This window comes from Cryptomeria japonica, chromosome 9 (assembly GCF_030272615.1).
Source record: "Cryptomeria japonica chromosome 9, Sugi_1.0, whole genome shotgun sequence".
Taxonomy (NCBI): domain Eukaryota; kingdom Viridiplantae; phylum Streptophyta; class Pinopsida; order Cupressales; family Cupressaceae; genus Cryptomeria; species Cryptomeria japonica.
Window position 1 is genome coordinate 524,551,346 of NC_081413.1, and position 72,089 is coordinate 524,623,434.

At 34.6% G+C, this 72,089-nt stretch overlaps 1 long non-coding RNA gene across 2 annotated transcripts; it reads left to right on the forward strand.

Moving 5' to 3' along the window:
- The first annotated feature begins 22,316 nt into the window (after positions 1-22,316).
- Positions 22,317-47,174, forward strand: LOC131077042 (uncharacterized). 2 transcript variants are annotated; one of them, XR_009113523.2, is made up of 4 exons: positions 22,317-22,944; positions 24,781-25,010; positions 30,502-30,623; positions 46,628-47,174. It is a non-coding gene; the product is annotated as an uncharacterized LOC131077042 (long non-coding RNA). The 2 variants fall into 2 exon arrangements; XR_009113522.2 differs by lacking the exon at positions 46,628-47,174 and having other exon boundaries at positions 22,319-22,944; positions 30,502-31,287.
- Positions 47,175-72,089: the final 24,915 nt, after the last annotated feature.

Consider the following 72,089-nt stretch of genomic DNA (forward strand, 5'->3'; position numbering starts at 1 on the left):
ATCAAAAAGCTCTTAATATAGCTCTGGTGAAGAAGTTGAATGAGCTCCGGTCTAAACTGAAGAAAGAACAAAAGGATATAAGGGATGCTCTAGATGAGGGGAATCTGCTACTCAGCAAGATCTGCCAACCCCATCTATTCTATGATGATGTGCTAGCTCAGAAGCAAAAGCTTCAAACAGACTTGTAGTCCTACGTGAGCACATTCAAGCCACCTTATGATTCCTTTACAACTTATGGGCAAACCGTTCACCGGTTTCACATCCAGTCAGTAAAAATGGAGCAAGAGATCAGCACCCGGTCTAGAGATTTGTAGGAGCTACAACTAGTTCTACTCCCACGATTGCAAATTCTTCAGAAGTGCTATCTGAACTTGGATGCCTTAACAGTTACATAGGAGATGAGCATAATTGATGCCACGGAAGAACAGGTCTCCCAGATGCAGACAAAAAAAGAAGTAGCCACCTCCCTACTTGAGTCATGGTCTTTGTTGATGAAACAATTCTTGCAGGACTTTAAATCTATTTTTGACAAGTATTATTCCTTATTGTCATAAACTTTTATTATTTTAATATCAAATGAAAACAGGGTTGTTCATTTGTACTTTGTCATTGTTGACAAAGGGGGAGAAGAATTCTATTTGGGAGAAGTATCTAGTAATCAAAATTTTGATATATGCTTTGAATATCTCAATGTTTATGCTCTATATGCAAAAGTGTTATACATTGTATTGTTAAAGAGATAGTGTATATGCTTAGGGGGAGCAATTTTGCTAATGGCATGATTTTGTTGTAAAACACTTAGATGTCAAAATTTTATTTTCTTAAGTGTTGCCATCAATGCCAAAGGGGGAGATTGTTCGCATTTTTTATGTTTATGTTGTGATTGTCATTGATGGACACACACTTGCATTGAGATCTCCTTTATATGTATGAGTTAGAGCACAACCGGTATTTGTTCCAACCGGTATGTTGTATTATAGTCTTTAGACTATTGGTGTTTTGCAGAATGTGTTTCCCAGTCTGAAGCGGCATGTTGACCCCAGGTGGTTCGTGGATCCCAAGCGGTATGAGGGATTAAAGCGACATAACACATTTTTACCAGTCTTCATTTTTGTCAAACCAGCAACCGGCATTTTATATGAACCGGTAATACTCTGTGATGAGTTACCATCCACCGATTGTTTGATGGTGCCGACACCTAAATGGTGTTTTTTGTGTCATGGTACCAAGTATGTCCAGGTTCATTGAACCTAGGAAATTGTTATGTAATCCTATTGGACTGACATGAAATCAGATTCCTTTATAAGGACATCATGTCTAGGGTTTTAGGTTGTTGATGTGGTTGTAGCAAAAGTTTATGTTGTTGCTAGGGTTTAAGGTGGTTGAGGAGTTGGAGAGAATATGAATGTGTATAAGACTAAAGTAATGCTGGAGTGCATTAGGAATGAGCTATCAAGGATCTAACCGAGCAGTTTGTGCTACTAGCTAGATCAAACACTTGTTGATTACTCACATCTTTGACAAGTTTGTAGCCCTTAACCGGGTAGGCCCAAAAGCCTTTTGTAAATCCTCTAACAAGGTGGTTCACATCTGTGGATCTAAAATCCTCTAGCAAGGTAGTCTTTAATTAGACTTATCTCCTAACAGAGATTGAGATTCCTAATAGGATCTGTTCTGGTAAAGAACATTGTAAGACCTTAACCGATCTGACCTTAACCGGTCTAGTTCCTATTCTGCAGATAGTTACTTGTGAGTTCCATCTCACCGTGGTTTTTCCCATTTGGGTTTCCACATCAAAATCTCTTGTGTTATGGTCTTTTTGCTTCTGTGGGTAATTGCATTATTAGCTATTTGGTTTGCATGTGTGTTAACCGGTTTGTTTGCTAAACTATTTTACTAGTTTACTATTAGTCTTGCAAAGTGTTTAAGTGCAAAGATTTTTGGCATACTAATTCAACCCCCCCCCCCCCCTCTTAGTATTCATCAATGTTTTGATTAGTTCAAGGCTAGATATTTAAGCAAGAATATCACCAAGGTGATCTAGAAGATTATATTGGGATGTTGTTGTCATAGAGGGAGAGGAGGAGACTCCTTGAATAGTTACCTTTTCCCTTAGAAGTGGTGATATTGCAATCGACCCTTTTTAGTATGATGATGGCTACTTGGTTGTTAGCCTCTTCAATTTGATTGACGAGGAGATCAAATGATAAAATGGTGTTTCCATAATCATAGGGTATGGTCGAGTGAGACGATGAGGAATTTCTTTTATCATTCTTAGGGAGGGGATCATTGTAAATCTTAAGTTGTGCATTTGATGTATGCCATTCAACTTCAATTTCATCTCTATCAATAAGGTCTTGGATATTTTTTTTGAGTTTCATGTATTTTTTAGTGTCATGACCTTTGATGTGATTGTATTCACAATATTCGATATCCTTGTATCGTGTGGGTTTTGGTTGGTTCTCATCACATGGTTTTATGATTGGATAGCAAACCATGTTTGTGTGGACTATTATTTTAAAAACAACCTCAATAGGTTTTGCTAGAGGGGTGTATTCATGTTTTGATTTATTATTTTGGTGAGGTGGTCCATGTGGGATAGTGATGATTTTGTTTTGTTGGGTTTTTTTGATTGGATTGGCATTGTTGGTTGAATTTTTTTGGATTAAATGGTGCTTGTATATTTTGAACATGTTTGGCATTAGCCATGCCATTGTTGAAAACATTTTTGTTTTTATCCCAAAACTTAGGTTTTGTCATTGGATGAGGAGATATTGTTGTCCTTAGTCTATAGATTTTGATTAAACCTTTGGCAATGAGTTATCTTTCCATAGGTTTTCCCTTTTTCACGACATCTTCAAAATTGTCAAGGTATTGCACTTGAAGTTAAAATGACAATTCTGAGTTTAGGTTTTGGATACATATAGTCACTAGGTGTTGTTCAAGATTGCCCCAAGGGAATCTACTAGAAATATGTATCCATCATTATAAGAAACTAGAAAAGGTTTCCCCATTTTGTTTTTTTGTTGCATAAGTCTATCATGGATACATTGTGTTCAATATTGTATGAAAAGTGTGCAACAAATTTTTCTACCAAGTCCTTGAATATAAGTATTGATCCATGTGGAAGATGTGTAAACCATTCTAGTGCTTGTCCACCTAAACTTATAGGAAAAAGTCTCTTTAAGTATACATCACTATAGGAGACTTCTAGGCATGCCATGAAAAATTCTTTGACATGCTCCTTGGGATCATCCTTTCCTTTGTATTTATCAAATTTGAGAATTCCAAAGTTTCGAGGAAAAGGGATCATAGTGATTCTTTTGTCAAAAGGATAAGGACATATACCTTCAAATATATAGCTTTTCTTTTGATATCCTTCTTATAGGTTGTAAATCATGTTATTCATGTCTTGTAATTATTGTGCGAGGTTTATATTAGAATGTTGTTGGGTCATACAACTATTATGAAGGGGTATGTATGTCTTGTTTGTTTTATTGGTTATAAATGTTCTGGAGATGACTTAAAGTTTATTGTGAGGATGATGTATTTATGTATTTGTAGGATGACGTGTTGGTGTTTGTGTGGGAGGGGTTTGAGGTGTGAATGATGCTTATGGGTGGGAGGATAGTATGTATGAAGTTGGTGGTATTGTTTGTGGGTGTAGAAAGTATGGTTGGATGAACACTTATGTGTTTAGTGTTTAAGGGTATATTGCTATGTAAGGGTGGGTTAAGGATATTGCAAATTGCATTATGTGACAATTGGATGGAGTTGCTAGATGTACCTTGTATGTTGGATGTGTTGGTGAGTTGTGACATGTCAAAACCTTGTGTAAGTCTGGCCCTATTTTGGATGAGTTCTAATAGAAGTGTTGGATGACTATGTTTTGTGGATGTACCCCATCTTGGGTGAACCACGTTAAATCTTTGTGTTATTTGTGTTGCGTATTTTTCTTCATCTTTTGTGTTTGTATCTACATATAATTGTTAATTTTTATTTGCTTCGGATATACCTAAACCCTAACAATTGGTATCAGAGCTGTGTATCTCTATTAATTGGTAGGGACTTTCAGATTTGAGTGGGAGCAATGGAAGAAACCAAATTCAAGGTTGAGAAGTTCAACAACCATAATTATGAGTTAAGGAAAATGTAGATGGAGGATTACCTATATCAAAAGGATCTTTAGCAACCATTGGAAGGAAAGACAAAGAAACCAATTGTGATGTTGGATAAAGATTGGGATACCTTGGACCAAAAATGCACTAGAAACCATTCGGTTGTGCCTTGTATCGTCTATAACATTCAATATATCAAAAGCAATAACAACTACAGAACTGATGGAAACACTAACTAAATTGTATGAGAAACCCTCAACTTCAAATAAGGTATTTCTTATGAGTGTTTGTTTAATATGAAAATGAGTGAAGGAGGATCTATAATAGATCATTTAAATGAATTTAATATAGTTACCAGCCAATTGACTTTTGTAAAAGTTAACTTTGATGAAGAGGTTAGGGCTCTCTTAATTTTATGTTCCTCGCCAAAAAGATGGAATAGCTTGGTTATGGATGTAAGTAACTCTGTCTCGAATACAAACACCTTAAAATTTGATGATACTATTGGTGTTATCTTAAGCAAGGAAATGCAACTGAAAAGTACAGGTGAGACTTCAACATCATCGGGTATTGTTTTGAATATAGAGAATAGGGAAAGATCAAAGGAAAGAGGAAAAGTCCTTGGGCATGAGAAGTCACGAGGGAAGTCAAAGAAAGGACACTCTCAATCTAGAGCAAGAAAGGATTGCTGGTACTACGAAAAACCAAGACATTTAAAGAAAGATTATTGGTCTTGAAAAAAAAAAACAAGGGAATGGAAATGAAGATGACAACAATGAATCTAATGTTGCTTGTAATACTTTACAAGAAGCCTTGATTCTGTATTTAGATAATGTTAATGATTCTTGGGTAACGGATTCAAAGGGGCTTCATTTCATGCCACACCCCATAGAAAATATTTTCTAGATTATGTTCAAGGTGATTTTGGACATGTATATTTGGGTAATGATGAGCCCTATCAAATTGTTGGAAAAGGAAAGATAAAAATCAAGTTGTAGAATGGAAATGACTGGTTGTTGCAGGAGATAAGTCATTTTCCTAATTTAAGAAGAAATATAATTTCTACAGAACAACTGGGCAGTGACATCTACATAGTTACCTTTACAGACAATGCTTGGAAGGCCACTAAAGGTGCAAAGGTAGGCACATTGTATTTGTGTATTGGTAATAATTATTATACCTTAGATACTACATAAAAAGTTGCTACAGGGACACCTACAATAGATGTTGCAAGGACAGTTACAAAACTATGGCACCATAGAATTGGGCACATGAGTGAGAAAGGGATGAAAATCCTTCACTCCAAAAATTTGCTGCCAGGACTGAAGGAGATTGATTTAGAGTTCTGTTAAATTTGTGTTTATGATAAATAGAAAAGAGTCAAATTGCTCAAGGTTGGGAAAGAGAAGGAGAGTGAGAAATTAGAGCTTGTGCATTCAGATGTATGGGTGCCGACTTAGGTATCATCTCTTGGTGGCTTTTGTTATTATGTTATTTTTATAGATGATGCAACCAAGAAAACATGGGTGTATTTACTAAAACAGAAATCAAATGTTTTTGAAACTTTTAAGAAATGGAAAGCTTTGGTTGAGAATGAGACACGAAAAAGGTTGAAGTATCTTAGATATGATAATGGCGGTGAGTATTGCAACAAAGTATTTGAATATTATTGTTCTTTCAATGAAATGCTAAGACAAAAGACGGTTCCAGGAACCCCACAAGAAAATGGTGTGTTTGAGAGAATGAATATGACCATAATGGAGCATGTAAGGAGCATGAGATTGCATGTTGGACTGCCCCTACATTTCTGGGTAGATGTTGTACATACTACTGTTTATTTGATAAACAAAAGACCTTCAAATCTTTTGGATGGTGGCATTCCAGAGGAGGCATGGACTGGTAAAAAGGTAAATTATTCTTTTTAGAAAATCTTTGGTTGTGAATGTTTTGTCCATATTGATAAAGAAAACAAAACCAATCTTAATGCTAAATCTTAAAAAAATGTACCTTCATTGGATATGGAATGGATGACTTTGGTTATCGGTTATGGGATTTTGAAAATCTAAAAATAATTAGAAGTACAGATGTAATATTCAATGAGAAGGTCATGTATAAAGAATAGATGCAGGAAAAGAAGCATGAACAGGTCAAAAGGGAATATGTGGTGCTAGATGAGATTCTTGAAAATAAAATGCCATTGGTACCTAATGCTCGACAACAACAAAATATCCCACAAACTCCTACAAGTGTTAGACGTTCTATGAGGCTAAGTAGATCTCCTGAAATATTTTCTCCTTCCTTGTATTCTATTTAATTAACTGATTTTGGTGAACTGAAAGGATATGAAGAAGCAATGCAGGTGGATGCCAAACAACAGTGGGAGCTAGGCATGAAAGAGGAAATGGATTCCTTGATGCAAAATTAGACTTGGGACATAGTCCCATTACCTGCAAGAAAAAGAGTGTTGCCAAATAAATGGATTTATAGGCTAAAGGAGGAGGATGGAGGACAAAAGAGATATAAGGCAAGACTCGTGGTAAAAGGTTTTTCACACTAAAAGGGTATAGATTTTGATGAAATAATTTCTCTTGTTGTAAAAATGACTTCAATGAGAACCGTTTTAAGTCTTGTGGCTGCAGAGGACTTGCATCTTGAACAACTAGATATTAAAACAACTTTTCTCCATGGCGATTTGTAGGAGAAAATCTACATGCAACAACCAAAGGGATATGAGGTCAAAGGTAAGGATGAGTTAGTGTGTAGATTTAAGAAGAGACTGTATGGGCTAAAGCAAGCACCCCAACAATGGTATTTGAAATTTGATAGTTTCATGGCTGAGTAAGGTTTCCATAGATGTCATTCTGATCATTGTGTTTACTTTAAGAGGTTGGATAATGACAATTATATTATCGTGTTACTTTATGTTGATGGCATGCTTGTTGCTAGGTTTAACATGCAACATATAAATGAACTTAAATAGAAATTAGCAAAGTCATTTGCTATGAAGGATTTGGGTGCAACTAAGCAAATCCTTGGTATGAGGATTTCACAGGACAGGAAAAATAGAACACTAACTTTGTCTCGAACTGAGTATACAAAGAAGGCGTTGAAAAGATCTAACATGCAGAATGCAAAAGTAGTTAGTACACCTTTGCCTAGTCATTTCAAATTGACTAAGGAGATGTGTCCAAAGACATAGGAAGAGGTAAACAAAATGTTTAATGTCCCGTATTCATCAGTGATTTGCAGTTTGATGTATGCAATGGTATGCACATGGTCAGATATTGCACATGCAGTGGGAGTTGTGAGCGGGTATATGAACAATCCAGGAATGGAACATTGGAATGTTGTCAAATGGATTCTTAGGTATTTGAGAGGTACTACTAGCAAGGCATTATGTTTCAAAGGATCAAAATCTCCTCTACAAGGATTTGTTGACTCTAATCTGGCAGGTGATATTGATACAAGGAGGAGTACTACAAGTTATGTCTTTACTATAGGGGGAATTGCAGTTAGTTGGATTTCTAGACTACAAAAGGTTGTTGCACTTTCAACCACTGGAGCTGAGTATGTGGCTGCTATTGAAGCTAGCAAGGAGATGATTTGGTTACAACATTTTTCTGCAGGAGTTGGGCAAGATGCATGAGGATATCCCATCGTATATTGATAGCCAGCATGTCATTCATCTTGCAAATAATTTCACTCTTCATTCAAGGATAAAACACATTCAGATCAGGTACCACTTCATACGGTCTATTTTGGAGGATGGCCAGTTATGGCTTGAAAAGATTCACACACAAGTGACAATCCTATAGATATGTTCAGGAAGGTATTCAGAAGAGAGAAGTTGATTTTATCATCAATTTCCATTGGCCTTATTGATTAAAAATCATGAAAATAAGGAATGAGCAAGTCGAGGTGTTTTATCTAGTGGGAGCTACAAGAGTAGTGGTGTCGTCTAGGATTAGTCTCCAAGTGGGAGATTGTTTGGTGTGGAGCTTGATCAGTCTCCAAGTTGGAGATTGTTAATATGTGGTGACTGATCATGCAAGTATTGTATACTTGTAATGTATCCTTGTTGGGGTTCAGGGTCATGTCAGGCCTCGAGCGGGGGTTCAGGGGCACAACTATCAAGAATTTGTTTTTACCATTTTTTTGAGAAAAACTATCGACATTGAAAAAAAATCCTAAAAAGGACAACTTTGTATGTTGCCCTAAAAATTGCATGTTATAAGAGACTGGAATGTAAAAGGCATCGTAATGGTATTGTATTGATTTACAGGATAATAAGAAAAGATTGGATGACTGTGTTATGTGGATGTAGCCCATCTTGGGTGAACCATGTTAAATCTTTGTGTTATTTGTGTTGCATATTTTTCTTCATCTTTTGTGTTTGTATCTAAATATAATTGTTAATTTGTATTTTCTTTGAATCTACCTAAACCCTAACAAGTGCATCTTGGTTGATCTTAATCACTTTTTCCATCATTTCTTGGTTATATTGATCTTGTAGGAATGTGACTAGTCTAGGGGAGACTTTGGGTTGATCTACAAAAAAATGGCCCCCATGTAGCATGATTGTGGAAAACTAGGATTGTTAGGCATCTTGATAACCACTATAATTTTCCAAAATAAGAAGCAACAAACCACCTAGAAAAATCCATGCCTAGGAAAGTGAACAACTAATAGACATAATAAAATATTAAATCCCTTCAAATCAATTTAACATGGGCACCTAACCCATAGCCATTGAAACCTTTGAGCTTCTTGATACTCTATACCTTTAGATGACTCTTTAGATCTCCCAACAGACACCTTTTCTCTTCCCAATGTTGGGCGACAATGCATGACACTTGATATCTCAATGTGGATGTCCAAAGGTGAGTGATTTGTCCATTTTAAATTATCCTTATCATATTTACATGTCCAACTCTCGAAAATGCAATTACAATTAGTCATAAAGTGTAATATTTAATATTTTTCTCTCATGTCATAGGACACATTTTTCAAGGAATGCAAAGATATTTGAATGCCATAGGATTGCAAGTTTAATGCCACCTTATCCTAACATTCCCCCACTTGACATTATATATTGCAATTACGTTCAAGAGACACATAAAACAAAATCAAGTATAGTGATCAAGGCTCCGACATTTTTGCACCGAATCTGAAATATGAAAGTGATTGCAACATTCAATAATAATATATAATCATCATACCAAAAGAGACACTAGATTTATGTGGAGAAACCCTTTTGGAAAAAAATCTACTAGAGAAAGAGGGGAAGTATAGTATGATTCTTCAAAAGAGAGAATGCTACAATAGTACACTCGACTACATTTCTCCAACTAAACTCAATATCACCTAGGAGCCATCAAGAAACTGATGATTAAAGAACTATGCCATGTATCCAATTTATAGAAAACTGGGAGAGGGAAAACCACTATTGTTTCCCAAAACAAGAGGCAACAGATAACTTGTAAGAACTCATGCCTAGGAAAGTGAACAACCAATAGAAATAAAATATTAAGTCACTTCAAGTGACTTCAACATGGGCACCTAACCCATAACCACTCAAACCTTTAAATTTCTAGATGCTTCATAACTCTAGATGACTCTTTGGATCTCCCAACAAACACCTTTTCTAATCCAAATTTTGGGCATCCAATGCATGATCCTTCATATCCCAATGTGGACATCCAAAGGAGAGTAATTTATCTCTTTTAATTTATCGTTATCATCTTTACATGTCCACCTCTTGAAAACACAATTACAATTAGCTATTAAGTACAAATATCTAATATTTTTCTCCCATTACCTAGGGAACATTTTCTGAGGAACGTGGAGATATATGAATGACATAGGATTGCAAGGTTAATGTCACCTTATCCTAACAAATCCAATACTTGTCTCCACACCCCAAGTTGGGAAGAAATAGAGACCTAGGAAGGTATCACCATTTCTTGATCAATACACACATCCTTAACTAAACATTCTATTACCTAGAGATAGAATTTGGGTCAATATTGAGTAGCTATTCGAAGGCACTCCAAATTACCCTAAAAAATTATTCATCCAAGATTTTTTATAAGAACCCCTAATATATAAACTAATATAGGAGCTATATTAAGTGTGTCTTGTGATGGATTAAAGATAACATTCTATCTTTTAAGAGGGGAGATTTCCATAGGAACTAATGACCCTCTAGAAGAATATTTCTTATATTCTTTTTACAAGAAAATGATAAATAAAAAATACTTTCAACATAGCTACACCATACAATTTCCCTTTGCTTTGTCTATTAGAATTCTATGTTTGAACCATCTTAATGTTTGGACAAGGTCCCATAAATTTTCCAATAAATGACATTTCTATTTTAGAAAGCCCTTTATCCATAATGATATTAGGAATATTAATAGAGAACTCACCTCAATTTAATCTTAGAATCATTGTTACACGATAAGATTTCACATCTTTCCCTCTAAGGTGACTCCCCCATTATTAATTCTAAACATCCACATGGTATTTGATCCAACTTGGCCATGGAGGCTCACTCCTAATGGACAACCTTTATCTAAATTGAGTGTTAGGATAGGATTGACTATTCACTCCCTTGAATTGATAGTAGCGTTATAACTTCAATGATTCTCATTATAAAACACACATTCTTCCATAAAACTCCACTAGTTATCAAGTTCCTTGGTTTGCTGCCTATCCACCTCTAGGGAAAGGAGGCATGCCTTCTTATGTACATCCTCTTGATGAAATATATCTACAGGGTTCTTATACTCTCAATTCAACTCCAATAATTCAAACTCACATGTCCCGCTCATATAATTTCTTTCCAATAGTCACATTTCCACTTTTTTTTCACAACTATTTTTGGTTTATTTATGACTTTTTCTATTAATCTCATTCGTGTAAAGACTTATCATTATACATAATTTATCTTAAAAAAGTGTTACCAATATATTTAATTTATTTCATATTGTTTGTAAGCCTCAATGGTACTTTGGATTTACAAAGAGTGCCTCAACGATACTCAAACTATAGAAAAATGATGACGTGTATGGAATGGTTGTTATTTTTCTAGGTTACCATTTAAAAAAGCACAATTAACCTCTTTTATTTATAGGCAGTTCATTTGAAAAGTAGCGACAGATTGTTACCCATTCTATTTTTTGTGTTTGTTTGTCATTGTCATGTTTTTGGATTTCATTAAGATTGTTCCCTAGGGTAAGTGCAAGAAGTTGTGTCCACTTAATGTGGAAGTTTTGGACTTAGTTAAAAAGTGGAAATCGGGCGGAGTGAATAGGAGACGAATCGGGATCCCGAGCCTAAAAACAAACGAGATCTCGTGGGCCTTGGGATCCTGAGCCTAGAACCCAAAACGGGATCCCGTTTTGAATATATAATTATTATTTTTAAACGAAATGGGGTTCATTTTTGCCATACGGGATCCCGATTGAAGGAGTGGAGCTCACCCAGAAATTGTTAGCAACCCGCCTACAAGTCTTCCAGGTACGCCCAACACCCATTTTTATTCAATAATTCATATTTAGATTTTTTTTTAGTTAATTTTTTTTTTTTTGTTAATGATTTTTAGTTTAAAAGTTATTTTTTTTGTTAGAAAAAAATGATTTTTAGCTTAATAATTGTTTTTTCATTATCAAAGTATGTTTTTAGTTTAAAAATTAGTTACATTTAGTTTGATTTTTTTAATGAATTGATTAGATTAAGATTTTTTTTAAACGAATAAATTTTTAAAAAATGTTGAAAACCTTGAAACAAAACCAAAACCCCCAAAAAAATCAAAACCAAAACATTTAATTTAAAAGATCAAAACAAAAATGAAAATGAAAACCAAAACCAAAAAATCACAACAAAAATTAAACTATTTAAAACATCTAAATTGTATACAACATACCCCCTATGACCACATAGGATCACATCACGCCCAACCCCTTACGACCACATATGACCCCATAGGATCAGCCATAGTGTCCAAAGGGGTCATGTATGTGGTCCTAAGGGGTCACACATGCACATTCTAATGTACATGTGTGACTTCTTAGGTCCACGGGTCACACATGCACATTCTAATGTACATGTGTGACTTCTTAGGACCACATACATGACCCCTTTGGACACTATGCATGATCCTATGGGGTCATACATGTACATGGTCCTAAGGGGTTGAAGGCATGTGTGATGGGCCTTTAGGATCACATTGTGTTCTAAGGAGTCATATATGTGATCCTAAGGGATCACACATGTGTTAGAACACATGCGTGACCCCTTAGGACCACATATGAGCCATATTAACATCTTAACTTAGTTGGGGTATACAATTATACCCCAACTACTAGGATGTTAATTTAGCCTGCTCATATGTGGTCCTAATGGGTCACACATGTGTTCTAACACATGCATGCTCGATCCCTTAGTATCACATATATGACGGTCCCTTAGAACACAATGTGGTCCTATAAAGGCCTGTCACACATGCACGCGTGAACTAACTCATTCTTTCAGCCCCTTCTATGACCATGCATATGTGTAATATGACCTCATAGGATCACACAATTCACCCTAAGGGGTCGTATGTGGTGCTAAGGGGTCGCATGTGTACATTGTAGAACACATGTGTGTATCCCCTTAAGCCATCTCCTATTTTCAAATTCATTCCCCTTTTAAGCCACATGTGTCTTGTAATTTAGTTTGAGCCATGTCCATATTATACCATGAGTTAGAATACACATGAATGTGTGTGACGAGCCTTTACTAGGACCACATTGTGTTCTAAGGGGTCATAATCTAGTCCTAAGGGGTCACGCATGTGTTAAAACACATGTGTGACCCCTTAGGACCACATATGACCCCTTTTACCATCCTAGTAGTTGGGGTATATTGTATACACTAAGTATAGGATGTTAAAAGGGCTCATATGTGGTCCTAAGGGGTCACACATGTGTTAGAACACATGCATGACCCCTTAGAACACAATGTGGTCCTAAAGGCCTGTCACACACATGCACATGCTCTGACTCATGCATGACACCCCTACTAGGAACATGTACATGTATGACCCCATAGGATCACATGGTGTCCTAAGGGGTCATATTATGTGCTCCTATGGGGTCATGCATGTACATTAGAACATGTATGTTTGTCCCCCTAAGCTATGTCTCATTCCCCTTTTAAGCCACATCATGTCCTAATAAATAGTTTGATCCCCTTTCGAGTGCCACATGTCCCAATTAGGCCTGCATCCCCTTAAGACATATATATATATATATAGTTTAAACACATGCGTGGACAACCCCTTAGGACACAATGCCACCTTTTTAACATTTATGTACACAACATGTACCCCTTATGACCCAACTCGACCACATAAGATCTCATATATTGTGTACATACGTCCATCCCCTTAAGTTAGGTGTCTTAAATGATTAATTACAAAATTTGTAGATGTTAAATTTAAAATTCCTATTCTAAGTACACGAAATTAACTAATTAACTGATTACGACTATACCCCTCTTAAAACATACTATTATGATCATACCTGTTTTAATGTATACTAGGACCTATTAACTATATATATTATTAAATACCATATATTAAATAGCATAATAAGTCCTATTAACTATATATGAAATTAAGTAATTACGATCAAATTAAATAGAATTGCTTGACCAAGTCTGCTTTTAAGACACATGTAATTAGGACATGCACATTTCTTAAAGAGATCCCAGTCGTAATTATTTATTTAAAATGATCCCCTTAAGCCACATGTGTGTCCTATATTTAAATTATTTCTTCTTTCCTTTGCTTGCCACATACATCCTATAATCTAGGCCTATCCCCTTAAGCCACATACATCCTAATTAGGCCTATCATCTTAAGCCACAAACATCCTAATTAGGCCAATCCCTTTAAGTCATGTGTCTTAAATGATTAATTACAAAATTTGTAGATTCTAAATTTGAAATATCTATTCTAAGTTCATGAAATTAACTAATTACAACCATACGGGCCTCTTAAATAACACGTAATAGGTCCTATTAACTATATATTCAATTTATTAAACTTAATAATGATCAAATTAAATTTAATTTTGACCATGTCCCCTTAAGACACATGTAATTAGGAAATGCACGTACATCCTATAATTTAGGTCTGTCCCCTTAAGCCACATACATTCTATAATTTAGGCCTATCCCCTTAAGCCACATACATCCTAATTAGGCCTATAGATCATCTTAAGCCACATACATGTCCTATAATTTAGGCCTATCCCCTTAAGCCACATACATCCTAATTAGGCCTATAGATCATCTTAAGCCACATACATCCTATAATTTAGGCCTATCCCCTTAAGCCACATACATCCTAATTAGGCCTATAGATCATCTTAAGCCACATACATCCTAATTAGGCCAATCCCTTTAAGTCATGTGTCTTAAATGATTAATTACAAAATTTGTAGATGCTAAATTTGAAATTCCTATTCTAAGTACATTAAATTAACTAATTACAACCATACGAGCCTCTTAACATACTATTTCGACAATTCCCCTTTTAACAAACTAGGACCTATTAACTATATATATTATTAAATGCCATATATTAAATAGCATACATAATAGGTCCTATTAGCTATATATATTCAATTTATTAAGTAATTATGATCAAATTAAATTTAATTTTGACCATGTCCCCTTAAGACACATGTAATTAGGAAATGCACGTACATGAAATTATGAGTATGTACATGACCCCTTTTAACATGTATATTATTATGACCATACCCCTTAAGCCACATGTGTCTCCTATTTAAAGTTTCTTCCCCTTAAGCCACATACATCCTAATTAGGCCTATCCCCTTAAGCCACACACATCCTAATTAGGCCTATCACCTTAAGCCACTTGTCCTAGTTAGGCCAATCCCTTTAAGTCATGTGTCTTAAATGATTAATTACAAAATTTGTAGATGCTAAATTTAATTACGACCTATTTAGGCCTATCCCCTTAAGCCAAAATTATCCTATTTCTAGTTTGATCCACTTAAGCCACATGTCCTAACTTTAGGCCAATCCCCTTAAGTCATGTGTGTCACTTGATTATTAATTAAAAAAAAAATTCATAGATGTTAAATTTTAAATTCTTATACATGATCATATTATATTGAAAAACATGCATGTTCTTGATTTCATGTGTACACATTAATTTTTTTTTATCATTTATTTGTTTACAATGTATTTATATATGTAGATTGGACATGTTTTAAAATTATTTGTAATTTAAATTCATGTTTTAATTTCAAAAGTTAGATTTTACATTTTTATCATTTCATGTGTAGAGCTTGTATATGTTTACAATGTATATATATATGTAGATTGGACAAGTTTTTAAATTATTTGTAATTTAAATTCATGTTTTAGTTTCAAAAGTTAGATTTTAAATTTTTATTTGATTTTTAATTAAATGTATGTGTATATATATGCAGAGCTCATATTGCATACACATCATCACATGGATGTGTTTGATATAGAATATTTGTTAATGCAATAAGGCCTCAACCCCCCCTAGATAACCTTCCCCATGGTGCACCACCTCCACCCCCACCCCCACCCCCACCCCCTCCTCCACCTCCACCCCCACTCGATCATCATCCTCCACCTTCTGATTTTGCTGAGGCTCGATTTCGAGCCATTATTGATGATAATGTTGTTTTCATACAGGGAAAAGTTAATGAGATACTTAGAGCACCACATATATCCCCACACATGCATCGTTTTGCATCTGTATGAAAAGTTAATGAGATCCTTAGAGCACCACATATATCCCCACACATGCATCGTTTTGCATCGAAGATGCAAAATGTTATTGATGCAGTTAGGTCTATAGATGCAGAGTTCGATTCACATTGAGCATGGAGAGAGGAGAGACACCGGTTTTATTCTGATGGCCTCTCCTATAGGGATACTTTGAACCTAAGAATAGACAAATCTCACCTTGTTCCATATTTTTCAAACCCCATCATAGGTGAAACCATTCCACCAAACAAATCTCGCATATCCATGGGGTGTGTACACGTCGGGGCATGGCTGATCATTTTTGGGATCGATGGCAGATGGTATTTGACACCCCACCACATGTCGACTTAGAGTGCCCTTTATACTTCTTGAGAAAATTATATGCAAAGTTTGTTTTGGGTTTAAAGCCCAATTATTTTGATATTAGAGCATTCCAGGGTGTTGGTGTTGGCATGCCACAGGATAGGTTAGGGGCACGTATTGACCCCAATAGACCTCCTCATCGCTAGGCCATTGTGGCTCTTATTCCTATTATACCTATGACTGTTCATCAACATTCTATTATCTCCACATTGGACTCATTGACCACACTCACTAGTAGCCTTAGTCAACAGACAACTAATTTGTTGGACCGTGGCGACATTGACACTGGTGAGGATGATGTTGACATGGGTACAACTATTCCACGTACATCAGCACCTCATTTTTGTACGAGTTGCCATCGACTATGCTATGGGCCTTGTGATGGTCCAGACCTTGCTTTTAGTTCACATCATGGTCCATCCTCTTCAACTACACAAGGTGCATCCACTGATCATGATAATATTGGTTCATATGCCAATTTTCTTTGTGCCAATGATCATCTCATAGATCATGATTTATGTGGTAAACAGGTATGGGGAGATCCAGGACATACATACAATTTGCACTATATATATATTTATTTAAATTTACATAATTTATATAGATCTCTCTATCTATATGTCTTCACTATTTACACATGTACATGTCTCCAACCCATGTTTGGGGTCACTACGACACCGACTTCCACATCGGATTATCCACCTGCCACTGTGGTGAGTGCAGCTCCTCCAACATCGGTTGTTGCGGATGAGCAGAGAGATTCAGTACGTTGACACTCTATCTTAATTTATATATATATTTAGAGATTTAATTAATTTTGTTCATCAAACTTACATGATATTTTAAATAAATAAATAAAGATCATACAATTGATTTAATATCTAGATTTTATTAATTTTGTTGTACAGGTGGACACGACCATCAGGATGAGTTTACATTTAGATGGGCCATATGATCATCCCGATCCTCTTGTTAGTTTTCTGCAGACATCGTCTGCATTTCAGGTATATTTAATGTTGATTTAAATTTAAAAATTTTAATACAAGTTTCAGACTTTTTATTTAAAAATTAAATTAATTTGTATATATAATTTATATGTACATGCGTGCATATAATTGACACGTGCATCACTTTTTTAAATACCTTGTAGGATCTTGTTGATACTGGAGTTTTTGTTGATATCTCCCCGGATACATTGCGTAGAGGAGATGATTTGAGTCAGGTACATGCGTATGAACATTAAATTATCTCTAGTTCAAATTGAACATTTTAAATATAAATTTAATTTAAATTTCTATTTTAAATCATTGATCTTGATCTATATATATGTGTATGTACTATATAGAATGAGATACCAATGCCATCAACTGCCCCTATAGCACCTAGAGATGTAGAGCCCTCAGTGGAGTCTAGAGGAGACGAGCCTACTCATGTACACGTATGTGCTACTGAACTTATAATTGAAAATTTTAAATTGTTTTTAAATATATATATATATGAACACATGAACTATGTAGAACTCTCACAAACTTGAACTACGTAGGTATTTTATTTGTTTTTTTGTTTGCATGTGATCATCTTATGTGTTTATTCAGTTTTTGTGCTTGGATAATTTTCTTTCTCAATTTTCATAATATTTTGTGGATGGTGAATTTTGAATGGGGCATTGAGGAGAGTTGTACATCCATTTTATTTGCACTTGTATTTTTGGAACGATGTATGTCACCATCTCACACCTTTTTTTAGTCCACATGATGTAATTATGCCCACTAGCACTCTTGTGGAAGATCATAAGACCTCATTTCACAAAATACCATACACAAAATTAAATTAATTAATGACAAGGATCCATGGAATAAGAATTGATTATGATAGTCCTGAAAATGACCTAGCAAATTTTTTTCATACCTTAGGCAAAATATTGGTCATTTTGATTTTATTTGGCTCTTTGTCTTGTATTTTCAGGCTTAGGGTTTAGGGTTTATGTCATCCGGTTGAGTCTCATTGTTAAAAAAAAAACCCTAAACGTCTTATATTTCTCCATTACCTTTTTGTCCTAAGTCTGAAGGGTCTAAGCTCATTGGCAGGGCCATTTATTCTCTAGATTTAAAGTTATAAATGTCGACCCCATTTTAATTTTGTCCTAACTCCACATTTTATTTCCTATGGTCGGGTCCCCTTTCTGATAAGCCTAGCAATTTATATTTCTAGCAATTACGGTTCCTCGCAATGTCGTGATCAAATGATGTTAACAGCCACTGCTTCGCGACATCACTAGATCTTGCCGCATGTCCCTCTTTGACCGATAGTTTAACCAAAGCAATAACCTTAACTTTGCGGTTATTAGTCGCTTTCAGTTAAAACCTGAGCTACTAAAGGTGCATAATTCCACACATGAAAAAATATACAACGATGTTTTAATCCGACTCCAAAAGGTGCCCGAGGGTTAGCAGTCAGTGTTAGGCTGTCACTGTGGCCGTCAAATAAAGGGCAAATAGATCCAACGGTCCTCACAGTCCCATGAAGGAAGATGCAAGTAGGTTAAGGACCGCAACATCACAAGATGATGCCACGTGTCCTAGGCGGACCAAGAAGTCCGATGGTGGGGCCGTTGACAGAGTTGAGTTGGAAGGTGACTTGGCAATGCTCAGTCAAGATTTTGACAGATCCACCTACCACATTGGAAGGTCAATGTCAAGTTGACCAATGGTGATTGCGTGATACACCAGGCTAGATAAAATCTATAGTGGAAATTTAGAACGTATTTCAAAAGAGTGATTGAAGCCGTTTGCTTATCACCAATGTGGGAAAATAGAGACAGACAGAATATAAGCTTGTCGACATGGGATGAATGAAGATAAGTCAAGACGCATGGACACCGACTAATGAGTCAGGATGAAGTAGCAAGCAAAGTTGACAGTTCCAAAGATGCCATCTTAGAAAATTTAATTGGCACGACAACGAGAAGTCAAAGTTTCAGAGGCATAAAAGGATTGGGATGATTTTTGAGTTGGAAATGAAATGATCAGGGACCTGTCAATAAAATTTGAGGATGCGTGTTGTCATAGATTCTTAGTAAGGTAAAATCAAGGAACTATCTCCGAGAAGAATTCAAAAGATAATGACTCAGTGTCCAAAAAGGGATTCTGAAGCAAAAATTATGCAGTCAAGGAATAATAAGATATAACAAAATCATTTACGTAAGGTGATCCTTGACAGAAGGCAGTGGATTGATAACTTAAATGTGACAGTGTCCTGGATTTGATAGACATGACTTCCCGAGTCCATAGCTGGCAAGATGAGTAGAAAGCGTCAGAATGATGATTTTTCACATGAATGAGCACTGCCAAATGAAGTGATTTTTTATTATAAATACAACAAGGTGGTGGTTCAGTGGGTAGAAGAGAACAAAGACCTTGTTATTTTCTAAAGATGTTTCATTAGAGATGAGGCTGATGTTTTAGCAATATCGTGCAAGGAGTGAACTCTATGATACCAGATGGAAGTCCCCTTTTCTGAGTGAGTATGCTTATAGTCAGTGAAGCCTCGAAAGTTGGGAGGATATTTAGTGGAGGCTTGAAATTCATTTATCATATGAAGGAGCCCCTCATGACACATCCTCTGCTTCTCCTTTGCCACTAGTTGGCATGGGGTTTTAGGAAGGATCCCATAGAGGAATAGGAGCAGGACAAGGTTGGGTTGGGGGCAATAACCAATCAGCTTTGCAATGACATGGAGGTTGTGACCCTTTCCCCTCTTATTATGTTCCTTTGTGAGCTCTTTTTTCCACTTTTATTGAGCCCGAGCATGAAGTGTGGAGCTCCTCCTCTAGTTTGAGGGCGACTTTACTTCTTGTCGGGCTCTAGTTACCCTTCTAGGAAGGAAAATGCTCTATAGGAAAAAATGACGCATCTCATGGTCCATCTGAAGGCATCAAGGGTGATAATGACACAACTCAAGGAGTTTTGTTTCTACCAAAATGCAATTAGAAATTTTGGTTCTACCTCATCATGAACGCTAGTGTGGATAATTTTTGGGAGATTGTAAGGAATATTTTTGTAATAGAATTATGGGTAACCAGTCATCTTTGAGTGATAGGTGTCTCCTCTGGTCAGTAGTTTGTTTGCTCCCTCGTTTCTATAAAAGGGAATTCAAGGCCATGAGATAGGGGTCCAAATTTGGTTTCAAAATTTTGTTCCAAATTCTTGGTTCCAAGTTCCGAGATCTCTATTTTTGGAGAGGATAGGTTCCAGTAGTGAGTCTAGGTGAAATGAGCTAGTTGTAAAGTAATTTACAAAACAATGAAAAGCATTTAGTGTCAAGTTTTGTGCAGGTTCTTGAAGGAGTTATATGTGAATTGTTTTGTGGCAGAAGATAGTTGATCAAATCAATAAAATATAGTTCAAATCCATTTCTCTAGTGTATAATTCTATAATATTTTGAATGAGTAGAATCAAGGGTTTTTTCATTCATTGCAATGTTGTGGTGTATGCATTTTTTGTTCACGCTTTGATCTAAGGGATCGATTAAATGCTTGAGTGGAATTGCAAAGTGGTAGGGCTTATGTAGGGATTTTGATAAGTAATTTGGGTTGGGATTGCAGATGAGATATATTGTAAGGCAATATTATCTTAGATCCTATGCTATTAGATAAATTCTGTCATATTTTCATTTTACATCTTGTAAATTCAGGTACCCAATGGATCAAGGCACTGATCACAACTTGTAACTGTCTTTAATGTTAGTTTTGTATTCAAACTCATCGACAACTTGCTATAATTTGCTAAATATTAGAATATATTTTCATTTTGCATATGTTACTATTTATTGAAGACATCTCATGCTCCAATAGGTTGAGGATCACCATAGAATTCACCATTCTTGAGCATTCTCCCTCTTTGTTGAGCCTTTATATGAGATTATTTGCTTAGTGTTGGTGAAAATTGTGAGTATGGTGCAAAGATTACAGATTCACCAAGGGATCACCCTCCCGAGTCTTGAAGAGCCCAACATGTAGAAGGATTAGCAGAATCCTTGTCATATGTTGGCCCAAGTTCTTCAGGATATTGATAGTTGGAGTTGGCTTCTCCATAGATAATCTGAAGAATCAACTTAGTTTCTGCCTCTTGCAATGTAAACCCCATTTGGGGAACCAACAGATTAAGCTAAGGAATAACCTAGATTTTGGAAATGTCCAATTGGATCACTAATGTAGCTCCAAATGTAGATTTTGGAATACAATTTTCATTTTGATTAAAGTCAATATTTGTTAAATTTTTATTTCAATTTTAAATTCGTTAGCTCTTTAGATGACTTTCCTCTATAAACTAAACTAAAATATGTTTTTGTCTAGTTTTTATATAATTTAAAGAAGATAAAGAATTTCAAAATGAATTCAAACCTAATGTAAATTCTAACTTGATTAAAACCTCTTAAAATGTAAAAATCTCTCTAAGATACTTCAACTTGACTTAACCAAACCACATATAATATTTTGTAAAAAATGCATAGAGATAAAATCAAGCATTTAATTGATCGCTAATAATAGAAATTCAATACATTACAATTCCTACCATGCAATCTAAGACAATCTAACACATCAATTTCTACCAAAAAAACCATAGAATCTGGTCTCATAAGAATCTTAGATTCAATACATTACAATTCCTACCATTCAATCTAAGACAATCTAACACATCGTTTTCTACCAAAAATCATAGATTTGCTCTCATAAGAATCTTAGATTAATCTAAATGATGTTCTTCTAATGATCTTAGATTGATCTAAATAGACTAGAGTTAATTCTTAATATAAGAAAATGCCACACAAATTGAAATAAAATGTGCTTTAATTAATTCATAACAATTAATAACTAAAAAAAACATGAACCAAAAATTTAAAGTTCAAATCTGTATCCATAAAAATAACCTTAATCAATTCCACACTCAGTGATTGTTAATATACTACAATAATAATAATAAATAATAATAACAATCTCAAATAAAACAAAGAGGGATTTTGTTCCGAATGCCTCAGTGTTTATTTGGATTCACACAGAGCGGAGCCGAGAGTACCGACCTCAACGGTCCTCTGGATTTTGTTCTAGAGTGTCTCAACTGGATTTCCTTCTAGAATGCCTCAACGGTACTCTGGTTTTTTTTTTGCCTCAACGGTACTCTGGTTTTTTTTGCCTCAACGGTACTCTGGGTTTTTTCTAGAATGCACAAATTATAGCCCTGAGATGAGAGGAAATCGACGACATGGATGAAATGGCCGTTATTATTCTAGATTACCGTTTGAAATAGCACCATTCACCTCTATTTATAGACAATTCATTTGAAAAGCAAGGGCAGATTGTTCCCCATTCCATTTTTTTTGGCTTGTGGTTGTCGTCCCTATTATATTTGTTTTTTTGTTTGCGTGTGATCCTCTTATGTTTTTATTCAGTTTTTGGGTTTGGATTTTTTCCTATTTTAATTTTCATGGTCTTCTGTGGATGGTGAATTTTGAATGGGGCACTGAGGAGGGCAGAGGTATATGCAAGCAGGTATTCGATCACGGACCTTTGCCGCCAGAGCGTGGGAGGTGGTTGCAGAGTCTTCGGCTTATGGAGATCGGCTATAATGCATCCTGCCACAAGGTATTCTTGTTGTTTCTGTTTTCTCAATTTTGAACATTTTTGTCATCTTTGTCGGAATGAGCTTAGCAAAGCCCTCACTTTTCTGTGTGTCAACATCCTTGGCCTCCTTTTTAACCAATTCTATCAATCACTTTTTGTATTTTGTTTTTCCCATCAAAATCTCTGAAAATTAAATATTTTAGTATTTTTACAATCAAAGCATAAAATACCATTGTAAATGATTATAACTATGCTGATCAATATTTCTTCTAGATTTTTCTTCAGAAAAGTTAATTTGATTGACTCTCTGCTGCTGGTTATTCTGTCATACACCTAGGTCATATACCACCTCCTCCACCTAATATGAGTTTCTTAATCTGCCGTAAAGGACATGGATACTTTATTTTAATAGCAGTTCCATTGCTGTTCCCATAGTCTGAACTTTTTTTGTCATCCCTAAAACCCTGCTCCCCATCCCCAAAAACTCAGAGAAACACCAATTATTGTTCAGTTCAGTGTTATTTTTGTCATTTATTTGAGTACTATGATGGGTACAGTGGGATTTAATGTTGAAAATATTATATAGAAAACTCATGGTTGTTTGTAAGCTGGAATAAATTGAGGAATGGATTCTGTGATGCTTTTAATGGAAATATTGAAACGTATGTATTTTCTAAACCCTATTTGCTAGCAGTTTATATGAGGTTTTTGGGGGCCCCACCCCCCAAAACTCAGAGAAACACCAGTTATTGTTCATTTCAGTGTTCGTTGGTCATTTATTTGAGTACTATGATGGGTACAGTGGGATTTAATGTTGAAAATATTATATAGAAAACTCATGATCGTTGGTAAGGTGGAATAAATTGAGGAATGGATTCTGTGATGCTTTTAATAGAAATATTGAAATGTATATATTTTCTAAACCCTATTTGCTAGCAGTTTATATGAGGCTGTACATCTTGATCTAACTTTTAGCTCTTGAAGAATTCAGTGCAAACTCTGAAATGGCTTAATGTGTAGATGCTAATTATTTTACAGAATTTGTTCCATTTTATTCATATGCAAGGACATTGGTACATACTACATAGAGTGAGGGTTAAACTTTAGAAACTTAGGCCTTTCAGTATGTTTTAAAATTTTAAAAAGAAGGCTGGGATATTTTGAACATAAAAGGATTCAGTTTAGTAGAGAGGGATTGAATATTTCAATATGTTTTAATTTCTGGTCTGCCCAAGGTGCATATTGGAGGTCGAACATCTAACAGCCCTTTGCTCTCTTGTAGCACGTCTTGGTCTATGTGCATTCAAGGAGTCTTCCCGAGTTAACTCTGTGCAATAGTTTTATTCTGTTTGATTCTGTTTGTGTTCACATTGTGCATACTCCTTTTTGGGCTCTTTGTGTTTATTTATTATTAGTCTGTTATTGAATGTTCTTGTTCGTTCATTTTTATTTAACTCAAGACCAAGATTTTTAAGATTTTTTGGAATCTATCTTACCTCCTGATATAACTCTCAGGATAATAGGTCCACATACATTAAGATTCACGGGGATATATATCCATGAATTTTAAGAGTCTATTAAGTTTGAATATGTCACTAGTATGGGTCTGGATTCTAAAGGATGCAATGTCTTAGAATTGACTCGCACACTCATATTTGTAGTTCAAAACAAGAATACCATGTTGGACTCAGGAACCCGAATAATGCATTCCAAAGAATTGCTAAGATGTTCCAGTTTGAATTAATGTTATTAGATGTATTTTTGCAGTTATCAAATGCATTATGTGTATACTCTAGATTGTTACATCCAACTTTTTTATATTGCATTAGGGTTAACTGTAATGGAGTTTAATTGCAGAACCAGGGGCAGCCTTCCTTAGCTGCAAATAAAGAAGGCCAGCCCTATGTCTTTTATTCCATTGCATCTGTGCATAATAGTGGACCAGTGGTTTAGAAGAAGTTACAGGGTGGAAGGTTTTTATTGGGTTCCAGCATGGTGACGATGGGTTTAGTTTGACACTGTTTGTCAGGGTTCCAACTTCCCACAGAAAGATCTCAAGACTGCTATTGAGACTGCAATAGTTACTGGTAAGTAATTGGTTCTGGTCCCATCATAGCTCTTGTCTTTGAAAATTTTATAATTATAAGTATATGGTATTCACATTTGCTCTAGCTAGCTGTTAATTCTTGTAAACATTTTATTAAAAACTTGTCAAAAAGAATCTGCTAATTTGCCAATCTATTTTTGTGAAAAACACTAGTCCACATAGGAATACGCATACAAAATAGGAACATGAATTTTCTCTAAATGAAAACCACAATTAAGATTTCTTTACTATGTAATCTACATTTTTAAACTTTTTGTGAATTGGTTGATTGGCTGGAAATAACCATAAAACAGCCCTGCTCATAATTTTAAATTCACAAGCTGCAATATCTTGAATGTCAGGTCTTCTTAGTGTTTTTTACAATGGCTTCTAGTATTACATTAGCCACCATGTCTACCGACACATGCAAAACATATAATAGAATTTAAGAAATCTGTGAATTTTATGAAGGAATCAACACTTTTCCAGCCAAATAGAGTTTGTATAGATGAATAAATTTTATTATCAATTGAAAGGATTGAGATTGAATTAAACAATTTACAATAATTATTGATTATTGATTAATGACAAACTTTTGATCATCCCACAAACCAAACAACTGGCATTTTGTTTAGTTTGAAATATTAGGACCTAGCTTACCATTAGATCTGTAACTGTATGCCAACTAGAAAAATAACATGGTTCAAATGACACACTCATGTTCCACAACATTTTGGGGATGGCAGGTGACGTGTTTCAGGATGGCATTCTGAAAGCCATTTCTTGAAGATGGTTAGGGACAGTAATATATAATTTTTACAGGAATACCAAAACAACATAGTTAAAATGATGTAAGATGATGTCTACAGAAACCTGCACACCAATCACATTCCCAAAAGAATGTTTGACTGCACTTCTCACACAATACCACATTGTTCCAGACCATGGTCAATGCACCTTTAATCTCTTTTGCAACTGATAGTTAGACTGAAAGCATTCTGAAAGCCATTAAAATGATTTAAGATGATGGCTACAGAAACCTGCACACCAATCACATTCCCAAAAGAATGTTTGACTGCACTTCTCACACAACACCACATTGTTCCAGACCATGGTCAATGCACTTTTAATCTCTTTTGCAACAGTTAGACTGACTCTAATACCAAATTGAAAATTTCGAAGGTTGAGACTTTGAATTGAGGTTGAAAAATAAAATCGGAAATTCAAATTATTGCTACCAGTGTTATTGCTGTTATTTTAGTGTTACTGCTGTCATGATTAATTTTATTTCTGTTATACTGCTGTCATGATTAATTTTATTTTGGTTGATGATGATGTTCTTGCAGTGAATGGGTAATTGAAGTCATATATACTTCAATCACTTCATCATTCATTGAATATTTGGAATTGTTTCTCTTTCTATTTGCTTTTCTTTTGGTGTATCATGCCCTTCGTTGTTTTATTTTGTTGCAGACTTTTATTTTTGAATATTTTATGTTTCTATTTGTTTTCATGTTTAGATTAAATTATATAGTTTGACTTAATACCTTTGGTTAAATTGTGAATAATTGACTTTTCAATTGTCAATTGCCTGAACCCCTCTAGCATTAGTATTGCAGACATTATAAATTTGATAAAAATAAATATTTCTGTAGATTTTTCATTTCAATTAAGCTTTGCATCTTGTTTAAGTATAACATTATTGGGTGAATGTAGGAGTACCCCTATATCATTCCGTAGGAGTATCCCTATATCATTCCAATCAACGCAAGTACATTTTAATTTTACTTTCGCACAAGATTTTCAATACTTTCATCCTTCACAAGTTGTCTTTTTATTAATAGTAGAAAATTAATACTGGAAAACATAGATATGCATTCAATGCCTTGGTACATTACTGGAAAATATAGGCATGCATTGTTTATTAAATGACACAACAAACTCATCATTTACTTAGAACTGGGTAGATTTATGGTCTAATTTCTTGTTTTACTTTTTAAAGGTTTTGGTGCTTCTAAAAGATTGTGTAAGTATTGCTGTACTCTTATTTTAATAATATATTAAATTATTGTGTTGTTTATTGGCAGGTAAATTGATATAAATGAATATTGAAAAAATATTAAAATTAAAAAAATATTGAAACTAAAATTTGAGAAAATGTTTACACTCTTGAAAGTTTTTCAAGTCGATTTACTTCAATAAATGTAACATGTAAACTAAGTTTTTGCTTTTTTTTTATTTTCTTTATTTCATCATGTTCAATGATGCTACATTTTAAATGGTGCACTATAATCGTCAAACATGCTAAATTACTTAACCATAATGTAATTTAGTAATATTATAATAATTATTCTCAGTTACCGGTTCTTGCCTAAACTGGCTGGGTCTTGGTCCTGGTCCCTGCCCGGTCCTGGTCCCAGCCTGGTTTGCCCTGGGTCCCACCCGGGTCCTGCCCAGGCGGCTGGGTTCCCTGTGGGTCCTGCCACGCAGGACCCACAGGGAACCCAGCCGCCTGGGCAGGACCCGGGTGGGACCCAGGGCAAACCCAGGAGGACCCGGGTGAACCCAGGAGGACCCGGGTGAACCCAAGCCCATGGGTTCCCAAAAACGGGGCCCACGGGTTAGAAAGCAATTAAAAACAATTAAAAAACAATTTTTTTAATCTTATTTTTACATCTAAACCCTAATCCGCCCCTCTATGATGCATTTCATGCATCAAAACATGCATTCAACCTATTCTACTTGCATTTATCTGTTATCATTTATGTATCATTGTATGTTTGAACTGTGAACATATATAATTTACATTGTATGTTTCATTGTATGTTTCATATTTGTATGTTTGAACTGTGAACATATATAATTTTGATGTTTGAAGTTTGAACATATATATATATATATTAAAAAGAAATTAAAAATATATATATATATGTACGGACGAACCCGTACCCGTACCCAAATTTTTTTTTTTTTTGCCGAATCCGCGAATCCGAACCCGAATCCGAACCTGAATCCGAACCGGAACCGGTAACTTAGTAATTATTGCTGCACTACTGACAAGTTATAATTTAAACACGTTTCTTTAGTGTGTTTTTATTTTGGAATCTATTTTTTCTTTAATTTGATAAAGTTATAGGCTGTGTGGAGTATGGAATTCAACTTAGATGTTCACTTTAATTTGATATACTTGTTTGTGTGAAGTGTGGGTTGGAACTTTGGCATTGAACTCATTTTGTTTGCATTTATCGTATAAAATTGAACTCATTTTGTATGTTTAAAATTGAACTTATTTTGTTTGCATTTATTGTTTCTATGAAGTGTTTGTCCAAGCTTTGGCATTTACTTTGTGTGTTTAAAGTTTGACATCCACTTCTTTATGTAAACTTAGAGTTTTTGTTTGTTTAGCCTGTTTCACTTTGGCACCCACTTATTGTTTTTGTCAAGTATGCGTTTGAACTTTGACATCTCTTTATTATTTCAGCGAGATCTTGGTATTCGTTGTGTGTGGCTGTGTGGCGAATGTTTATAAACTAATGTTAACATTCACTTTGCATGTATGTGTGAGTGATGTAATTTGACATTCACTTGGATTTGAGGCCACTAACTTTTTATCTGTGCATTGGCATCCACTAACTTTGGTCTCTCCGTATTGTTTGAATGCAACTTTGTTATCCTTTGTGTGTTATTGTGTGTAAATTAACTTTAACATTCTCTATGTGTGTGAAAAAGTTAATTTAGGGTGGTAAATTTGGCATTCACTTTATGTCAAGTGTTATGTGTGTGTTTGAACTAACTTTTGGTAGACATTGTGCATCATAGGGCTATACTTTAACCTTGTAGCACCACCCCTACAGATAACAACTCCACTCAGAGGATTGAGGTATTCACAAGATAAGCTATGCCTGTCCTACTGAATGGAACAATACAAAGATAACACAACACTTAGGTAATGAAAACATCAACACTTGATTAGAGCAGGGACAACATTTTCTTTATTGAAATTCAAGCTATAATGTAGCTAGAGAGTATCCTTGGTGGAATCAACTAAATACTCAATCTATCCCCAAACTTAGAATACGTTCTAGAGACTTTGTTGACAATGCTCTAGCTAGTCTCATACAATAACACGCCATTCACTAAGGAAGTCCTGTACTCTCCACACACAAACTCACAATTGACGTTTATACTAAGTAAATTCTTCCAAGCTTGATGGTATTTTTGCAGCAAGCCTTATCCTACAGTTTGTAGCTCATTTGAGTTCCAACAAAAATCCAACAAACCAACATTAACACTTACATTAGATAGCTCTCACAACTTTCCTCAACCTTTGACCCTAAACATTCATTGCAACACAAGTCATTCAATCCAACTCTATTGTAATAATCAAGGAAACTTAGATTTTTCTTGCATCGATGCTCGAGTCCAAATCACGAGTAAAATTTTCAAATTAATCCTTTTTGGGTGGTTCCAATAACTACCATCCTTTCTCATTGAGACTCAAATCCATCCTGATCCATCTACATTCCTCATGTTAACAATAGTTTAGCGTTTCTTTGAACTCATTCTTTTATTAAAACAAACTGTAATAGTAATTCAAGACTGCCATTTTAGTTTAGCCAGTTTAGGATCTGCCCTACGTTTTAGTTGGGATTCCTAAGTCTGATTCATTGATATTTACTCCTCTAAGATATTACTAAGTATGTTTGAGCAGATCTAAGATATTACTAAGTTTTGAAACTATGTCAATCAAGCATTCCTTATGATCTATTAACCTTAGAAGGACTCTTTTGTCAAAACTTAATGCCTGATTTAGCTGCTCAGAGTTTGTACCAGTCTAGGATATGAGACTAGCTCAGTAATCAACATCAACATCTGGTCATACTCATGTGGCTTGTATGCTAAGTATTAACCCCCTAAGATATTTCTAAGTGTATGTTTGAGCATATCTAAGATATTACTAAGTTTTGAAACTATGTCACTCAAGCATTCCTTATGATCTATTAACCTTAGAAGGACTCTTTTGTCAAAACTTAGTGCCTGGTTTAGCTGCTCAGAGTCATGGGGCTTGTATGCTACATTGTTAGTGTGTATCGTTGTTCTTGGGGACTTGTCACTTATGTGTCTTAACCAAAACAGAGGAAAACGTCAACGAACAAACAGTGAGACAAAAACCAACAAAATTTTATTGCTACTGCCAGCAAACAGGATATCATGCGTTAATGCATCAGTGGCAGAAGGACATGTAAAAAAACAGGAAAAAGTTGCAGGAAAATCTGCTATTGTTTTGTTGTAATGCTTCCATATCAATTACAGTTTTTCCAAAATCTGTTGCCAACCTTCTTAATATATTAAGATGTCCTAGCTTTTAATCTATATTGCTACATACATTTAGCTGTTTTTAATAATTCTAAAAAAACAAACTATTTTTTAGACCACTTTTTCATAAATTTTGTTTCCAGGCATGCATATAACCGTTCAATGATTATTTGCAGGCTTTTATTTTGGAAGTCGGCACATAGTTACAGGCAAGCACATCACCAACATAGGCACGAATAAGACCGCTTGTTGGATGCAGCTTCAGAAATGGAAAGAAGTCTACATCTAAACGATAAAGGTGGTTCTTTGATTAACTCCATCAATACAAGCCAATTTTTTTTTCAAGAAAATCAAGTAGAGCAGTCTAGATTCTATACTACTAGTAAGAGGAATATTGCAACCAACACTCTGACTGGAAAAATCTGACTCATGGCCATTGCGATCCTAGAGAAATTGTTAGATGAGATTTGAGAAGATTTGCACATGGACCCTTAAGCAACAAAGTTGGTCAAGCAGGATATGTTATTGATGCTCATTCTTAGCTAGGTGGACATCTCTGAGTGGAAAAATATAAGATGTGAGATTCTATCGGAATTTCATGATTAAATTTGGGTTTGGCATATAGGGTAGAAGCAAACTTTGGAACTAGTGGAAAGATTGTTTAGTTGGCCAAGGATGAGGGATTATATAGGTCGTAGCAAATGTCAAAAATTGTCTTACCTTCCAATAAGACAAGGTAGTCACTCAAGCACCAAGTAGACTATAGATATGTTTAAGCTCATGTGCACAAAGATATTGATGTTGACGATTCATCATGTAGAGATAGATGAAAATACTAATTAGATTAATGTCATTTTAGAAATTACTTAAAGACACTTTATCCAAATGGAGCAATCCAATTGGCCATGTTTGTTGGATGTCATCCATCTTTGTTATAAAATGCAAAATACCTTGATGAGTTAGTATTTTCTTTTCTAGTTATTAAGTAGGAAATAATTGTTAACTTCACATACAATCTCGCATGGGCATCTTTGTGACTTTGGTAGCATCAAAATGTTTGGTAGAATGGAAATTGCATATGGATTTGTGAGATACCATTTGACTAAGAAAATTGACATAATGAATAAATGTCAATGTTGATAAGACACTTCTTAAGTTCAATTGAGGTGATAAGAGTTTTCTTGAAAATGAATCTAATCTACTTCAAACTTTTACATTTTTTTAATCTTATTATGTTGCTAAGGTTTTCAATGAGCCCTTTGACTAAGAAAATTGACATAATGAATAATATGTCAATGTTGATAAGACACTTCTTAAGTTCAATTGAGGTGATAGAGTTTTTTGAAAATGAATCTAATCTACTTCAAACTTTTACATTTTTTTAATCTTATGTTGCTAAGGTTTTCAATGAGCCCTTTTATTTTTGCTTGAGTTGGAAAGTTTCCCTATAGGTTGAAGTTTCCCCCTCACATAGGTTCACCCTTTGTTCCTCTCTTTATTCTATCCTCTTCATGAACAACAAGAGGGTCCAAACAAGAATGTCCCACTTAGAGGTCCACCTAATAATAGACAAGTTGGAGACAAGACAACGTAGATTTGGAAATCATAAGTATAGGGAGGTCTTGGTAGTTGAGGAAGGAAAACCCCAACATGAAGTGAGTTGGGAGTGAGGAGAGTCACTTTGGAAGAGTGGGGACAGTGTTTTACAATTTTTTCAAGTCAAGTCAACTATTTTAAAAATGAGACCTTCTAAAGGAAAAAATCATGCGTACACTCAAGTCAATGTCCACTAATTCTAAGGGGAGTGATTTTGAGGCTACAAGTCTAAGTTCCTATGTCCTCAAAATATTTTGTAATGACGGATTCAACAAGGTGTTGGATAAGGAATATGAGAATGTATTCGATTCCCATCCCAACTCAAGTTGCATTGAAATTGGATGTGAATTTACCAAATGATGGGAATGGTTGGTTGGGGTTATTCGGATCATCTGATAAGGATTTTTGCATTGAAAAATCTTGTCATGAGTTAGATTCATGCATATCAATACAAGGGGAATATGAGTTGCCTTAAGGGCCGTGTGAAGTGAAAGTGTGTGGATGAAGTTCAAAGATGTGTCACACTTATATAAATGAAATAAATACACTAATCTAACTTTTTTAACTTGAATCTCTAACAAGTGACATGTTTCAAATTTTTAAATGATATAAATTAATCAAATGTGTATTTTATGTTTTATATTTTATTTAATTTTTAAAATATAATCGACTGAATAATTTAGTTGATAAAATTTTAGAAAATGATGTTAAATGCTGTCTTCATTATATAGTAAATTTTAATTTTTCTTCTTCTTTAAATGCAGTGTTGTTCATTGCATAGGTTAACTTTTTTCCTATTTTGATTAAAGTTTTTAACAAAAATCTTAAAATTTGTTTGCAATGAACCTATTTCAATAGACATCACTTTTTGAATTATTTATAAAATAGAAAAAAATATATCATCATTGAACCTCTTCTCTAGTGCATCATATTTTTTTTGTTTTTTTTAATTTTTTTTCTTGATTAGACAGTCAACTCTATATCAAATGAGTAGCATCTGTAAAAACATCAAGCTTTTATATATAATGAACAAATCAAATTTGATTAGAATAAATCAATTTCATGTCTAGGCAAGCACACACTCTCACTCTGATGGGAAATTGGAAGCATGACCTATGCTTGTTTGCAATCAGCTTGTGGGCATTTTCTACTTGTCTACATAGATGAGGCAAATCAACTTGTTTGAAGGATACCTTGGTAGTTTGTTTGGAGCCATGGTGCATTCTGCCACTCTAATGTAAGTAAATGTCTCAAATTGAATGAAATAGCTCCCATATCTTTTAATTTCATAGCTTCATTAGAAGATAACTTTTTTGCAAAGTCTCCTTGTAATCTTTTGATTATTGCAAATACAAAGAAATGCATCATTGGCCATCTTGTGGTTACTCCTACTCTCTATCATTGTAAGTAAATGTCTCAAATTGAATGAAATAGCTCCCATATCTTTTAATTTCATAGCTACATTAGAAGATAACTTTTTTGCAAAGTCTCCTTGTAATCTTTTGATTATTGCAAATACAAAGAAATGCATCATTGGCCATCTTGTGGTTACTCCTACTCTAGATCAGTTGAGGGTAGTGATTGTATGTACACTTACATTAGGATTAGTTAGTGAACCTTTCTTCCTCAACCTTTGGTAAGTTGCTTGTGTAGCAAGCAAATATACTAAATAAGAATTCATATGAATCTTTGGGTCATTCTTCACCTAGATACTCTACTTAGGAGAGCAATCAATTCTCTAGCATATATGTGCAACAAGCTTTGATGAATTATCTTTAACTTTTCCAATTGCCACCCTTTCCTAGGCTTGTCTAGGAGACTTTCATTCATGTAAGATATATGTTGTTTTTTAATTCTTGTAAAATTGTTCCCCATAGGAAACTGTAACCTCTTCTCGCATCTTTGTAGTTCTTGGCACATGCCATCAGTAGGTTTGAAGATTGTAGAAATAGTCCTAACCTTACCAATGATGTAGTCTAATAACTTGTACTTTTGGGGGAGACATCCTTTTTAGTAATTCATCGGAGTCCACATGGCCTAGGTCAATGATGGTAATTTGCCTATCTGTAAACACCAGCTTTGTGGGCGACAAGTAGTCGAGTAATTTGTACTTCATCAAGATAATTTTTTCTTCACACATTTCACTTTCTGCACCAAAATGAATTAAGTTAGGAGCACCTTAAACTGTGAAGCATCATTTTATTACTCTACTACTTATTCTATCATTATTAAAAATCAGAATTCTAAACTACACCTAAGACTAAAAAAAAGAACTACTTAAATCATGAGGCCCACACTTTTCCTTTTGAGCACTTATTGGGGATTTGGGATGGAACATCTTTGATTCCCTTTGAGAGTGGGCATCAAGATCCATGTCTAGGGTTGGGGATGGACCACTTTGATTTCCTTTTGGAAAGTAAAATTTTGGATCCTCAATGCCCAATCTTCAAATTACCATAGGTACAGAGATCGAGGTAGCTAGGTTAGGACATCCTCGAAAGGGAATAACCCTCGACATCCAATTCTTGATTAGCCTGGGCCAATTAGGGATTGGGGGTGGGGCTCCAAATGTATATATCATTCTTGGGCTTAGCTAGGGCCCGATCCTCGAAGCCCACAAGGCTTAAGGTTTTGACAACTTGGCATTTTGGATTGCCAACTTTGGCTTCATTATTTTGTTGAACATGCTTAGATGTTGAGAGGGGGGGGATGCATCAACATAAATTAAATTTGACCATTGATTTAGAATCATTAATTCACATACGTAGAAGTAAAAATGAAACACAACTTATACAACACATGAACACTAGGATTTTTACATGGAAAACCCAAGGAGAGAAAAACAACGATGAGTATTAACTCACAATATATTAAACAAGTTTCTACAAAGATTGTTTTAGGCTTACTACTAAGGAAGCTCACTGCTCCTTGAATGGACTTGTAGGCTAAAGTGCATTGCCCTATGGCAAGATGCAATACTTGCAATTTGAAGATCACTTCTCCAGAGCAAGGTACAATGAAATTACAATGACATGCACATTGTGAACTATTGAAGAAGAAGCATTTGACAAATGCTGGTAGTGCAATCCTCTTTGTCAACACACTTCATAATCATTTGAGAAATTATTGTTGTATGTCGCACTTCAAGAACTTCATATCAACTTGGCAACTTCACCAATGATTTGTTCTTCTTTATATATCCTCCACACCATCTAAAAAATCACAAAGGTTGGCTCAAATAGGACCTATCAAATGAAATGTGTATCCTAGAATAGGTCGGACCCGAACACATACATCAACCACAAAATTGAGTTGTAGATCATCCCAAAACATGACCGAACCCTAATCATATCACAACACATCTTTCAAAACCAATGAAATAGTTCTGGATCAACTGCAATTGAAGGAACATATCATGCCAACCAATTATCAATACCACTATCAAGATTGCTTACTGTTAACCTCTTTATCATTGAAGAGAAACTCAAAACAACACACATACCAAGATCAAGGTACTGGAGGTCATCTATAATCTTTCTACAACATTTGAATAGATGAAAGATCAAGTGCTATTGTAGAAGAACATGACCATTGAATGCCAACCAATTATCAATACCACTATCAAGATTTCTTACTGTTAACCTCTTTATCATTGAAGATAAACTGAAAACAACACACATACCAAGATCAAGGTACTGGAGGTCATCTATAATCTTTCTACAACATTTGAATAGATGAAACATCAAGTGCTATTGTAGAAGAACATCATCATTGAACTACAAACACGGTGCAGATGAGACCAATTACATGAAGTCATGATAAAGAATACCATGCATCGAAGCACCAACAACCCTGAAATTCATGTCACTAATCCAATATACTTTCCTCAACATCTTCCCAAAATTGCATAACTAAAGCAATCACTATGGCAAAATGTGGAGTATTCTAGTGAGACAACTGAAACACCTTATATTGATAGATTGTGATCCAGAGTTCCAACACTTATTATTTTTTTAGTAGAAATGGTTGCATCTAAAAATTGGTAGAATGTTGCCTGACACACTTCATGGCATGGATCTAGAACCACACACAAAACATATAGGGCAGAAGAATGCATTGCAAAATACTAACACATTGGCATAGGGTACTAGACAAATTTGTACTTGGACAAATTCTAGCAAGCTGTTGGTAAACAGATTTGTCTCTCTTTGTTTATTTAACCTTGCACATTATGGCTCACGAAAAGAAAGACAAATTCCCTACCAATCAGTTGGAAAATCATAATATTTGATTAACTTTTGAATTAAGGTACAACTCCCTCTAATAAATATTCAATCAGCTCCAAATTACACACAATCAATAGAATGCTTTTCACCAGAAAGCACTAAAAGGTAATTGCATTCACCAGTCAATACAAAATGAATGCAAACACTGATCCATATATAACTCTTTATATAAAGCTGACAGACTTCACACGTACACTAAAACAAAATGAAAAGCCTTTAAAGTTGAAATTCGCTAATAATCTTCTGCACACATAGAAAGTATAACAACTTCTTCCTTGAAACAGATTTTCATAGAAATCAAATTCCAAAATAACAAACGCACAGATTTGAAATCAAAGAGAACTGTTAACAAGATTTTCATTCATTGATGAATATCCACCTTCTACATACAACATTTTTAGCTAATTTAAAAGATAGTCTTTTCAAAAACTTAATGAACCCTTTCAAAGTCGTTACAAAACATATATATATAGGTCGCCAGACCAATAGTTTTTAACCAAAGTAAAATTAACTCGTAAGAGTTAATAGAAAACAACCCTAACTGTATAACCGAAACTAAGGAAAATGACTAGACTCGCTGGCAAACAACTGCTAGCAGTGCTAGTCATGTTGTCTACCTGGTCCCGGTGTGATCGATCGGGTTGGGGTTTTGGACAGACACCATCACCGCCTTCGCCGCACTTCACTCTCGATGCACCTTTGAAAATTCTTGAATTACGGTTACGTGTGGCAAACTGATGTGAATTACTCTCTGTTTCCAGAGCTCCTCCTTTCTCTTCACCATCTACACTTTGTCTTTGTGGGAATCTAGGTGATCAAGACAAACCGTGAGCATCGACTCCACTTTGGAAGTCCTCGTGAAATCTTCCACAACCAAGGATTTCTCCACTTTGATTTGTTTAATGTGGTTGCTGAACTGGTTAATCATCTTTGTGGTATCTTCCAGGGTTTTGCTATCTTTAAGCAATTGAACATCCACGCAGTGCAAATCCTTCTACATGGTCGCCCTTAAAGCTGTTAATTCGCCACGCAGACTGGCTGATTCATTATGACCTTGTTCAATAATCTGGTTGCGCCATTCAATACTCTCTTTGCAAATAAACATTACATCTTCGTTTAACCCTGGCACTTGATTTTCAGCAAGAAAATTCATCAGACCATAACGCTAAATATCGTGCATCTGTTTTGAAATCATTGCCCATTTAGTTTTCTCTTTCTACCACAAGATTAAGTCGGAATCCAATGCCTTGGTGACTTCATTAGCATCTTTGAAGATCTGGACTAAATCCGTTATGTAATTGGTCGCTTGATGCATGATCGAGGTGAGCCATTTTGAGAAAACTTCAGCAATCATCCTATTTCGTTGAACCTCATCAAAGAATTTCTGATTACCAGGTGATTTTGGGCTAAATGGTCCTGAACTTTGAGACAACAGTAATGGGCTATTCTGCAGAGCATGAATATACTAAGCCATTTGCGTTAAATTTTGCTTTAACTCAGCCTTATTCTCTTTCGTCTTTACAAGTACGAGAGATAATTCGTTTAGTCGAAGTCTCCAAATGTTTCAAACTACGGCTCTGGTTTCGACCCCCAAATCAACTCGTTCAATAGCATAGTCTGCTTCTGAAGCAATAATAGCATATTTTGTCGGACGCGGGAATGTTAGTTAAAATAGAAGTTTTGCTTGCGGTATTCCTTCCAACTTTTGCTTCTTGAACTAGTTGCTCTTGCCGGCTGGAATCGACAACTCCTAAGCCAATTTTCTACCCTTCAAATTACGTTGAAAGTGCGTGTTTGAATACTATCCTCCATCTTTTTACTCCAATCCACCTCTGGAAGAGGCTCATTATGCACCCGCTTCAGAAACTCAGAGTCAAGTATATCCTCATCATCAGTAGTGACACCTGAAGTATCCAATGGCAATTTCATGTCATGAATTTGCTTCAAGGTTAACCTGGACCAACTCCTTTTCCTTACTTCAAATTCATCCTGACAACCCTCCCAATAATCCTTCAACTAAGGAACATGCTGATCAGGCACCATCTTCTTCACATATTGAGCAATGAAACCTTTACTATCAAAATTATCTCTTTTCACAAAGGTCTTCAAATGAAACCTTTTAAATTCGAGCTCAAGATTCAGCGCATCAGAGATAGACCCACAGCTATAATGGCCTAAATCAATGGGGAAAATCCCACTTGTGTCTGAGTCCTCACCATAATCCTTTGCAATATAAGCAAGCTGCCTAGAAACTTCGATCAAAATACAAGAGTCTGAAACATACCCGGGTAGCCTAAAGGGTTCACCGTTAAATCCTCCAACCCTTAGGTAAGTGAAGTGACTGAACTGTGTAAATAAACTGCCATAAATGTTAACAAGTTCAATGGCTTTTGCAGACATCCTCCTATGCAAGTTACCCTGTAATTCAAAGGTCAACCTCCCAACAAAAATATCATTCCAGCGTAGATAGTCATTAACATGCCCTTTTAAAGTCAAATTAGGATGATAGTCATAAATCTTTATGCCTTGAATCCATTTTGCATGGGACAGTCCATACCATTCTCTCACACAAGCAAGCATATATAACAGGTATGATGACATATGGAAGTTTGCCATCCCAGGGTAATTACTCAAACCTTCGTGCAACCTTTCCGCTATAACAATTCCCCAATCAATGAATCGATTTTTATCTAGACTGACTTGGATGAAGAAATACATCCAGTCCTCCCAATAAAAGGAGTGGGAATTACCCTTTACTCTGCTCAACAATATTACCAAGTCCCGGATTGCGGGAATTAAATGTTCACGGGTTAGAGGTCTCGACAGCCTTGAACCTCCTTTCTGGAATTTCAGAAGCCAATTCCGGGCAATAACAGTTCTGTAATACTGCTTTTTCTCAAAGAAAATTCCATAGGATTTTCCACTCGTCCAATCTTCATAGGGTTCTCGGTGTGGGATACCCATAGCTGCCATTACTGTCTGTCTATTTATGGATAACAAAACCTCACCATTGTTTTGCGTTATGCATCTATTACCCTTGTCATAGTGATTCATACATTCTAAAACTAATTCAGGGCAAGGAGCAGTTGTGGGAAATGCGGCTGCTTCTAATAACCCGCTCTATGCAACATCTCTCATCATAGGATCTACAGCTGGGTTCCGGGCTCTTTCTAGAAAATCATCTAAATCCAGTTGGACTAATGCTGTATCACCTAATTCCGGTAAAGAGCTTACAAGGGAAGACGAGCTCATCAATTTGGGCAAAATAGGGCTCTTGTTTAGCTCGTGATTTTCTCCAATTAATTCTAGGTAAAGAAGGAAAGTGGAAACGTAAACAAACAACTAATAGAATACCCAGATCTTTAAAACAAACTGCAACAATTCAGAAAGTTGTTGAACATACCTTCCCATGTCCTCTGAAAATCCCTATTGCAGTCTATTTCTCCCGCTCCAAAACTCCTTCTCAAAACCTTCTCAAGAAAATAATAATATCGACATGACATCTACTCAGTTTTAAAGCCGAGAAAATCTTACCCATCATTACCACAAACTGTCTCCCTTACACTTCGTTCATGTGGCCTTACTCTGAAATGATTGTATCGGAGCATGCCTTAAATGCTAGATCACTTCACTTCTGACACTACGGATCCTCACACATACTTGCTACAAATGACATATTTTAAATCATTAGAGAAAGAATATTACTCTCTTTTGCGGCCGTTAATCATCTCTTGAAATGCGCGCCATCATCTCGTGCCAAGTCACATGTCTTCTGAGAAACCTATACATCAAACTCTGAACTTTGTGAAACAATCATGACACAAAACTAGCATGAGAAATGTTGAACTTTGAACTTTGAACCGAAAAGGTTCAAGTTCAAGGTTCAAAGAATGTAAAATACCGACAAGGATTAGCAAAGACTTAAAACTGCACGGGAGGAAAATCATTCAAAACAACGCCTGCTGAGCTTTGAACCTTGAATCAAAAAGATTCAAGTTCAAGGTTCAAGTTCAACACAGTGAAACTTAACAATGGCCGAGCTATTTGAGGAAAATTAAACAAATGACTTGACCAACAGATTAAATGGGTATTACTCCGAGCAAGGACATATATGAAATGAAAATTTTATATGGGCCCAACACAAGCAACCAATCAAATTACTCAACTCAACCATCATGTATACTTCGACCAAGACAAGTACAACATATAGACAAGTCAAGAATCAAATACATACCATTTGCTTTGGACCAGTATAATATCATTAGGTGATTCTCCAAAGTATCTTCTACATCTTTGATTGTTGGCACAACTACTCCCCAACATCTTTAGCATGTTCACACATTGTCAAACACATCAATGACCCTCGTACATACTCCAATTATTTTCTTGGTGACAATATATACTGTTAGACATCAAGTTGTCATCAATGACAATACATATTGCCAATGTATTTCTCTCATAGCATGAATTTGTGGTGGGAAACATAAGGGTTTATTGGCTTGTTGATTATAGGGTTTGATTTAGTTTTCACTTTTATTAATGCCAAACCCTAATATTTTTGAGGATTTACTAGAAACCCTAGATTCAAAATCATGTTGTTTTGGAGGCATGCATAAGTTCGGGTGAAGCTAGGCTAAAACAAGAGCTTGAAAGCTCAACTAAGAGACTTGTGGAATTAGGGGAAAGCATCCCATTAGGGCTGCACAGGGAACAATAAAAGGAGAAGAAAAGATCATTGCCAAAACTTGAAGCCTGAAAAGGGGAAGAAAAGGGAGAAAGGGAGAAAAGAAGATGACAACCTAGGGAACAAAACAAACCGAGGCAAAAAAGGAGGGGGTCCCCACTTGGCCATTTGCATAAATAATTGTTGACGGAATTCAATATAAATACTATTTTGCAATTATTAACTAGATTCATATTATAGATAATGTCTTAAGAATATATAGTTTTTCTTGATGTTTCAAATGGAGTATTAGTTTAGATTATATTTAAAATTATGTAAAGAAATAGAGCCCTATTCGTTGAAATGGAATTGTCATCATTCAAAACAAAGCATAAAATACAATACTTTAATTCTAGACCATGACATGTAGATCTTGTTATTTTTAACAAATGACAAAGAACCTTGACTAAAAGTCAAATAATCTCTACATTTGTTTCTGATTCAAAAGCAACGATAACTAGGGCACCAACCCTTTACATAGTCAAGGACTATCAACAACACTTTAACATCAATCAAAAACTAGGGTGCAGACCCTTAAAACAAAACAACCCAAACCCACTCAATAAAGGGGGAAACTATTTGGGCCTTGACAATGAGGGGTTTGGGGGAGGGGGGAGGACTTCCCCTTCCGCCTGCGACAAACCATAGTCCATGCGATACTATCATAAGGACCAACGAGAGAGTGGTCCAACGGGGAGGACCTTGTATGGTTGCAAATGGTAGCACCAATAGAGTGTTGCTGCAGAGCAACAACAGGTTGTTGTAGAACCGTGACAGATTGTTGCAGCAAAGCAGCAATAGGAGCAAAAACATCAACAACATCAGTAGGGGAAGGCCGGGGCGACAAAGATGGAGCAACACGAGTTGAATCCACAAGGGCAGAAGCAACCACAACAGTGACATCAACAACAACATCAATAGCAGAAGTAGGGTTTAGGGTACATCAACATCCTCTTGAGAGGAGCCAACCGAGTCAAAATCAGAAACAAAGATAGTTAAGTGCTCATTTGTAGCATCTTAGGACAATCATTCTTTAATTACAAAGCCAAACAAACTTTGCCTTCATTTATTAATTTTCATAAATAGCTTATTAGTTCTTAGTTTATATTTCATCATCTAATCTAATTCCACTCCTCTAACCAACACCTCATATTTAATGCTTAAACTAGTTTATATGTAATTGTGTTTTTTTTATTAGCCTAATTCAATAACCAATATTGTATAATTTATCTATGCTTAAAACAAGTAATATTTTAATAATATTAATTTATTGAAATCCAATTATATAATTTTTAATTAATCCTTTTCTTTTATACTAAACTATTCATCTTTTTTTTTTTTCCCCTTATATCAAATTATCTTCATTTATTAATGTTTATTGGCATTCTACAATAGTAACAAAGATGGAGTGTAATGACACTTAGTGTGTTGACAAAAAATCTTACTTTTTATCTTAATTTGATGGTATTTACATGTCAAAATATTAATATTTAATAATAAATATAATTTTTTTAGCATATAAAATTGACGCTTCCATGTATGTAGTAATTATAATAGTTTTAAAATAAAATAAATTTTTATTAAATAAAATAACCCTAAATTGATAGCTTGACACTTTTTAAAGAAATATACTTAAAATTCTATATTATAATAAAAAAATTATGAGTAACTTACATTCATTTTCTAGAACTTTATTAAACTTAATCTTACAGAAAAATTTAAAAAAACTTTCCAATTTTTTTCAAATAAAAAAAAAATTAAATTTATCAAATATATGTGCTAGAATCACTTATTCACCTCCACAAAGGAGAGACAACCTTATTATTTAATAACCTTAAGCAAAAGGAGTATCTCAAATAGGGGTAGGAGAAAGAGGAAAAACATGAGTAGGACCAATAGTTCAATTAAAGATGGGAAGAAGGGAAAATAAATGAAGCCTCCCTGAATGATTTAATAACTTGTATAAGAATGGGAAATTAGACCCACCCCCAGAAACATAATCACGATGCAATGTGTGAGTTAGAATATTAGGGGTTTGAGGTCCCCGGATAGGAAGTATGCAATTAGGAGTTTTTTGTGATCAGAATAAGAACATGGATTTCTTATTGCTTCAAGAAGTCAAGGCAGTGGGAATCTATCTAATTAGCAATTTGAAATTCATATGGAAGGAGGCACGTCTCATGGTTTGAGGCAGAATTGTAATACTAGTGAATGATGTTTGGAGCAGATGCATCACCAACCATGGTTGCTCCCCATGCAATGGATGTCTTTGGCTAGACATGACAATCTAGATGATAAGAACTTTGGAATATGTGCAATCTATGCCCCAAATGACCATCGAGATAGAGCCAACCTATAGCAATTGATGATAGAGATCATCCCAAGAATCCCATGGATTATTGTGTGGGACTTAATGGTGAAAACCATAGAAGACAAGAAATGAGGGAATGTCTGTGGATGGAAAGGTAATGAATTATACTTTTGGGATAGAATGTAAAAGATGCTTAAATTGTTAGATCCTCTAGCAGGAAAGAAAAAAGAAAGCAAAGGTATCTGGTACACGGTGTAACAATCAAAGAATGTGAAGAAGGGTATACTGTAGGCTAGATAGATTCTATACCCAGGATGATAGATTTTTCTTTGTCGACAACAAGAAGAAGTTTGTACAGGTGGAACCTAAGGCTCTTTTTGATCACCATCCTATCAAAACCACCATTGTGTTTAAAAACAATCACCACACTAGTACAAATACTAGATAAGGGCTGTTCAAACTAAACACTACTTGTTGAAAAACCAAGATTATGTAGATGGTATTGCTACTCTCAGAAGCATCACTAAAGTAGTGAACGACAAAAGTGACAGGAGAACCTATTGGAATTTATTAATAGCCAACTTAAAAGTTTGCTTAGGATGGTAGGTAAGAAGGAAGCCATGGAGAGGAGGAAGTAATATGTGCTATGGGAAGAGCTAGTGGAAGTGGAGAAGAAGATACAAGATAATATAATAGATTTTGATCTTAACGAACAAATCAAGGTAATCAAGCAGAGTCTTAGAAAATTCCGAAGTATGTAGGCAAAAGGAGCTAGGATTAGAGCAAGGAAAAACTGGATACAAGAAGGTGACGGGGACTAAATGTTTTTTCAACCTCAAACAAAATCAGAGCAAAGAAGTAATTGGACCTATTCCAGACAAGAATACATGGCTCCATGAGACCTCTGACATCAAGAAATTATTTTTTAAGTTTTACAGAAATTTTGTTCACCGCTAAAGATGAGAACCTCTCCTGTAAGAAATCACAAAAGATATGTAAAAGTATTATCTCCAATAAGGTCACAATGGAAGTGGCTAAAGAAATTGGTAAGAATATTGATAAAGAAGAGATCAAAGAGGCCATGCTATCATTTCACAATGGCAAATCCCTCGGTGCAGATGGATTACCTGCAGAATTCTAATATGGAATGGGTTGTAGAGGACCTTTTTGAGGTCTATTAGGAATCTATTGAGAAAGGAACTCTGGGAGACAAAGTCAATAAAGGAGTGATCATGATGCTAACCAAAGAAGGTGACACCAAAGAAGGTGACAAAAGCAACATTAAAAATTGAAGATCGATAACATTGCTAAATGTTTCCTACAAAATTCTTGCTAAAAGGCTTGCTAAAAGAGACAGATATTCTACCAATTATAATTAATCAAATCCAAATCAGTTTTATTAAGAAGAGATACATCTTGGAAACCTTATCACCAGTTGGAAGGATTAGATTGGGCAAATAGGAGTGGACAAGAAGTTGTCATTTTGCTATTAGACTTTTAAAAAGCTTATGACCGAGCAGAATGGTCATACATCTTGACTATCATGGAAGCCATGGGATTCCTAGAATCTTACCGCAGAATGGTTCGGGTACTATTCAAGGACACTAATGCTCAATTAGACATCAATGAGGAACTCACAAAAGCCTTTTTCTGGGTAGGTCTAAATTAGACAAGGCTACCTGTTAGCCCCTACTTTATTTTTGATTGCCTTAGAAGGCTTATATTATATACTCAGATCTGAGAAGCTGGGCCCCAAACTGCAAGGTATTAACCTTCCCAATGCTGCCTCCCTCCTTAATATATAGTTTGTTGATGACACAACACTATTACCAGTGCTTAAGAAAGACAATATTAACAATTTGGTGAACAGACTTGACGTGTTTTGTAAAGCCCCGGTTTCCAAGATATCTCAAACCAAGTCCACTCTTCTCAGTTGGGATGACAGGCCTCCAGATTGGATCAAGAAATATGTATGGCAGTGGGGTAGGGCCTAACAAAATTGTTCAGTACTGAGGAATCTCATTCTCTGTTTACCATTCTCTTCCAAAAATGTTGGATTGGGTATATACTCCAAAATAGAAAGGAAACAAGTACTAATTGGATTAGAAATTACTTGTCTCTAGCTGGGAGACTTAAAGTATGCCAAGAAATAATTTCATCTTACTCTATTTATTATGCCTCTGCTTGGTTCTTACTTGGACATCAAATTAATAAAGTCTAGAAAGTAATAAGACAATTCTTGTGGTTTAATGGTAGAGGTAGTGTCAGTAAAGAACTAGGAGGCCCAGGCGTTAAAGACCTTAGGAAACAAGGCATCGTTCTAGTTGTAAAATGGATTGTGAAGTCTCTTGAAGGGGAAGAACCGTGAAAAGTAATGGTGACGAAAAATATTCAGGAGGCTTCTATCAAAGGAGCAAAGGAATGGAAAGGGTTAAATATTCATGACTTTCTATTTGGCAAGTTTAATGCTATCCCATTAGGATCCAGTGTATTTCACATTGTTTGGAGGGCCTGGGAAATTTGTAAGAAAAATCTCTCTCACACCAATGCTATTAACTTTACTAATGGAGAATTTGTTAGTCTTAGATCGATCTAGTGGGATATTGAATATAATGGCAGAGTTCTTGCCCTACTGCAAGGATGTTTTGCTAGGAAATGACACCTTTCAATTCTAGCATCATTGAATGATCTTTGCACTGAACAAAATATTAAATGTTGGGAAATTATGAAATATGAGTTCCAATTATCTGATTGTAATAAAAGGAAATACTCCAATCTGCATAAATCTCTTGCCAATCTGAAGAAACCTATTAGATTGGTGAATGAATCTAATTTGTCCTACAACATCAAGTGGGCTGTGGTACCCTCCTACTGACCCGCAAGGCTAAATGTCTGTATAAATCCCTAACCCAAACATAGTATCTTGGATCATGTGAATGAAAAATGGAGTCTTAACATATGTAATAAAAATTGGAAGAAAGTCCCAAAGTCTTGCTAGTCTAATAAGATTGAACCTAAGAAGAACTCTTTTAGATGACAAACTCTGATCCACAAGCTAGTTGTTTGTCCTGTCCCTGTCCAATGTCTATTCTGTGGTGATGTGGAAAGTTGCTTTCACATTTTTTTTCAGTGTCAATATGCTATCTATATTTGGTCTCTTTTATGGTGAATGTTAGGGATTGGAACATCACTAATTAATCTTGTTGGTTTGAAGCTCTTTTTGGTTTTATACTGGAAATGAATAAGAAGCACAATGCTTTTGGCTGGTTTTGTCTACCAATATTCTCTGGTTTTTATGGAAGAAATGAAATGAGCACATATAAGGGAATGAAAGGATCCTTATTGAGTCTACTTGTAGACTCACTGTGCTTTTGATTTTGGAACAGGTATCTTTCACACTGAAACTTCCAGCTGACAGGTTCATAAAAATAATGAAAGAAGGTAATCCAATCTACAAGACGTCAAGGATGCAGACGTTTGGCCACATGATCCTAAGAAAATTGACCCAAAGTTTCAAAATGAGTACGTCGATTTCTAGAACCAATATTGTAAGGAACATGAATACCAATTAAGGCAAGTAGAAGCTGTCTGGGACCTTGAAATGACTCCTTTGAACTTTGACAATTCCACTTGGGAAAGGATTTCCCCTCCACTAGGACAACCATGGGACTCCTTTCAACTCAGTTTGACCAATCCGAAAACGAAAAAGGGTAACTAAGGCAAAGGTAAAGAGGAGATCAGAGAGAATGAAGAAGAATCAGAGAGAATGAAGAAGAACTTTAAGCAAAAAACCAAGCTGATGAGGACAAAGTTGTCAAAAACCAGGATGAGTCTAACGAAGAATGAAGCTTTATATCATAGGGTGTTTTTATTTGCTTTGGTAATAGCTTATATAGAACTAATAAGCATGTTATGGACAACTTTAATAGGATGAATTTTTTATAAATTCTGAACTATTATTTTGTTCTTATATTATTTTGAATTAAGTTGAGAATGAAATTTGTTTTAATTTAAAATTATGTAATTTTATTAAATAATGATAATAAAATGTTTTTTTTTTTTTTCATACATTCAAGTGTCATAAATACGTCACATTAAATGTTTTTCCAAATTTTTGCATTCATATATAAATGTAATACTCTTTTTGACATAACAAACTATATGATTAAAGATAGAATAAATGAACTTTTTTAAAAAATATAGAATAAATACATCGCCCCTTTGCAAATGGGGACTCCGATTTTTTTGCTTTCTAGGGTTTGTTTCTAGGTCTTTTAGGGTTTTGTCTATTAGCCTTTGCATGGTGAGTGTTGCCAGAGGGATCACTAAGATAGCAGGCTCCGTTTTAGCTAAAGGCGAGTCAGTGGATGCTCTGGGTTAGGGTCATCTTTGAAAGTCTTCCTTATGACAAAGTTTTGCTCTTGTTGCTAATCGTGTCTTGTTTGAGTTTGAGGAGGTCAATGAAGCTTGGTGAGTGAATATCATCTTTCAAGGTCTGAGTTAGGTCAAATTAGTGAGTGATGAAGTCTGGAATGTCATCCTGATCTTCAAATGTCCTGGAATTTGGCTAAGTCTGGAATGTCACCCTGATCCTGAAATTTGACTGTCTGGAAAATTGAAGAATCCTCCAAAAACTAAATTTTGCATTATAACTCCTGGAGGTCCGAAACCACTCTCAAACATCCTGACAGTATATATGGAATATAACTTAAAGTATAGAAAGAAGAAAGATATAAGGAAATGTCACTTATACTTAAATGTTATATTGCATATATGAATCCTGACGGAGAGGCTAAAATGTCAAATTTCGCTCCTGACCCTTCCAAAGGGTCCAAAGCGAAATTTCACAAAGGACCTAAATTCTTCACCTAAATCATTGAATGGTTGAACAAATTTGCAAGGATATGGAAGGAAATGGATCTAGGATCAAGTTTAAGACAGTCAAGTCAGTTTGAAGGTGAATTGAGCCTAGAATAGGAATTTCGCTCCTGACCCTTCCAAAGGGTCCAAAGCGAATTCCTCTATAGGACACTCTAGAGACATTGCCCAAAGTCATGAACTAGCTCATTCCCAAGCATTTGTGAAGACAAAACACTTATTTGGAATGAAGAAATGTGAAAGATGAAGTCAGGATTATAGCCTAAGGCGAATTTCGCTCCTGACCCTTCCAAAGGGTCTAGAGCGAAATTCATGTAAAATCCTATTTTTTCACAAAACCTTGAGCTATATGTCAACTTGAAGAGCAAATTTGCATGATCATGATGGAAGGAAGCCTAACAAAGTGTGTCCAAGGCATGAAAAGAAGAAAGGAAGTAAGAAATCAACTCCAAATGAGAATTTCGCTCTTGACCCTTCCAAAGGGTCCAGAGCGAAATCCTCTTTTGACCCTCAATTTTGGCCTAAGGCATTCAAAATGAATATTTTTGAGCCAAGTGGATGGCAAGTTAACTTGAATATGGCGAGAAGAGGGTGAGTTTGATCAATTTTGAAGATGGATTGGATGAAAGAGGTGAGAAATCAATCAAGAATGTGAATTTCACTCCTGACCCTTCCAAAGGGTCCAGAGCGAAATTCTTAGAAGACACCTTTTTCTTCATTGTTTGCACTGGAAGTCTTGTTCTTTGGGCATGGTGGGGGTAGGTTGATATGTTCTTGCCTTAGGAAGTGATTGAAAGTGTTGAAAAGTGAGGATCTTGTCCAAGATTGTGAATTTCACTCCTGACCCTTCCAAAGAGTGCAGAGCAAAATTTTTCATAAGCCTCATTTGATTCCTTGTTTAGACTACCAACCTTGTTCCTTAGGCGTATTTGGATGGGAAATGACATGTATTTCCCTTTTGAAGTGATAAAATGTGAAGAAGTGCAGGATTTTGGCCTAAAACTAGAATTTCGCTCTTGACCCTTCCAAAGGGTCTAGAGTGAAATTCTTAAAATCTATCTTTTCCTCTCAATTTTGTGTCAAGCCAAGTGTGGATCAAGATTGAAGATTTCCTTAGGCATGGCTTTGAGTTGCTTATGGTCACCAAACGTGAAGGAATTGAGCTAAAACTAGAATTTCGCTCCTGACCCTTCCAAAGGGTCCAAAGCAAAATTCTTAAGAACACCTATTTCCCCTTCAAAATAGGTCAAATCCTTGGTTTTTATGGCATAGATAGGTGTGGAGTGATGTGTCCTTTCCTTTTGAAGTGGTTTGGGGTTGAAAGAATGAAGAAATGTGCTCAAAATTAGAATTTCGCTCCTAACCCTTCCAAAGGGTCCAGAGCGAAATTCCCAAAATCCCTCTTTCTTCCATTTTTGTGTCAAAGACAAGCCTTGATCAAGGTGAAATGAGCTTGGAAGGACCCCTAGGCGTGCCTTTGAATGGATTGTGGTCACCAATGATCAAGATTTTGAGCTAGAACAAGGATTTTGCTCCTAAACCTTCCAAAGGGTCCAGGGCGAAATCCTAAATAGGTCCTGTCCTTGGCCATGGTTTTGAGCGAAATTCTCCTTTCAAGTCATTTTGAGGTCAAGTAGATGTTATCTTCATGAGACGAGGATCCAAAGGTGAGAGTCAAGGTAGAATAAAGTGAGAAGAATGGAGCTAAGTAAGAGAAAACAAGCAAAGAATGAATTTCGCTTCTGACCCTTCCAAAGGGTCCAGAGCGAAATTCCTCAAACCACCTATTTTCTCCTTGTGTGAAGCCAAAAATTTGATTCCTATGGCATGGTTGAAGGTGGAGTGATGTATTTTTGCCTTATAAGATGAATTGAAGTGAAGGAAATGAAGGATCAAGTCTAAAACTTGAATTTTGCTCCTGACCCTTCCAAAGGGTCCAGAGCGAAATTCTCAAAATATCCTTTTTCTTCCAAATTTGTGTTAAGACAAGCGTTGATGAAGGTGAATTGGACTTAAAGATGGCCACATGCATGTATTTGAATAGGGTATGAGTCCAAAAAATAAGGATTTTGAGCTAAAGAATGAATTTCGCTCCTGACCCTTCCAAAGGGTCTAAAGCGAAATTCCCAAAATCACCTAGTTTGCCCATGATGAAGGTCAAGATATGAATTCCTAAGCTTTGGTGGAGAGAAGGCTAGCATGTGCTTGCCTTGGGAGGCATTTTGGAGTGGAGAAGTGATGGAATTTGAGCTTAGTCAAGAATTTCACTCCTGACCCTTCCAAAGGGTCCAGAGCGAAATCCTTAAAAACTATATTTTGTTCCAATTTGCATCAAACCTAGTGTTGATTGAGATTAGAAACATCTATAGGCATGCATTTGAACAAGTTGTGGTCACAAAATGTGAAGATTTTTGTCCTAGAATGCAAATTTCGCTCCTGACCCTTCCAAAGGGTCCAGAGCGAAATTCCCTATAGGTCCTGTCCTTGGCCTAGGTCCAGAGCGAAATCCTTTTTTTGGTCTTTTTGGGGGTCAAATCAATGATGTCTTCAGGAGAAAGTGATTCAAAGGTGAAGAGAAGTTCAAGGCAAAGAGATGATGAAATTTGAGCTAAATTGCAAATTTCGCTGCTGACCCTTCCAAAGGGTCCAAAGCAAAATTCTAATAGGGCCCGTCCCTAGAGAGGATCTTGAGCAAACTTCACTCTAATGCCTTCTTGTTGATGATTTAAGATAGAGAATGCTATGTTGAATGAATTTATTATGTGTCCTTAATCACCTTTTGATTTGTTTTGCAGATGGAAGAAGATCAGGACAAGGACAACCTATTCCAGTCCATCATCATCAAGGACATTCCAAAGGCATAAAGGTGGACTCAAGGTGTTTTGAAGCCTTGGAAAACTACATGTGTTCAAGGAGTTGCCAGCTATCTCCGAAACCTTCACTTCGCCACACAAAGGAACCACATGATGACAAAGAAGAATGACACTTCAAGGCGAGGTATGCTACCAGAAAAAGAAAACTTGATAGTAAGAAGCCTCATCAAGCACATAGAAGATCAAGGAGTGCATCTTTCTTCGCATCAAGGACAGAGGAGGATCAACCAAGATACAAACATCAGACAAGGTGGCATCCCAGTCATTTTTCCTCCAGTCGGATTGGTCCACCCCAACATGTCCAGATTCAATGTACTTGACTCATCGGGGACGACACAAACTTCGGTGTACCTACCCTTGCTTCCTATTGGTCCTCACTCTTGGAATGTAATTTTCTCATTAGCTAAGGAAGTTTGTTATAACAAACGCTAATTAGGGTTTCTATCCTTTAATCCTAGCCATTGATTCTAAGTCAATCAGAGCCGTCAATTTGTAAAGGGCTCTCTATATAAAGCCCTAGCTCTTCATTTGTAAAGGTTAATAGTTAGAGATTAGTTAATAGTTAGGAGTTAGTAGCTAGAATAGTGAATAGAATAGCAATAGAGTAGATTAGGAGGAGAAGGCAAGAAATTGTTGTCTAAATTGTAAATGAACTCCATTTTCATTGAAGATATGGTGAAATATGTCGTTTCTTTGAAATATGCATGGTCCAAACCGCTAGCCTCTTGCTGATTGTAAGTGCGCCTTGCGTGGTCAACTGGCATAGAATGAACTTAATTTCAAGTCATTACACGTCTATTGTTCATGCATTATCTTGAATGGTGATCAGTGTTTGATGGTGTATGATTTGAATCTATTTGAAGTATCCCTTAGAAGATCGCGCTGAGTTGGTGTCGGGTTGTTCAATCTGATGGTGAGACCCAGCCCAGTAGGACTCCACCTAGTCATTCATCCATCTTCTTACATTCTAGATTAGACTTTCTAAGCCTTTCATCTTTTGATATTTCTTTATCTCCCAGTTAGTAGATAAGACTTGTGATTCCAACAAATCAGACACTCAGGTCATCAACGTAAGTCCCCTTGTGATTCCAGCGAATCACATCATACTGCAAGAGCTTATCCACAAGTAGAGAACCTACATACAAGAACCTTGGAGTTGCCTCGATTGATCTTTCGGCGAAATCTTCAGCATTCGGAAAAACTTTGTTCAAGAGAGGATAAGATACCTTGATATTTTATTCTGTGTTCGCTTGTGCATGAAAAACACATCAACAAACACCGAAAAATAAAATAAGATCAATAAAGAAATGACATGAACCTCATCTTATTCAGAAATTAGTTGAAAATACAATTTGTTCCAAAGCACCTGATCCCTCTTTCATATCTACCCAGATTTGACATATGCTCTTAAATTGAAACTCACAAATCCCACAAGAAAATGAAAAACCAATGAAGAACTTAAAAAGTTGAAACATATTGCTAATCCACAAGCGTTGTTATTACGCTAATAGAATTATACAGTTGAATTCATAATAATAACAAGAAGCCATATTTAATTAGGCACAGGAGAAAGATCAAGAGAAGATGCAGGGGGAGTGTGGCCAAAGCTGATACGCCTTGCCAAAGCACGGATGCCAACTGCGATAAATTTTCCAGAGACGCAAGATTTGGTCCTCACCATTGAATTCTTCAGGCGTATCATAAACAGCACAGAATGGCCAGCCTTCTTGAATGCAGAATGCCCCATACTCTTGAATAGCTCATTCTTTATCTGCCCACGCTTTGGTGGAACTTTCACCACCTTCTTGCTATTGCTTGGACTTCCCCCCAGCAGCCTCTTGCTATTACTTGGACTCATTCTCCTCATAGATTTCTCACCTTATTTATCTTCACCAATCAAAAAAACCAAACACACTTATTAACTGTTGAAATGTACATTAGATCAACGAAAACACAAATCTACAATCACTATGACTTACCAAAAATTTGAACTTTGATGAACACAACTACAACCCCACAACCCCATGAATATAAATATAGAAATACAAGATTTTATGAATGGAAGGGATATGCTCTGGCTTAAGAGATAGGCACAGATAATCATTACATTTGTCATCAATTTTTTTGCTGGACCACCACACAGAGGGGCATTCACGGTGGATTATAATGACAGAATAAGTATAGATTGAAGTGGGAGGCATCTTAGATTTAAATTTGATTTAGTTGTACTTAAAAGCATCGATTTTTATGGCAAATGACGTGATCAGAGAAATATTATTATCGTCAGCTTTGTATGATCATCACTCACTTTTAGAAGAATAAATGGGCTGGAAACTGAGTTAAAGATATTTACCCATTAATCTCATCTGATTATTCTTATTTACTACCGCTAAATGATCTTTCAGAAGAGAGGTGGCCGGCAAAGTATCTAGCTTTTGACCTGGAAACATATATTTTGCATCGTAAATAGTTTTGGAGTCACTTTTTCAGATGTCATTCCTAGTGAAGGTTTAGTGCACTCTAAAACAGGCTATATCTATCCATATTTATATATATATACATATCAAGAGTTGAAAAGAGAATATAAAAAGGTTTATGGAGAGTCACAGTAAGAAATACAAAGAATACATGATTCTAGTAAAGATTGAGAATGGAGTGTAATGATTAGTTCACATCATTCTAAAGGAGATGTAAAAACTGATTAACTCGATTCGGAGAAAGAGAATCCCAATAAAAAACATTCCATCTTTTGGAGCTCGTAAAGCACAATGATTAGTCCACATCAATCTAAAAGAGATGCAAAAACTGATTTAACCTTTGGAGAAAGACAATCCCAATAATATACATTCCATCTTATGAAAGCTCTAAAGCCCATTTGGCTAGGGATCGACAATCACATTTCATTCTCAAGGGATATGAACAAAGGAGATGGATCATGGAGTGTGATCCGAAACATTGATGCAAAAATCTCGTACATAATTAAATCCAGAAATTGCATTCTCTTGTTTAAAGGAGATGGAGTTGAAGGTCAAAGAATTAAATTATGGTTCACATATGTTTCAAGGTATTATATAAATACACAATATTTATTATATTATTATACTTATATAATAAATTATTAAATCTTCTAAATAATGAATAGATTTTTTTCAAAAGTATTATTAAAATGTACAAATTTTATTACTTGTTTATTTTATAAATATTATGTTTTCTATTCAATATTAATATTTGGACATATAAATGGTTGTCAAATTTACGATTGAAGATAAAAATAAATTGTTAAGACATTCATGCCATCACACTCCATTCCTTGCTATCATTGTCTTGACAATAATTCTAAGTAAAAGTAATATAACTCTTAAGTAAATAGTAAAATAAAATCTTCAATAATTCAAAAGTAAAATTTAAAACTCTTAAATAAATACACTATCATAGCCTTGACAACAATTCTAAAGAAAAACAAAAACAACTGCTAAGTAAATAATAAAATTAACTCTTTAATAGTTCAAAATTAAAATTTTAATATCCTAAATATATTAACTTTAAAAAAAAATTAAAAAAATAAGAAAAATAAAATTTTATGTTTAATGTGATTACAAGTGTCACTTTTCAAAAGCAACCAAATAGACTTGATTTTAATACATGTAGATGCTAAAATTAATTTATATGGATGCAATATCATATCATGTAATCCATTCCATTGTAAATATGACAAGAAGCAATCTCACAAGCTCTAATGCCAAGTAAGAGCTGGTATAGAATTTTCTATACCGTGTAAAATTGACTAAAGATTATAGCTACCCAAGATCAAGGTACTTCATGAAAACACAAGAGATATTAACATTGAGAGAATCATGTTATTCTATCAAGGATTCAAATAATAGATTACAATAGAATGAATTACATAATATGAGATTATAAAATGGGACCCATTGGTTGTATAGGCCAAGGTGATCATAGGATTGCATAAGACAATGACGTGTCGTAATCTTATGACTTGCAATAGAAATTGATTACTTATCCATGTTTAAGGTAGAAAAGTGATAATTATGCACTAAAGGTGGAAATCCACTTAAAGTGGAAAGAATCTTATATGTTCTCTATGTAAACTTAAGTAACATGTGCAATCATGACCTAGGTAGCAAAATTTCTAGGTACAACACCCAGTTCACACCAACAAAGACAAATAATGCTAAAAAATGATGGGAGATGAGAGAAACATAAGGATAATGCAAAACTAACACAAAAGGTAGCTGTTGAAAAAGGATCACAAGAATCTTGAGGGAGAGAAGGATCATGTATGGATTGAGATGAGACTACAAAAATACTATGGGAATGAACACTAAAATGGATTAAAAAATGTAGATTAAATTGCAAGGATATGCAATTTTTGGCACTACATTTTGCTCCCACTATAGTAGACTTATGAACCTACATGAATATGCATTCTGAAGTAGAGATACTGAAAACAAACATCATGAAATCCAAAACGATACTTTAGAAGACACATACAACTCTTCAAGCTAAGGAAGCATGTCCCCAAACTAAAGACCTTCAACACAAATGCATTGAATAGAAAAATCTGCACAAGACAACAATATTAGAAAATGAAAGCTACAAAACCATTGGATTTGAACTTAGATAATATAGGAATGTGTAAAAACATTAAAAATGCATATATAAATGATAATAACAAACAACAAACACAAGATTTTTTTTGAATCTCATCCCTGAAATACAATAGAAACATAACACATAGAGGAATTATTAAATGAAGAGATTAATATGATTATTGATTTCTCTAAGGAAGGAATGCACCCAAAAGATAGATAAGCAACCAATGTCAAAGAGTGTAGTGTAGTAAATTGTATCCCTTTACAATTTTTTACTTTGTTTGGATCCACTTTGGTAGTTGTGCCTAATGCATACTTAATTTATGCCCGACTATGCTCAATTTTGGGACAATTTCTATTAACTTGGTGTAGTCCCTATTCGTGACCTTTTTCCCAACTCAAACTAACAAGAATAGGGTTCCCAGTGCCCCTATTCAAGTAGTTTGGCTAAAAAATTTGAAATATGAATGCTGTCTTTGTAAGTAGTAGGAATTTTCCCTTTGATGTTTCGCCCTCCCTAAAAAATAATTTCAAAAAGTTGTAAGTTGTATATAAATACAACTCCTCTCAAAATATAAGTTACTCAATTCATTTCCTATAGAGCACAAGCAATTCAATTGAGCATAGATCTACAATCAAGGAGTCAAGCATCCATACACACATATTTGCTACAACCATGATTAATCATAATGTGTTCTTCCATGATTAAGGCATGCATTAACATCTTCTAACAAAATCCTCGATTCTCTTTGAGGGTTGGCATTGGGATCCATATTAGTGGTCAAGGATGGACCATCCCTGATTCCCTTTTGGAAAGTAAACTTTGGTACCCCCAATCCCTGAGCTCCAAATCAACATAGGTAGCCTAGATTAGGGTAGCTAGATTAGCACATCTCGAAAGAGAATCCACACTTCATACATCCGATGTCTAATTGCTGATTGACCTAGGCCAATCAAGGATGGGGGTTGGGCTCAAAATCTGTAGATTATTCTTGGGATTAGCTAGGGCTCGATCCTCATATCTTGTAGGCTTAAGTTTTTGAAAAATTGGCATTTTGGATTTTGCCAAATTTGGCTTCATTATTTCTCTCATAGCATGAATTTGTGATGGGAAACACAAGAGTTTCAATTTCTCTTACCCTGTCTCAAGGACTCATTAGGAGTCCCAATTGGCTTGTTGTTGATAATGGGGTTTGATTTAATTTTGACTTTTATTAATGCCAAAACCAGGTAATGTTTTTTAAATTTTTAGGGTTTACAAAAAATCCTAGATTCAAATCATGTTGTTTTGGAGACACACACAAGGTCAAGTAAAGCTAGGATAAAACAAGAGCCCAACAACTCAACTCAAAGAATTGTGGAATTATAGGAAAGCATCTCATTGGGGTTGCTTAGGGAATAAGAAAAGGGGAAGAAAAGATCATTGCCAAAAATTAAAGTTGAAAAAAGGGGAAGAAAAGATAGCAAGGGAGAAAAGAAGAAGACAACAAAGGGGAACACAAAAACCAAGGCAAGATAAAAAAAGGAAAAAAAGGAGGGGGTCGCCACTTAGTCAGATGGTGAAGTGGGGAGTTGTCAAAAACAACAAGAACATTTGCACAAATGATTATCTACAAAACTCATTATAAATACTACTTTACAAGTATTTCTTAGATCAAAATATGCCTTAAGAGTATATAATTTGTCTTGTTGTTTCAAATAGAATATTAGTTTATATTATATTTAAAATTATGTAAAGAAACAGAGTCCTATTCATCAAAATGAAATTGTCATCATTCAAATCAAAGCATTAAAAGTTCATATTCTAATTCTAGACCATGACATGCAAATTATGTTATTTTTAGCAAATGACAAAAAAAAAAAAAAAACCTTTGGTTAAAAGTCAAACAATCTTCACATTTGTTGCCAGGGAAATCATTATTTAATTATCTAGATCCAAACAATCTTTGCCTTTATTTATTACTTTTCATAAATAGTTTATTAATTCTTGGTTTATATTTCCTCATCTAATCTACCCTCTAACCAACATCTCATATTTAATACTTAAATTATTTTATATGTAATTGTGTTTATTTATTTATTAGCCTGAGTCAATAAACAATATTGTATAGTTTATCTATGCTTAAAATTATTAATATTTAAATAACATTAATTTATTGAAACTCAATTATATAACTTTTAATTCATTTTATTCTTTTATATCAAATTATTCATCGATATTAATTTTTTTTTCTTGTATCAAATTATCTTCATTTATAAATATTACTAGACATTTTACAATAGTAATAAAGATGGAGTGAAATGACATTTAGTGTGTTGACAATTTTTTTAATTTTAATTTTAATTTTTTTTATGTTAGATTGATGGTATTTACATGTCAAAATATTAATATTTAATAATAAATATAATATTTTCAGCATTTAAAATTGATGTCTCCATGTATGTAATAAATATAATAGTTTACAATAAAATAATTTTTTATTAAATAAAATAACTCCAAATTGATAGCTTGACACTCTTTAAGTAAATTTATTTAATATTCTATATTATAATAAAAAATTATACATAACTTACATTCATTTTTCTAAAAAATTATGAACTTATAAATTTAACCTTGAGAAAAATTAAAAAAACCTTTACAATTTTTTTCAAACAAAAATTAAATTTAAATTTACCAACCTTCCTCAAAATAAAATCACACACATTGTACAACTTGAGTTGGCCTAGTGGTGGAGAATTTATGCTCTTGAAATAGAGGTCACAAGTTCAAATCCCACAAAGTGGGTAGAGTATGTAATTATCTGAATATGTTTTGGTGAAACCTTATCTTTCACTTTAAATTTGAGAGTATTTATGTGTCAAAATATTAATATATAATAATAGACATAATATTTTCATCACATAAAATTTAGATCTCCATAGTTTCAAAATGAATTGAAATAACTCCAAATTGATATTTAAACATTTTTTAAATACATAAATTTAAGAATCTATACAAATATTCAAGATTTATATATAACTTTCACTGATTTTTAATATGTCTTGCTGGATTTTTTCAAACAAAAATAAAACTTAAATTTATCAAATTTATGTGCCAGAATCACTTATTTTCATCACATAAAATTTAGATCTCCATAGTTTCAAAATGAATTGAAATAACTCCAAATTGATATTTAAACATTTTTTAAATACATAAATTTAAGAATCTATACAAATATTCAAGATTTATATATAACTTTCACTGATTTTTTAAAACTTTAGTCTATAAATATGTCTTGCTGGATTTTTTCAAACAAAAATAAAACTTAAATTTATCAAATTTATGTGCCAGAATCACTTATTCACCTCTACAAAGGTAGACAATCTCCCTCAATCAAATATATATCACACCCATAAGATAATTCTACTAGAAAACTAATGATTTTTTCTAAAAATTTTCAAACCAAAATAAAACTTAAATTTATCAAATCAATGTGTCCAATTACTTATTCACTTCCACAAAGGACAAACCTTCCTCAAAATTATATCACATTCGTGAGATAATCCTACTCCAATACTAATGATTTTTTCTAATTTTTTTCAAACAAAAATAAAACCTAAATTGCAAAATCACTTATTCACCTTCACAAAAGATAGACAACCTTAAATTATATCACTTATTTTTTCAAACAAAAATAAAAACTTAAATTTATCAAATTAATGTGCCAAATCATTTAGTGACCTCCACAAAAGAAGGCAACCCCCTCAAAATTATATCGCAGACATAAGATAAATCTACTTGAAAACTCACAAATATTTGTGCCAAATCACTTATTCACCTCCACAGAGGATGAAAAACAACCTCGCCTAAAATTATATCACACCCATAAGATAATTGTACTAAAAAACTAATTCAAAAAATTAAGATTGAAAATTTATAACTTACATAATTGTACTAAAAAACTAATTCATAGAATTAAGATTGAATTTATAACTTACAGAAAATTGCAAAACTACCTAGACAAACTATGACTGAATAAGGATAGAATAAATGGAAAAAATCAAAGATATAACAAAAAAACAAAAGAAACAAGGTAAGTTGAAGAATGAAATGAATTCAATTAATTATTTATATTATTATTATTATTATTATTATTTTTAAGAAAAACGCTTTTGATCTCCAACGAAGATCACACAAGGCCTTGCAGGCACAAAAGCCCAGCAGAAATTTGAACCTTGGTGGCCACTTCACCAACGAAGTGTTCTAACCGCAACACTACATGTCCGAAGACACCCCTACTACATTATTTTGAATTCAATTCAGAATGGAATTTATTCCAAAATAGTCTGCTCTACCGATATTTGACTCACAAATCCCACAAGAAAATGAAAAACCAAACAAGAACTAATAAAAAGTTTAAAACATATAGCCATATTTCTAATTCAAAGCGTTGTTATTTCGCTAATAAAATTATACAGGAGAATTCATAATATCCAGCCATATTTATTTATGTAGAGGAGAAGGAGAAAGATCAAGAGAAGATGCAGAAGAAGTATGGCCAAAGCTGATACGCCTTGCTAAAGCATGCATGCCCACTGACAGAAATTTTCCAGAGCTGCAAGATTTGGTCCTCACCATTGAATTTTTCAGGCGTATTGTAAACAACACAGAATGCCCCACACTTTTGAATATCCTTTTCTTTATCTGCCCCCTCTTTGGTGGAATTTTCACCACGTTCTTGCCATTGCTTGAACTTCCTCCCTGTGATGGGAGTTTCAGCAGCCTCATTCTCCTCATCTCTCTCACTTATCTTCACCAATCAGACAGCCAACTTTTATATATATACTTTTATGGATGATGTTATCGAAATGTTGATGATCAAATCTATCAATATAGATCAGCGAAGACACAAATCTACAATTACAATGATACGAAAAATTTGAACTTTAGTAACAACAACATCATATATATATATATATACAAAGATTTTGTGAATGAATAAATATAATTAATTTTTCTGGTTCATATCTACACAAAGGATATGCTCCATGTTAAAAAGAGAGAGAAAAAAGCATTGGAGTTTTCATCAACTTTTTTCTGGTGGATTATAATGATAGAATAAGTATAGATTGAAGTGGGAGGCATCTTAGATTTAAATTTGATATAGTTCTACTTAAAACCATTGATTTTTTTTTGACAAATGATGTACGCAAAAGATAATTCAAGTCATAAATGAATTCATAAGATAGTGGGTTTGAACGAATAAAAGGTCTGAAAAGATAATGCATCTCAATTATTTAATTTGTAGTCCTCCCTCTTTAGGTCTCACAAATTCCATCTTTGGAATGTTCAAGCAGTTTGATTTGGTGAAGAGAGAACATTTTAGCTTTGTATAAAGTGGGATGAAATGCAATTGCTATTAATCATTTTCATCTAATGATATTCTTATTCACTGCCTTGAAATGGAGATGGGTAGCAAAGCATCTCTTGAAAGCATAAAGAATATAATTATTGCAGTATAATAGAACTTGATTAATATAGAACCTATACTGTAAGATAGGAGAGAAAGAATCAAAGGAATAAATTGGAAAAATGATTTTTTTTTTTTTCATATTTGAATTGGCTGAATAAATTAAAAACCGTTGAAATATAATTGGAGATATGAATATTATAAAATAAAATTATAATTATACAATGGATATCAATGTGTAGATATATTATCAATATTTTAGAGTTTTACAATGTATTGTACACATACTAATAAAATATTGTTTCTTCGTACAATTTTTAAAAACTATCATGAAAATAACTATAAAAATTTAACTATTTTTTTAATACCGATTCTAAGTCATATTTTTAACGTTATTATAAATTGTGAACCTTAGTTCTCTAATACCCCCTCTTAAAGTCTACTTTATAAAAAACACAACAAAAAATACATGTTGATCAATGGTAACCACATATTATTCAAAAGTTTCTCTTTGAAAAAGTTTTTAAGTAGAACTACTCTATCAAGTTGTCTTATAACCCTTGTAAATTTGTAGCTCTCAAGTAAAATTTCGGAGTTTCCCAATTATCATCTCCCGAAACCTTGAATCATGTAGATCTCCCAAATTATGGAGCAATAACTATGTTGCACATCCAAAATGCTCTATCAAGTTGGTATGATTCCTTCGATCTATAAAGTTTAATTTTGTAGAGTCACCGACTATGTATGAAACAATTCACGTTGAGTGTATAATTCTTTTAGTATATAATTTTGATCACCTTTCAATATCTAGAGAAATGAACATAAGAAGCAATTGATTCTCATTCAAAGCATCATATCTAAGTAAAAGCTTAGCTCTAGATGATGAGATTCGTTTAACCTTCGATGTCTACCAATGTCCTATTTGCCTTTGTTACTCTTTGTTCACTTGATGTCACATGTGAGTCTCTATAGGTCTTGTTGAGTGTAGCATAGGATGACATAGTAAGAAATTCATTTCAAGGTGTCACACTCAACTAATATTATGTCAATTTACAAAGTGTTACTAAAAACATTCACCAATATATATATATAAAATATAAAATATCCTTATTTTTTGTAATTTAATCCCTATTTTTATTATTTCAATGTATAAGAAATATTAAATATTTTAAATATTTTAAATTTTATTGATCATGTTTGCCTCCTTTTTTACCTTAAAAACCATTTTTTTTTTTTGATAAATTTTGCTTTTCATTTATTTTTTTAACAAAAATTCATCTTTGCTAACCTTTCAAGTCACCAAAAGAGCATTGTGTGTATTATTCATTCAAAGCTTTGGTTCTCAAAATTAGTCCCTTGTCAAAAAGATCAGAAGTAAAATTGCGAGTTCACAAACTTTTAAGTTCATCGATTGAAGAAATCACCAACCATAGGAAGAGAAAGAGCAAGTTTCAGTAGTACATTGGTTTGAGAAACTTCCTTAATTTTCGTTGAAAAGAGTGTTCGTGAAAGTGGATGATCATTGAAAGAGGAAAAAAGAAAGAAAGTGGATTGAACAGTTCACAAAATGGGTGAGTTCGTCAAAAGGCAAGTTCATCGATTGAGTTTCTCATCAATCAAACAAAATTTCTCATATTCATTAAATTGCATTGATTAATGAAGCTAGGAGCAAGAAGCAAAGATGCAAGAAAGCCATTGTAGTTATCACCACCAATATCAACACATTCCTATTATCGCACAAAAACTTGAGGTAATTGTGCCACCCTATCCTGAGTCAATTTTTCTTGTACAACCCCCCATTGTTTCTTAAAGGGAATTTCATGAATCCTCCACATCATCCATGCAAATTTAACCTAGCCACTCTTACCTGTAACTTTTAGCTCTCTACGGAATTTTTGATTATACTATTTTGTGGTTATTGAAATATGTCAAAATGAATTACAACTATCAAGGATACAATGTAGAGTCCATGATCATCAATGACCTAGCTAGAATCAAGGATACATAATTGAGTACATTAATTTGAAAGAATTTTGGAAGAGAATGAATGAAAACCCAAGGTCCCCCATGATCAAAATGGTATTCTCTAGCGGTCTTGCTCACACAAGAGGTTTCTCATCAAGTGTTCCATGTCTAGATTTAGTATTGGTTTGTATTGACAACTATCATGTAGATGGTAGACAAGTCAAAGATAGCGAGGGAAATATTGTGGTAAAGTTGATGTATATGTAATAATTGGACATGTATTCAGGTTGCTATCTAGGGAAGAATTTGTGGATATGTTAGTGGCGGGAGGATGAAATTATTTCTTGAATAAGAAGATTGGTGTTTGAAAAACATTGCTAGGCATTGGATGCTAAAAGAGAAAAAGAGAAAATCATAGGTCCCCAAAAAACTTACAAAGAGCTCAATTCAAAGATGACATATGAAACATACTTGCTCCACTTTATAGAGTAATGGTGAGTGTAGACTATAATATTTTATTGAAGTGGATGTGCCAATTCATATTGGTTTTTTGTAATGAATCCAAATACATTGATTGGGTAAAGTTGATTAGTGACCATATGCATGATAAGTTTGCCAATATCTACAAAACACAATTTCATATGTGTTCTTATTTATTTTATGCCATTGATGGTACCAAGATAGTGTGGCCTAGGTTAAAACTATTGGGCTCCATACATCTATCACAAATGCATACAATGATTTTCCCCTACTCCAATAAGAACATGTGATGAAATATTACAGAAAATTGAATGATGCCTTCTATATGCTCAATGCTTGAAGAATTAAAGACAACCTAGAAGTGAGGATATCTCAAGAGGCAACCCAATTAATCACACAATTTGGGAGTTTCTACATCCAATATGAAAAAAATTCATATGTCGGAATTGAAGGTTTTGACAAGGGTATGTGCACCAAGATGGTGCCCAACAAGGAGGTCAATAGTGGCCATTTTTTTTTCTTTTCTTTTGAAATCAACTTAGAAGACAAAAATTAGAGGAGTAATTTGAGATTCATGCATTCAAAATTTTAAGATACCAAAAGAAAACAATTGTAGTACTCTAAATCTAGTTTCTAAAAGACTAAAGTTTTAAAAAAATTAGATAATATTAAGAGGATCAAATGCTTTGCACACGTAGAAGTGTTAGTAGTTTTTCAGCAAATATAACACAACACATATTGTGTGTGCCCCTCAATTTCTTTAGTTCTATTTAGTATTTTGAAAAACCCAATCCTATGGAATTTCATGCTACATGAGCCTTTCCTTAGCTAAATTAAAGACAATATCAAATGTTAGACCTCAATCCTTGATCCACGAAGCATCCTTGCTATTGGTCATGCCTAGTTCCCTATTTGTTAGGTTCAGATTGAGCGTGGACATGCAATCTTTCCAACCATCATGCACATAAGAGGAACACAGGGTCTTTTTATGTCAAAATTGGATAAACAAAAAAGTCTCAACACTTTGCATTGTCCCCAAATGATAATACAAAAACACTTATACAACATAACATGTATACGATAAAGAGAAGGATAGAGATGCAAATAGAAAAATATCACAACAAGGATCAATCCCTCTGTAACCTTGTACCAACAAAGTATCATAGTTCATCAAAAGAGAGCCTAACAAACAAAAGATACACCAATTAGAACATCATTGGGAATCACATCGCGTACAAGAAAACACACAAAGATAAAGATGTACTACACTTATGAGTTGATCTATAAAAAAATATTTGCCTCCCTATCTTGCTCATCATTATAAAGAGATGGTAGGAAAGATGCTAAAGGAGCTATGACTAGTATAGTACAAGGAGCTATGTCTAGTTGCAAATATTGACCATTACCTAAGGAAGGATCATTATGTGTCACTAGAAACTAGAGTCAATGCTTTAGAATATATTAAAGATAACTCAGAATCATTCTTTATAGTTTTGAGCATGTCATCTAAATCATCATCCACATTTATTATCATTGGTGCTACAATAGAAGAAGGAGGAGAAGAATCCATTAGAATTGACAAATTCAACTTTGAACAAGGTTGGATAGGGTAAGGATCATCTGTAGGAGTGTACAAGGGTAAGGAAGGTTGATGAGGCCAGGCCAAATTTAACACTCAACTACTTAAGTGAAGGATCACTTCTTGTAGCAAGTCCACGGGCCATAGGATGACCTTTGGTGGTGTTCTCTTGCACTATGATCTTGTTAGTTATGTTTTGAAGATTCCATAAAAGGAGGTTAGGTACCACTCAACATCAATTCTTTTTCTTCCTTTTCTCTAAGAATAGGAGTAATCAAAGGAATTCCTAATTTTATTGAGAGATAGGAAGAGATCTAGATAGTGTTGAGCATTTTACTTGTTGTCTTTTATAGGATGACAAAGGTGGAACCACAATATACATACTAGACACTCTAGGGAGGGGAAGGATTCTTGGTCCAAAATATGGTTCACTTATTACCTATGAGACATGAAGAGTCACTTTTGTATCCGCAGACACATTGAAACAAAAGATTGTCAAGTCTATAGAAAACCCTAATGACCAAAAACATGGTAGGATCAACCATACACACAAAAATAAAGGCTAGATATGCATTGAAAATGCCCATGTACACGACAAGATAAAATCATCACAAAATCTGACCTACAAAATGTGAAAATGCCTAAAAGTGAAGCAACAATGTTAGAAATAAGGGACAAGAGTCCCACTAGGCGTGCTAAATTGTTTATGTCAAATTTGAACCCTATTTGTAAATTCTAAAGAGATCTAACCACTAAGCCCTAGATCTACAAATTAATTCAACACAACATCAATAGAGATCTACCATGCATGGAAATAACATAGATTATACCATTCACACACAAAGTAGGCTTGTCTCCATTGTTCTCCAATCCTCATGATCTTATATTTGACGTTGTTGCTCTTAGATCCGTGTTGCACTTGCACAAGAGCTCAAGGAAGAACAAATGTGGTTGTAGTGATTTACAACTATGATGCAAAGATGATATAATGTTGTATGCTAGAATGATTTCGACAGAATGTAAGTATGCTTGAATAAAATATGAAGAAATGAGAGAAGGAAGTCTATTTAATAGAAAACATCCAAAAAATGAAGGGTTAGGATTAAGAGGTTAAAAGATGAAGTGAAGGACTAGGATTACAAAGTAGGTATTTAAGGAGACGTGTCATCACGTGGATAAGAAGAAAAAACTAAATGAATTCATTAAACAAATACAATAATATATTTAATTAATAGAAGAAAGGGCTAGATAAATAAAATATTTATTTAATTTAGGAGAGGAGGTGTGATTAAATAAATATTAAATATTTATTTAAATTAGAAAGAAGAGGATAATGAATTAATTGTATAAATACAAATATTTATTTAATTAATAATGGAAGAGGCTGGTGAATTAATTAATTAAATAAAAATATTTATTTAATCAATAGAAGACTTCAGGATAAAAAAATTTAAATAAATAATAAATAGTTTTTTAATTAAGGACAATTTTAGGTGTCTACAAGGGTTATTAAAAAGGTGTGACTAGTGAAGTCTGTTGGCATTTGCATGAAGATTGCATTAATGAAATGTTATGTTGTCATTAATGTCAATTAAGCGGTAATAATATTGTTATAATACATTTTGTAACCGGTAGGAAGAGCTACTGAAGGGAACTGTAACTGATAGGTAAGTTTGTGGAGTGAACCAGTATTGCTAAGTACTGGAGAGTTGAATCGGTAAACCCTACCTATTGATTTGATAAACCCTAACCGATGAAGTTTGTTATATTGGTTTATGATTCGATGATGAGCGGTAATGATTATGATACATATGCATATTTTATGAGAAGAGTTTCAAAGTGTTTTTGGTGCGTTGAGATAATGGTTTTTATCTTGGGAATGAGCAAGTATATTGCATGTAATGCAAACCGCGTGATGAGTTACTGAGTTCGATGAAACGGTGATCAAGGAGTTGTCGAGGCTATCTTGAATGATATGCATAGATTGTTATGTAATCCAACAGTCATACTTGAACCGATTTGCTTGCAATCTCTATGAGAGAATTAGGTTTTTGTTGTGTTACCGACCTAGTGATTTGTTTATAAGGTCGATGAGTTGTTTTGTTTCAGAGTTGACAAAGTTTTAATTGAGTGTGTGGTTGCCGAACTGGATGATGTATCTGCAGTTTGTGTAAAGGTAGATAGGAGCATGAAAAGGATCTGAACAAGCAAGTGTAGTGCTATTCAAACAGATCAACAAACTCCTATTGTTTTCTAACAATTACAACAATAAAATCCCCTAACTGGGTAAGCTCTAACAAGCTTAGTGTTATTCAAATCCTCTAACCAGGTGGTCCATTAGCTTGCATTTCAAATCCTGTATCAAGGTTACTCCTCACAGGGTATTGCTTTTAATAGGGCATTATAGTCAATCCCTTAACCGGGTGGTCCCTAACAGGATCTGTTCTTAACAGGACTTTTTGTAAAGCTTTAACAGGCTTGGCTCCTAACAGGGCAAACTTCAGAAGAGTTCAAATAGTTAACTTGTGAGTATCATCTCATCATGGTTTTTCCCATTTGGGTTTCCACGTCAAAAATATTGTGTCAAGTGGTGAATGTTTTTGTGGTTATGTTTAATATGGTTGATTTGCTTAAATACTTAATCCACTTTGATAAGTTATGATAACTGACAACAATCTGAAAAGAGGTTTTACTTATGTCAGTAAAGTATTTGGATGTTTATGAGTTTCAAGTTGTTTTACTATTAATATGTTGTAACAGTCAATCGATTTATCTTGACAGTGATATTGCATTTATAGGTTAGTGGTTTAACTTGTTAGTTTAAAGTTTACTTTGAGAGGTTGATTATGAGATTGGTGAAAGTTATTGTCAGTTTTTCTATCTATTGATTCACCCCACCTCTCAGTAGTTGAATGGATCCTTATTCTTTCATCATACCATCAATTTGTATCAGAGCTTCTCAGGTTCTCTAAGGTTTAAGCCTAACAACTTGAGGTAAAGATATTGTAGAACATGATGAAGAAGGAAGGTCTGAAGTTTAATGGAGAGAACTATAGAATATGGACTGATAGAATGGAAATTTATATCAAGATTCTAGGAAGTCAATACTGGGAACATGTTGGTACTCAATATGTTGTACCTAGTGGGATTATGACCGATGATCAGAAGAAAGAGCAACACAAAAAAAATCAAGCATTAGAGGCTATTATCAGTTCTTTGTCTCATGCAGAGTATGTAGATGTCCATGGTCTGAAGACTGCATATGAGGTATGGAAGAAACTTGAAGAGATTTATAGTGGTGATGAACATGTGAAGATTGCCAAGGAAGAGAGTCTAAGAGGAAAGTTTGATGACATGTGGATGACTGAAGGTGAGAATATCCAACAGTATGGTCAGAGGATAAAAGAGCTAGTTGGTGAGATCAAGAGTGCTGGTTGTAAAGTGGAAGATGCCATAGTGATTAGTAAGGTGTTGAGAACCCTGCTACCGGTCTATGCTATTCGAGTTGCAGCCATTCAAGAGCTAAAGTCAATTGACAAAACTAAGGTAACCCTTGACTCCATCATTGGTAAGCTTATTGCTTTTGAATTAAATGGTTATGATGGTAGTGTTCAAAAATCTGAATTTGCATTTAGAGCTTCAGTTTCTAACCCATCTATGAGGAAAAGTAGTGATGCCAGCCACATACATGAATCTAGATCCAGCAGAGAAGTTGATGATGAAGACAGTTTGGTTGAGCTTGAAGCATTGTTGGCCAAGCGGTTTCCCAGAGGTATCGATAAGTACAAAGGTAAATTACCTTTGAAATGTTTTGCATGCAACAAGATTGGACACATTGCAGTTAACTGTCCTAATGGTGATAATGAGCACAAGCGAGAGAAGTTCAAAAAATACAAGGGAAAAGGAAAAAGAGATTGTCTTATTGTAGTTGATGGTGGTACCACTGATGAGGAATATGAGGGTGATGCTAATGAAGACATTGTTTTTGTAGCCATTAAAGAGGAGACATCTAATCAGAAGGCTTTAGTTTCTCGCATGGATAATTTTGATGATCGGATCATTGATAGTGGTTGTTCACATCACATGACCGGTGACCGGAGCAAATTTCTTTCTTTGAAGGAATTTGATGGTGAAGTTGTGAGATTTGGTAATGACTCACCTTGCATGATAAAAGGTAAGGGAACTATTTCTCTTAATGGAAAGAGAAATGAAGATGATGTCTACTAGGTTGAAGGACTAAAGCACAATCTTTTGAATGTTGCTCAACTCAATGAAAGAGGATATCCATTGGAGTTTAAGAATGGTATGTGCAAAATCTATGGGAGCAAAGGTGAACTGATTGCAACTGGCAAGAAGACTAAAGGTAACTTGTTTCACTTGAATCCTAAAGTCAACAACTATTTAACTGCTAAAGTAGATGATAGTTGGCTTTGGCATAAGAGATTTTGTCATATAAATTTTGATAACATTGTTAAAGTGAGTAATTCCAAGATAGTGAGAGGTTTGCCTTAGTTGGACAAACCGGTTAATGCTCTATGTAAGGAATGTCAGTTGGGAAAGATGACATCCTCAACTTTTAAGAGCAAATCTTTTTCAGCGGAACATCTGTTAGATTTGGTTCATATAGACCTCTACGGACCAATAAGGTCTAAAATTATTTAAGGTGATAGATATTTTATGATCTTCACTGATGATTGCTCAAGAATGATGTGTGTCACATTCTTGAAGAATAAAACATAAACATTTAGTAAGTTCAAGGCATTCAGTGCCTTAGCTGAAAAGGAGAGTGGTAAGAAGATAAAGTGTCTGAGGACTGATCAAGGCGGTGAATTTACTTATGAGGAATTCACTAGATATTGTGAAGAAAATGGTATCAAACTGGAGCTTTTTGCACCGAGGACATTACAACAGAAGGTATTGTAGAGAGGAACAACCGATCAATTGTTGAAGCTGTTAGAACTATGTTGATACAAGGAGGTGTAGCAAATTTTTTTTGGAGAGAAGCTGTCAGCACAACTGTCTACACTATGAACCAAATTTTGGTAAAAAGAGGTAAGGATAAGTCTCCTTATGAATACTGGTATGGTAGATCACCTAATGTTACTTATTTTAAGATATTTGGTAGCAAATGTTTTTTGTTAAGAGAGATGACTATGTTAGTAAGTTTGAGGCTAAAAGTGATGAAAGTATATTTATTGGTTATTCCACCAAGAGTAAGGCCTACAAATGTTACAACAACCAAACACAGAGAATCATTGAGAGTGCTGATGTTTGACTGGATGAGTATCCTGAAGTCTCAGGGGAAACCATTGTAGAGAAAAAGGATGAAGACCCTTGCATTTTGTTTTTGGAACCAAAACTTGTGAAACCTGCAACTGGTAAAGAGAATGTTGATGGACCAATTCAACCGTAACAAGTAGATTCAAAAGAAGATTATGACAATGAAGAAGAACCTAAAGATAATGATCATGTTATTCTGAGGTATGTGAGACTCAATTGCAATCCTGACCAGATTATCGGAGATAAGGATGCTGGAGTGTTAACCAGAAGAAGAATTAGAGAGAATTCTTGCATGATCTCCACCATTGAGTCTAGAACTGCTAAGGAAGCATTTGGAGATGATCATTGGATTAAAGCTATGGAGGAGCTTGATCAAATTGAGAAGAACAACACATGGACACTAGTACCCAGACTAGTGAATAAAAATGTGATAGGTACTTGTTAGGATTAATGATAGTCCCAAAGATATTGAGACGGGGGGGGGGGGTGAATCAGTATCTAATCGGTTAACAAAATATTTAACCTTATTAAGTATTTTGCATTCGAAAACAATGAACCGGTAAACAAGAATTAATGCAGTAAATAGGAATAGTAAAGAAAACATAGAAAACACACCATAACAGAAGATGTTTAACCTAGGAAACCCAGTGTGGGAAAAACCTTGGTGGGATTTGTGACCCACAATATTCACTCATTGGCCAATGAATGGATATTACTTACAATGAGGGGCCTGCACATGCAGGAAGGCCAACTGCCTAGAGCTCACTGCTCAATCTACAAAATGAAAGTCTCACTGACTTACAAATGGATTATGAAAATCCAATATAATGTACTGCTATAATTCAACATCTGCTATGCCAGGTTCAGTACCAGTTTAAGTTCATACTATAACCATAAACTTATACAAAATCTGCCTTAATATTCTCTCATCACTTCTACCATCATGTGTCCATCATTACAAAATGATTTACAAGATCTCATACATATATGAGTCTATTACAATATGCCATGTTGGCTTTACAAAAGATATTTACAATTAAATACAATAAACAAAAGTTTGTTCTTGTCGGCTAGGGTGCCGGTAGACATTCTTTCCGCTACTAGTAAAGTGTCTGCTGGTGTTCGTGTCTGCCGGTGATTTACTAGATGAATGCTACAAGGTTTCTTGTAGGTTGACATCAATTACAACACCATCATTTGTCACTAGAGTGTAGAATGCCAACAATACTAAGTGGGTATTCAGAAACAAGCTGAATGAAGATGGTGTAGTAGTCCGAAACAAAGCTAGATTGGCTTGAAAATGTTATGCACATGAAGAAGGAGAAGATTATGGTGATAATTTTGCACCAGTTGCTAGAATGGAAGGTGTCAAAACTTTACTTGCATTTGCAACACATAAGGGATTCAAAGTATATCAGATGGATGTGCAGTCAACATTTTTGAATGGAATACTGGAAGAAGTATACATTGAGCAACCATATGGTTATGCATTGACTGATGAAAAAGACATGGTATGTAAGTTGCACAAGGTATTATATGGGTTAAAGAAAGCACCAAGAGCATGGTATGAAAGGCTTCATTCACACTTGATGAAGATAGGTTTTTAGAGAACCAGTGAAGATAGCAATATATATCTCAAATCTAAAGGAGATAAGGTACTTGTTAGTGAATTGTTTGTAGATGATATCATATTTGGAGGCAATGATGACATGAGAAATGACTTTGCAATT